Genomic DNA, 72,089 nt, shown 5'->3' with positions numbered 1-72,089 from the left:
GCATCTGGTACTCAAATACCGTGGCTGCCTGCATCGATACATCCAGGAAGAGATGGTGTTTTTGAACATCCCCTCATTCGGCACAGCATACTGATACGCTGTCAAAATCGAGCAAAAGTTCAAACAGAAGAAGCGAGACTTTGGATCTGCAAATTCGAAGCCCAAAGGACAAAGCCAAGGCGGGGTGACCCAAGACAACCCGTCGAAGCCGCAAGAAAAGAACAACACCATGAAGCCGAAGAAGGACATAGGGAAGTGGTGTGAGTTCCACAAGAGTCCCACTGATAACACAAGTGAGTGTCGGACCAAGCAGTCGTTGGTGGCCGAGTTGAAGGCTTCCGAATCAGATGCATGTTCCGACCCTGAGCCAGAACCCGACAAGGGGAATGGAAAAGGGAAGCAGATCATTGATGCGGATCCCAGCGCCACTGTTGCCACTGCCAAGATCCAGAAAGATGAGCCCGAAAATCCAGAAGAGGGGGAGCGTCTTTTCCACTCACAGATGTGGGTGAAGGGTTCGCCGCTACAATTCATTGTCGACAGTGGCAGCCAAAAGAACCTTATTTCAGCAGAGGTCGTGAAGCGGTTGGGCTTACCGACTACACCACACCCGCAGCCGTACAGTATCGGGTGGCTCCACGAAGGACGAGATCTGAAAGTTCGCCAGCAGTGTCGCCTTCCCTACAGCATCAAACCCTTCACAGACGAGGTATTGTGTGATGTTACACCTCTGGATGTTTGTGATGTACTATTAGGCCAGCCATACTTGTGGAGGCGACATGCTGTGTATGAGTCAAGGCCTCGTGCTGTCATTATTTCTTTAAATAATTCATTATACAGGATACCAGAGGTAGCCCCACCTACTGCCACATCTTTGATCACCGCTAAGAAAGGCAGCAAGCTCATCTCCCAGACCAGGAAATTCATCTGTATGGGGAAGATCGTTGCTACATCCATGGCCCCCGCGAAAGATTCCTCCACGCAGCAGCAACAACAAAGGGATACGGTCATGACAGAACACAGGAACAACTTCTCCTCACCCACAGGGGTACCACACAAGTTTCAGGTGGGCAACAAAGCCTGGTTGCATCGACAAAAGGAATGCCTTACCAGAACCCATCAGAAGCTCAAACCACTCAGACATGGTCCTTACAATAGTACCAAGGCTATGGGGAACAATGCTTTGGAGCACATCATTCCTCCATTCCTTCGCTTGCACCGAGTATTCAATGTGGACCATCGTCGACCATGCTTTCCACCATCACTGGACACATCAGAGATTGCAGGACAAGTTCAGCAGATGCAGGAACTCAACGCAATGGGGACCATTGCTTCCTAAGGGGGGAGGAATGATCCAGGTGGATATTGGTGGCCACCCACCAACCCATTTGGACCCCCACAACTGTCTCTTTCAGTCTTTTCAGTTTCCTAAATTGTAGCACAGTTTACTATTTTTAGCAGTTTTTCGGGTCCTGAACTTCCGGAGCCGTTTTGAGGCCCTAAAAGACGTTTTTTTGGGAATCTGGGGCAACATGGGTCCATGGACCGATGTTGCCTCCCAAAGTGGTAGTACTCGGATAGATCTTTCTAACGAGCTATCGTACGCGTCAAACGTAGATCGTATGCCAAAGTTACGACCCCAGGAAATTGATGTACCAATTTACCCAAACGGGGCCCACAATTTGGCGTTTCATCTTCTAGGGTTAGGTTTCGGGATGTGAAGGGTTTTCCATTGTTTCTCAACAATAAATAGGCCTTCGAGCCTCATTGTAATACAGTTCGGAACAGTTCAGAGGCATGTAGCCGCACATCTCTTCTCAGAGATAAGCTACCATCGCCCTAGCTGGTTTCTTTCCATTTCTGTTTGTAAGCATATTTCAGTATTTTACAGTAATGAAATGAAGTATTATTTTCGCTGCATCTTTGTGTATATGGCTATCGCATCTCTATATTTATGGTTATCTCTGTAATCTATTGCGTTCCTGTCTAAATCCAGATCAGGTGATGTGTTGCAAGATGATTTGATTCTTTCATTAGAAAATATTATTGATGCCTGGGTGGTAGATTTAGGGGCCTCATTCCATGCCACACTTGTTAGAAAACATTTTCATGATTATGTTCAAGGAGATTTTGGACAGGTTCAATTGGGTGATGATAAACCCTGTGAAATCATTGGAATGGGTACAGTTTTCATAAAATAGCATAATGGAAATCAATGGTTGTTGAAGGAGGTAAGGCATGTTCCAAATCTAAAGAAAAATCTGATTTCAACATGGCAGTTGGGAGGTGAATATTTTGTAGCTACTTTTACAGATAAAACTTGGAAGGTCACTAAAATATCCATGGTAATAGAAAAAGGAGAAAAGGTTGGTACATTATATTTATGCAATGGTATGTCTAATTATGTTAAAGCTTTAACCTCTATAGGAGCATATACAACATTGTGGCATCATAGGCTTGGGAACATGAGCGAAAAGGGGATGCATATTCTTCGCTCAAGAAATTTTTTGCCAAGTTTGAAGTGTGTTGTTTTGGAATTTTGTGAGAATTGTTTTTATGGAAAACAGAAGAGAGTTAGATTCCTCAAAGCTTGGAAAGAAAAGAAGAACGAAAAGTTAGAGCTTGTGCATACAAATGTATGGAGACCCACTCAGGTATCATCGCATGCTGGCTCTTGTTATTATGTTACTTTTATTGATGATGCAACCATAAAAACCTAGATTTTTTGTATTCAGAATAAATATGATGTATTTGATACTTTCAAGGAATGGAAAGCTTTGGTTGAAAATGAGACAGGAAAAAGGTTAACGTGTCTCAGATCAGAAAATGGAAGTGAATATTGCATCAAAGAGTTTGATAGGTATTGTTCAAGGAATGGAATTTGCAGAGAGAAGATAGTTCTAGGAACACCACAAAAAATGGTGTGTCAGAAAGGATGAACAGGACAATCATGGAGCATGCAAGGTGCATGAGATTGCATGCAAGATTGTCTTTACCATTTTGGGCAAATGTTGTAGACACTGTTGTTTATCTAATAAATAGAGGGCCTTCAAGTTCCTTGGATGGTGGTATTCCAAAGGAGGCATGGATAGTTAAAAAGGTAAACTACTCATTTTTAAATATTTTTGGTTGTGAAGCCTTTTTCCACATTAATAAAGAAAATAGAACAAAGTTTGAGGCAAAATCAAAGAAATGTACCTTTATTGGATATGGTGTTAATTATTTTGGTTATTTCTTTTATGATTATGAAAAACACAAAATCTTTAGGAGCATAGATGTCATATTCAATCAAAAGGTTGTGTATAAGGATCAGAAGTAGGAAAAGAAATAGGAAAAAGAAAATAGAGAATGCACATTGCTTGATGAGATCACAGAAAAAATTAAGGTGCATGAAAATCATAAGGATCAATAGCCAGAACAACAACAACAACAACAAGCACCTCAAACACTTGAAAGTGGTATTAGAATATCCACCAAGATAAGTATACCCCCTGAATGATATTTTCCTTCATTATATTATGTATTGTTGGTTGATTATGGTGAACCATAGTGTTATAAAGAAGCAGTGTAGGTAGAAACCGGGAAGAAGTGGGAGTAATCCATGAAAGAAGAGATGGAATCCTTAGTACATAACCATACTTGGGACTCAGTCAAGTTTCCTGCAGGTAAAACATCATTACAGAATAAATGGGTTTACAAGTGGAAGAAAGAAGATGGAGGTAGAAAATAGTATAAATCTAGAATTGTGGTGAAGTGGTTTGCACAAAAAAAGGGTATAGACTTTGACGATATATTTTCTCATGTTGTTAAAATGACTATAATCAGAAATATTTTAAGTCTAGTAGCAGCTAAAGATTTACATCTTGAGAAGTTAGATGTAAAGACAACCTTTCTCCATGGGGATTTGGAGGAAGAAATATATATGCAGAAACCACAAGGATATGAGGTAAAAGGGAAGGAGAAACTAGTGTGCAGGTTGAAGAAGAGCTTGTATGGTTTAAAACAAGCTCCAAGGCAGCGGTATCAAAAATTTGAAAGGTTTATGTCTGAACAAGGTTATACCATATGTCACTCTGATCAATGTGTTTATCTCAAAAGGAAAAATGATGGGAGCTATATTATATTGTTATTGTATGTAGATGACATGCTTCCTGCAAGTTCTAACATGCAAGAAATAAATGTGCTCAAAAGAAAATTGGAAAACTAATTTGCAATGAAGGATTTGGGTGCTGCAAAAAAAATCCTTGGTAAGAGAATAAATAGAGACACGAAGAATCACGAATTAACATTATCTCAGAGTGAGTACATAAAAAAGGTGTTGAAAAGATTTAATATGCAGAATGCAAAACCAATTAGTATACCATTAGCTAGCCATTTCAAACTAAGTAAGGAGGTGTGTCCCAAGACTCAAGAAGAAATGGCTTATATGTCTAAAGTTCCATATGCATTAGCAGTTGGAAGCTTAATGTATGCAATGGTTTGCACAAGGCCTGATATTTCACATGCAGTGGGAGTTGTAAGAAGGTACATGAACAATCTAGGAAAAGAACCTTGGATGGCAGTGAAGTGGATTCTCAGGTATTTGAGAGGTACAACAAATCAAGCATTATGCTTTGGTGGTTAAAACATTGCTCTACAAGGATATGTTGATTTAGATAAGGCAGGTGATAGAGATAACAAAAGAAGCACCATAGGGTATGTGTTTACTGTAGGTGGAACAATTGTTAGTTGGGTTTTAAAACTGCAAAGTGTTGTTGCACTCTCAACAACAGAAGTAGAGTATGTTGTTGCTACAGAGGCTAGTAAAGAAATGATTTGCTTACAAAGGTTTCTGGATGAATTTAGTAAGAAGCGGGAGTTGGGAAGGTTATACAATGACAGCCAGAGTGCCATACATCTCACAAATACCTCTGGATTTCATTGCAAGACTAGACATATATAGCTCAAGTACCATTTCATACGGTCAATGTTGGAATATGGATAGTTGAAGCTTAAAAGATACACACTAGCCAGAATCCTACAGATATGTTAACAAAAGTTGTAACCAGGGAGAAAATAAGATTCTTCTCAGCTTCAATTGGTCTTCAATCATGATGAAGAAGATGAGAAACATGAAGGTCCAAAGTGGAGTCATTTTCCAACAAATGAAGCAGTAGTGGAGTTACTATAATCAGTCTCCAAGTGGGAGATTGTTGGGTGTGGAGCCTGATTATCTTCTTTATTCACATGTGTCACCACATTGGACCCCATTTCGTAATGGGGTGGAAATTCCGCCCATTTATGCGCGTCACTAGGGGGTTCCAAGGGGGGTGATAATGATTCTTTAGAACCCATCCCGCCCCTCCCCGCACTGACGGGGGATCGGGGGGAGTGCCTCCAAAGCTAAAACTAGATGTAAAATTTCCATGTAAAATGTTGTAATTTCGTAGTCAATCTGGGCCATTCATTAGGAGGAAATTTGACGGTAGAAGTTATGTCCAATTTAGGGTTTTTTCCCCTAGAAGGAAACCCCTCGCTATATATCAAGGAATTGTATTGCGGCTATGTAGATGTGTATTCTGGATGAGAAAAAGAGAGGAGATTGTGTGAGAGGGAATTACAACGAATTTGATGTAGGTTGTATCTCTTCATTTTGTTGAATAATATAAAAGGAAGGACTAGCTATTTCTTCGTGGATGTAGCCCAAATTGGGTGAACCATGTATATATGTGTCTCCATTGTTTTATGCTTTTTCTTTTTTTATATTTCGGCAATATTTTATGCGTTTCATTGCTCTGTAATATATAATTTTCTAACATCTTCAATCCAATATGGTATGGGTTAAGAGATGGATAGCATGGTTTTTCATCCTCAAATTGGCACAATAAAGCATTATCTACTACATTTTCATGCCCTTTCTTGTAAATTATCTCATAATCATATCCCAACATTTTTCTAGCCATTTATTTTATTGTGGCGATGGTAGAAGTTGCTCCAAAAAATATTTTAGGCTTTTATGGTTCATGAGGATTTGGAAACTTCACCCCAACAAGTATGGTCGCCAAGTGTCTACTAGATGTAAGATGGCCATCATTTCATTATCATAGCTAGATTGACCTAAATATTTTCCACTCAGTTGTTGGTTGGTTAAGGCCAATGATCAACCTTATGGCATTAATACAACATGAATACTAGTGCAGAAAGCATCACATTCAATCACAAAATATCTGGTGAAGTCTGGTTGGGCCAAGATAGGAGTGGAGCACATGGCCTGTTTGAGAGTCACGAACACCTCCTGAGCTGCATCAATCCAAAGAAATGAATTTTTCTTAAGAATATTGGTGAGGGGTCTAGCAATGCGATCATAATTGCAACAATATTTGTGATAGTAGCCAATGAGACCCAAGAATCCCCTCAAACTCTTCAAGGTTTTTTGTTGGGGCCAATATTGCATTGCCTATATCTTTTTTGGATCAACCCTCACTACTTCATGACACACCATGTGTCCCAAATACTCGACTTTTGCCATGCCAGAAGAGAACTTGGACAATTTGACAAATAATTTGTGATTCCATAGTAGTTGCAAGATCAGGTCTACATGTTGAAGATGTTTTCCCCAAATTAGGTTGTAGATGAGAATGTCATCAAAGAAGACAAGGAAAATTTTTTAGAGGTATGGTTTCAACAGCTGGTTCATGAGGCTTTGAAAGGTAGATGGAGCATTACAGAGACCAAATGGCATGAACAAGAATTCATAATGGCCTTCATGAGTTTGGAATACATTCTTGGGAATGTCTACTTCCTTCATGCGTATTTGGTGATAGCTCGAGTGAAGATCTAGATTGGTAAAGAATTGAGCACCATCTATCTCATCAAGATGATCATCAAAAGCTAGAATAGGAAATTCTTCCTCGACCATGAGCTTGTTGAGGACCTGAAAGTCTAGACACATGCGCCATTCTCCATCTTTCTTTGGCACCATGATCATTGGTGATGAATAAGAACTAATGTTGGGACAAATAACACTGGATTTGAGGAGTTCCTTTATGATTTTTTCAATTTCATTATTTTGGGAGGAAGGATATCGGTATGGGCAAACATTAGGTAGTTGGGCCCAAAAGACCAAAGGGATACTATGATCATGTTTACCCCTAGAAGGTGGAATCTCTTTAGGTTTGTCAAATATTTGTTGGTGGCAGTCTAAGACCTATTGCATCTTAGGATGAATATCAAGAGTAGTGGATTCACTGGCCTGGATTGCATTAAATTGGGCGATGATTCTATGATCACCCTTTTTCAAAATATTTTCCATTCGATGTGAGTTGATGATAGTAGGAGCACCTGCCTGGAGTCCTTGTAATGTATGAATGTGGTTTTTCTACTTAAATCTCATATATAACTCTTGGAAATCCATTGTGATCGGACCCAGTGTGCGAAACCATTTAGCACCAAAGACGATGTCACAACCACCCATTTTAATAGCAAACATGTGGGTGTTTAGGTGGTAGTCTCCCATATAAAGCTTAATTTTTTCACATCGGCATTCACATTTCATGGTCCCCCCATTAGCGATAAGGACTTGGAAATTAGCTACTACTCGCACAAAGCAATGAATATCTTTTCTGACTCGCTTATGGATAAAGTTATGAGTGTTGCCATTATCAATCAATACCATGACCAATCGATGTTTAATAAAGCCTCAAATTTTGAGAGTTTGAGGTGAAGAAATTCTAGCCAAAGCGTGTAGTGAGATAACCGGCTCATCCAACATAGTCGTCAGGTCATTGTCATTTTGGGTTTCCCCAACTTCTTCCTCGGGCACCTCAAGGAATGGAGATTCCTCATGTGAACTTTTATCAGTAGCATCAATTTGAAAGAATTTTGGTTCCTTGAATTTATGTCCAGGAAAGTACTTCTCATCACAGTAATAACATATTCCTTATTTTCTTATTTCATCCATTTCTGATGGTGACACCTTTTGAACCTTAAGTGTTTGGGAGGGGCCCTGAGCCTGGGTGGGACACGCCTTGATGGAAATTTTTGGACGATTGGACTAGATGGTTAAGGTTATTTCCACTTCTAAGGCATTTTTGCAAGAATCCATCCAAGCAGCTGGGTGGTGCATCCGAACATGTGCTTGGATGGATTGTTTTAGGCCACTAATGAAACACTCTAAGTAGAAGTCATCTCCTGGCCAATTTCTTAGAGGCTGCGATGTAGTTCTTTACTATTCTAGCTTTTTGGAGCTTAGTGAGATGGCCCAAAAATTTAGATTCATAGTCAAAGTAATCACATATGGCTTTTGAGAACATGTGCCAAGTTAATTTCCTTGGATAAAATTTCTGATGCCACTGTGACCATTTCCATCTACCTTGATCCAAGTGAAGGGATCCCACATTTAGTTTAGTTTCATCTTCCCAGATGTCATTAAGGGAGAAATATTGTTCCATTTATGCTACCCATATTGCAGAGAGCCATCAAATTTTTACATGTCCACCTTAGGTGTTGGTGGTTGGAAGAGTGGTGATTTCCATGGAAGTGAATGTGTTGGCTTGATTCTCCTCTTAGGTGTGAATCATCACTAGGATCCTCTGTATGAGGTGATCGTATCATGGATGATATTGGTGAGAGTTGTTTGAGAACATTGTCCTTGAATATCTCGAAATGTTTTCAAGGCTGGTGACCCTCTCAAGTTCCTTTTCCACAACCCTAACTTAGGATCAAGTACCCTACATAAACTAATCCTAAACAAAAAATTTTGAGCTTACTTAATATTAGTCTACTTGGATAAAGGGCAAGCTCAAGATTCTAATGACATGGATCACTTGAGGGTGCATCGGGAAAAAGTTTGGGACTGCCAAAAAATTTGGGGCTTACGAGTGAATGGTACCACTATGACCAGCTTTTTTTCCTCAATCTGGTGGGCTATGTTTCTTGTAGGTGCCCCGGGATGGTCTCTAACTCATTAATTTTTATTTTATTTTCTTACTCCAAAATGAGTTTTACTCCCTGTTGGTCAATATTGTAGTAGCCGAATTCCAAAAAACTTTTATCCTACTCAATGTCCTACGAAAATAGGGCCCGAACTGTAGTAGTAACAAGCCTCATTGCACCAAGAGTCTAATCGACACTGTGAAAATCCCAACTGTTGAATGTGAGTTACACGGCGGTGGTAGAACTCAAACTGCTAGATCTTATCTGGAAGATATGGTAGAGGGAAATCTTCAAATAGCAGAGGGAACTATGGTCATAAAGAAGTGTCAGGTGATACAAATCGCAATATACACAAGGGTCCAACAATAGTACTTGGCCCAATCTTTCAAGGCACTAACTAAGGAGGATCGACTGTACCCTTAGCCGCACTACCTGACTACCCTATCGTATGCACAATTAATCTCCCTGAGTAATGTTTATAGTGTACTATAGCAGCAAGATGACTGATAGCTTATCTAATGTGAGGTTTCAGGTGAGCCTAGGGGGCTTCCAATATACCCAAGGGTACGTGAAAGTGCAGTTTGTGCACGATTCTGTCTAATGCGCTACTACCTGAAGGGGTGCCCATAGAGGTTACAAGGGAGTCCAACAAGTGTAACCACCTCTTTTAGTTCCTATGTGAATGCCTCCCCAAATCCGTAGGTTTATGTGCTAAATGACAGATCTCGTGGTTTAAGGACGTCGGAACATGTCTCTAGCCTAAAAACAATTGCAAAAATTGGAGGTACAACTGGCCCTGGAAAGTTCTCTTATACCACTTGTTATGATCTTGACTTGCGAGAAATTTCAAAATACCATAAATGTGAAGAAATATAATCGAGAGCACAAAAAAAAAAAAAAGTGCAAGTATTCTATTATTCAGAAATAGATTCAATGTTCACTTGCCTCTTCGAGGGGGCAACCTCCAGTAGACTAGAGCTAGATTAGAATAAGACTTGATGATTTTTCCTTTACTAACTAAGACTATTTATAGCTAATTGACATCCAAAACCCTGACTACTAGTTGCACCTTACATAACATGGGTTAACCACTTTATTTATTAACTATGTCCCTTTTACAACTATTATGGTCCATTTTCTCTAATTCGGGTTAACCACTTATAATTATTAATGTTGGATTTATTTATTGTTGGGCATGGGATCTCCCATAGCAGGTTTTGGGGCTTAAAGCCCAAGTTTTGGTCAATTTCATTGTAAGACTTTGCGAAGTGCGGGCGCGGAGCACGAAAGTCTAGGATGAGTCATAGGGTTGTCCGCCCTAAGAATTGTAAAATAATTTAAAGTTGTGTCGGCCTACCCATTGTCAGAAGACCATGGGAATGTATAAATAGAGCGAGGCTCTAAGTGTAAAGATATTTTTTTGGCAAGAAAGAAAGTAATAGATAGATGTGAAGGCATGGTTAGAGCATGGGGGAAAGTTGAAGTGTATTGGGTCGTAGTAGTAGGAAGAGGCTCTGCAGCTGAGTGCACAGAGACCTAGTAGAGTCTGCAGCTGAGTGCATAGGGCAGAGTCAAGACTGTAAGTTGGATTGTACTTGAAAAGGAATACTAATAAATATAAGTTTGATTCGGAATATTGTGCATCTATGTTTCTGTTCATATTTATGCATTTATAGTATGTATGATTATGCGCACTTACCTGAATGCTGAATGAAGTAATAATAATATTAGGCACTCATAAGTTAAGTTAAGCACTAATATAATAGTACATTAAGAATAGAGATCAGGGTAGTACTTTCTTCGTGCCCTTACAGAGGTGCGCAGAGGTAGGGGCACAAGTCACGAAGGATAGACAGTTGCGTAGAGTAGCGCAAACGTGCATGTTCGGACCGTAAACCTCCAGAAACCTCATCAAGACATCCCTAGGGTATGGAAACTTGGTTCCAACACCCTCCCATACTACTTCAGGTGAGACCTCAGCCTGCTCTCCGCATATTGTTGTCGAAAGGGCCAGTAGTACCAGGATTTCCTTAGCTAAATCACTTCCAAACCTGGATCAGGCCCCATTAAGACAACAAATGGTTGCATTTTCGGGACCAGGATCTACATAAGGGGTGTCTGATGTCGTGCCACTCGAACCCAACAAAGAAGAAAATTGAAGAGTGGTTGGATAAGAAGATTCACGAGTTTGCGACACAGGAAAATAGAACTCCGCAAGTATTTGAGAAGAAGTGGCTGGATCGATACGTGTATACAGAAATCTACAAAATTTACTTTGCATCCTTTCCATCTGAGCTGTATGAGTGCATCGTGAGGTTAGCTAATAGCCAGGGAAGGTGTAGGGTCTACCAACCAATAGTGTGGACCCTAGAGCTAGTGCGCAGACTAGAAGCCTCAGAGGATAAGATAGCGTGAGATGTGAACCACTGACTCAACCGAACAATAGGAGGATTTATTATTGAGTTCATGGTGGACATGACCATCAGTTAGAGTGAGGCAGAGAGACGTTTTCTCAAGGGACCGCAAGGTAAATATATTAAATCTTTTAATACCTGGATTAAGATGTTGTTATGTGAAAATCGTGTTATGCAAATAAATTAATGTTTGGGACTATGCGGAGCGGAAGAATATACAGAAGCAGAAGTAGTAAAGAATTAGAAAACATCCCCTTATTTTCACCCTTGCGGGAGAGTGAGGATGAGCTCGTGAAAGTTTCACCGAGAAGCACGGTCAGTTTGATAAGGCAGTGGATTACGCGGTTACCACCCACGCTATCACCCACTTCACCTCCTTCACCTCCATCTCCACCACCTCCATGGTTTAGTATGGAGAGCACGATAAAACTACTAGTATTCAGAGGAGTAGGGAATGAGGATCTGAACCAATTCTGGTTCATGGTAAGACCAGTATGGGAAGCACAAGGTGTCACAGATGGCAATATTAAGTGGGATACATTGGTGAGCGCGCTGCAGGATCGCGCATTAACATGGTACATCAAGCACTCTAACGACCACCCAAACACAGGGATAACAGAGATCTAGAATGCGTTGAACAGAGAATTTAGCAGGCCAAAATCAGAGACGTAGTCAATCATTGTGTTTAAAGAGATCATGGTGCTTCCAGGTGAGACTCCCTGGGATCTGGACCAAAGGCTGAAGAGTAAGATCCGTGAGGCCAATATGACGCTAACATATGCACAACATCATGCATGGCTTGTAGCATCTCTGACACCACACTTGAGGACAACGCTATCTCAATAGAAACTTTCTACCCAGGTCAAAGCGTTGGAAATGGCGATGAGATTACATGAGACCCTGATACAAGACCTTGGGTTGGGAGTTCAACAAATCCACGTGCAACTACAAAATTTGTGTTTGGAAATGCAAATCTTGAAGCAGGGTTGGGCACTGTGGTCAGAGGCACCTGAGGAAGTATGGTGCATAAAATTCAAAGGCCAAGGTCATGAAAAGGATCATTGTCTAGTGTTCACGAACTACTTGGTAGGAGGAGGGCCAATGCCATTGAGACCAGAGGCGCAGGCAAGGCCGAGTGCGACACCCTCTTTATGGTGCATGATTTTTTAGATAGGAGGGAAACACATGACAGACAATTTTCATTTGCTATAGAAATATACACAGACACCCTAGCAATTGTTTTGTAATTTCTGCAGTTCAGTAGGCCACGATGAGCGCACTTGCTAAAATTACGAGCTAATTATGGATCAGACCCCAGCCTATAGAATGCAAACTGGAACACGAGCCCTCAACCCAGATGCGGGGATGGCGTGCACTAGATTTTAGGGGCGAGGTCAAGGATGAGGGGGAATGGGACCAGGAAGGGGCCATGGATAGTTAATTTGTTACAATTGCAGAGGACCAGGGCACTATGCCTGCAACTGTACCAACCCAACGAGGATATCTTGTACATATTGTGCTCAGTTTGATCATGAAACAATAGACTGTCCTACGTTGATCACAAAGATGTGCGAAAAAGGGGTATTCCAGCCTCCCGCAACTCAGAATATACAAATGATGAGGTCTGAACCGCACGAAGAGGACCCAAATGTAAACATGATGCTCATAAGTGGCACGAACACAGGAGAGGATAAGGGGAAGAAACCAGAGGAAGTACGTGGGTTCAGAAGGCTCCTGCAAAGGAACCTGAGTTTGACTTAGAACGCGCAAAGGAGACATTCATGGAGGCTAAGAAGAGCTTTGCGGAGGCCTCCACTTCAGGTAGTAAGGATCAACCAGAGCTAGGAGTGGATCATTCAATGCTTACTACCTTTTTGGAGACATGCATGAAACTACTGCGTGACAACAAGGCGGTTAAAGGACTATAGGAACTGCTCACCAGGTGTACGGGGTTAGGGGAACCGCTCATCGTTCAAAAATTGGGGAAGCATGCATTTCACACTGGAAGGGAGATGAGGTTGACTACACAGATTTGTGAGTATGAAATGGCTCAAGTAATCCTAGATTTAGGTTCGGGCACGAATGTATTACCAAAAAAGCAAGGGAACATATGGGCAGGCCCACATTACAGTGGTCCCCTATTCAATTACGAATGGTGAACCAACAAAATATTTTGCCCATGGGAAGGTTGCAAGGGGTAACAGTTGATATTGAAGGCGCGAGTACATAGACGAATTTTGAAGTGATATAGATTTTTGATGACAATAATACCTATCCCACATTGTTAGGAATAGATTAGGTCACCGATATGAATGGAGTCATCAATATGAAGAAGCACAAAATGATCTTTGAGAAAAAGTCACTATGCGTAGTAGTCCCACTGGACCCAGCGAAAGGAGCACGCTACACTGAACCAGTGCGTGATGACAGAAGTGACGATGATCTTGATTGTATTTACATGATAACTGCATGAGACCAGGATTGGGTGAATTCGACTGTAGATGGGAGGATCTAGTGGGAGTGTGAAATCTCCTGCACTTCGAATTCAGATGAAGAAGTAGAGCGCTGGTAGAATTGGTTACACGAAGTGACAACGCTAAATTGCAACATGATGATTAGATCACTACATTGTGTGACAAAATAGGCACAATTTCTACCAACATATGATGGACTAACAGTAGTGGGTGAATTCTTGAGCAAATTTGAAAGCACAGTACCAGAACAGTAGTGGTTTGACGCGGTGAAATGGGCACTACACGCAACACCTGCACGATGGTGGGGTACACATCAAGAAAACTTTGAGGATTGGCGTGGATGTAGAAGGATGATGCACCTATAGTTTGGAAGCCCCCAGCTTCAAACGATAGTCGGGCAGCCAGGACAGAGTAGCTTGCGTGCCCACCTATGTCGATGGGTACAGAAATGTTTTGTGCATTCCACACAAGCACACCCCAAACTAAGGATCAAAAATTGGAATATGTTGGGTCCCTATAATACTAGTGATTACCCCATTACTATTGTAGTTATACCCCTTATTTATATTTTTGTGCCCCTATTACTCCCATATTTTTATTTCTGTGCCCCATAGAATCCTTCTATTGTTATTTTTGTGGCTTTATATTATTATTGTTAGGTCGGCTGGATTATATTGTGACTCCTTAGACTCCTATATATAGAAAGGAGGTTTTGTCATTTGAATCATCCAAGAATTGTTCATTTATGTAATGTAAAGGAGGTTTCCCCCTCGAAGAGGCTGAATTCTAAGGCGTTGATCTATCTTTTCTATCTTTTCTTAAGCTGGTTTCATAACATTTGGTATCAAAGCTTTGGATTCTAGGGTTTCGCTGCTCCAAACAGCTCATCGTGGCATTTTCGCTATAACTTTTTTTCTGTGACGTTTCAAAAGTCACAAAAAAATCCCATTTGAGAAGAAATCGCGTTGAACCTTGGGTCCGAATTTCAGAGCTTTTCACGTGATAGTTTCGGAGATATGATATGAGGAAGTTGGTCTTTTTGCAGAATTACATTCAAAATAGGTGACTTGGGGAAAATCGTCATAACTTTCTCTCTGAGGATCGGATTTAAATTTCGTAAGAAGGTACAGAAAGAGGACGGACTTTAGTTTCGTGTACGCATTTTTCAGATCCATAGGTCGAAACAATGACTCGTGGCACGTCGTACAAGTTTACTCTACTGAACTAGTCTATAAGCAAGTCACTGTGGGAGATTTCGCATAACTCTTCCTTGGAGAAACCCATTTGGGTCAGACTTGTGGCATTGGAAAGAGGACTCAAAAGGCTACTACAGATCAAAATTTCAGAACTGAATGATCTGAAATTACATAGATACATCAGATTCAATATTAGGCTTCTACAAAGTGAAAAAAAGGTGTGTAGTTTTTTTTTTAATTTTTGCATAAGCTTGGTTTGAAGGAATTCAAAGGGCATAGTAAAGCATTATTATCGGTAACTGATGCCCCGAGGAAATAAAATGCAAACACCTAGTAAGGAACCTGAAAGCTCTAGCATGACTCATGAAGAAGAGGAAGAAATGCTACATGATATATCAAAATTACAAGAACAAGTGCAACAAATTTCACGCTCACAAAAGCTAACAGAAGCTAAGATAAATGGCGTGGAATCTAAAATAAAGGGCATGGAAGCTAAGATGGATGATTCGAACACAGATTTGAAGAGAGACATGGCAGATTTGAAGACAGACATGGACGAATTGAAGATAAATATGAATAAGTTGCTACAAGAAATGGGCACTAAGGATGAAAGGGTACTAAAGGAAACTCATGATGAGAATAAAAGAAATGTTAATCATGATTCCATAGATGCTAATGTTGGATCGAAGACTCACCATATTCCAAAAATCGATATGAGGCTGTTTGATGGCAAGGATCCTGCCACATGGATATTACAGATGGAGCAATTATTCAATCTCAATAATGTGCAAAACACACAAAAGGTGCGTATGGAAACTGTATATTTGGAACCAAATCAGTTTGTATGGTATCAATGGCTTTGCTCTCGTAAAGAATTTATCACTTGGGCAATTTTTACGGAGGAATTGATAGCTCATTATGAGGATATAAAAAGCAACACTTTTTTTAGCCAATTGATAAGTCTCAAACAAAAGGGTTCAGTAATGGAGCACATTGAGGAGTTACAAAAATTGAACATAAGGGTAAAGATATTCCAGAGCAGCATAGGGTTGATGTGTTCACAGGGTCTTTAAAGGATAATATCCAACATGATGTTCGCCTTTGGGAACCTGATTAATTAGAGAAGGCATTCAGGTTAGCAAGAAAAATGGAAAGCAAAATTATGGCAACCAGGAAGCATACCACTCACAACTATAAAGATGGAAGTGTTGTTGCCCCTAGTCTTCCACAACCTATAAGGTTGACACCACAACAATTGGAAGAAAAAAGAGCAAAAGGGCTTTGTTATAGTTGTGATAGCAAATACACTAAAGGTCATAAGTGTGCCGAGAAGAAATTATTCTACATAGATTGTGAAGAGGAAGAAGAAAAGGAGCAAGAAAGGTCAAAAGAAGAGGATATACTCTAGGAACAAAGCCTAGATGAAGAACAATTAAATCCAACCATATCTTGTAATGCATTGGCGGGAATTACCACTCCTCAAACCATAAATATAGAAGGACAAATCAAGAAGAAAAAGGTAATAGTGTTGATTGATTCAGGAAGCACCCACAATTTTATTCATTGTACGGTAGAAAAAGAATTGAATTGCTTCCTATGTCCAGCACCAAAGTGTCAAGTGATGATTGAAAATGGAGGAACAATAAATTGCTCTGGAAGGTGTCATAATATCAAGCTATCCATGGGAGAATATGTATTGACTAGCCCAATGCTTTCCATTCCAATGGGAGGTGCTAATGTTGTACTAGGAGTCCAATGGCTATAATCCTTGGGTACAATAGCTTTTAATTTTCAAGAACTTTTCATCAAATTTTCTACGGAAGGAAAGGAAGTTGAATTAAGGGGTATTGCAGGGAAACCAGGAAAGATAATCAGCTCTAACGGTATGACAAAGCTTCTAAAAAAGGAGCAAAGAGGTGTAATTGCACAATTATGTTCGCTAGATGTTTCCACATCAGAATCATCTATTTCTCCAGATCTCCAAAACGTCTTGGACAATCATTCCAGGGTATTTGAGACTCCCAAAGGTCTCCCACCTATGCATGATCATGATCATGCTATTCATATGATTCCAGGAAGTGTTACTCCAAACATCAGGCCGTACAGATATCCCTATGTCCAAAAAAGTGAAATTGAACGTATGGTTGCAGAAATGCTAAAGGCTGGTATAATTCAACTGAGTCAAAGTTCTTTCTCTACTCCAATAGTATTGGTGCACAAGAAGGATGGATCATGGCACATGTGTCTGGATTATAGGGAGCTCAACAAGCTCACTATTAAAGATAAGTTCCCCATTCCTGTCATTGATGAATTACTGGATGAATTGCATGGATCAATTTACTTCACCAAGTTGGATCTTCGTTCGGGATATCATCAAATCAGAATGAAGATTGAAGACATTCCGAAAACAACATTTAGAACTCATGAGGGTCATTATGAATTTTTGGTCATGCCTTTTGGCCTTACCAATACACCTTCAACATTTCAAGGTTTGATGAATTCAATTTTCAAACCATTCCTTAGAAAATTTGTGTTAGTATTTTTTTATGATATACTAATCTATAGCAAGCCTTGGAAGGATCATGTTGAACATGTTGATAGGGTGCTACAACTATTGGATGAGAAACAATTATATGCAAAAAGATCCAAATGTTTCTTTGGAGTCCAGGAGGTGGAATATTTGGGTCATATTGTATCTCATGAAGGAGTTAAGGTAGACCCTAGCAAAGTTAAAGCCATTAAGGAATGGAAAATCCCCACATCCATAAAGCATCTGCGAGGATTTCTTGGGTTGACAGGGTATTATCGCAAGTTTGTTAAGAATTATGGGAGAATAGCAGCACCTCTAACAACATTATTGAAGAAATATGCATTTTCATGGACTCCGGAAGCAACAAAGGCCTTTGAACATCTTAAAGAGGCAATGTACCAAGCACCGGTCTTAGCTACACCGGACTTCACAAAAACCTTTATTGTGGAATGTGATGCTTCAGGAAATGGAATTGATGTTGTTCTAATGCAAGATGAAAGATCGATTACTTTTGAAAGTCATCCAATCAAGGGAAAGTTTTTAAGAAAAGCTATTTATGAGAAGGAAATGTTGGCAATACTCCATGCACTTAAGAAATGGCGACCCTACCTAATGGGAAGACACTTCAAGGTAAAAATGGATCATGATAGCCTTAAATACTTTTTAGAACAAAGGTTATCCTCTGAAGAGCAACAAAAGTGGGTCACAAAGATGTTGGGTTATGACTTTGAAATCATCTACAAAAAAGGGAAGCAAAATGTGGTGGCAGATGCACTCTCAAGAAAGGATGAGGATGTCGAAGCATTGTTGTGTGCCATTTCTATTATCCAACCAGATTGGATAAATGAAGTAAGGGAGGAATGGAAGAATGACGAAGAAGTTTGGGCACTTATTCGAAAGCTACAACAAGATTCCAGTATGTCTGATACATTTAGCTAGCAAAATGATTCGTTATGGTACAAAGATCGCTTATACCTCTGTAAGAATTCCCAACTAAAACAAAAGATTCTTATGGAATTGCACACTTCTCCCTTAGGAGGGCACTCAGGATTTTTAAAGCTTACCACAGGGTTAAGAAGGAATTTTTTTGGGATGGCCTTAAATCAGATATTCAAAAGTTTGTGGCAGAATGTTTGGTTTGCCAACAAAATAAAGTTGAAACAATTAAGACACCGGGTCTACTACAACCTTTATCCATTCCAAGACAATGTTGGGAGGAGGTTGTAACGGATTTTATCACAGGTTTACCCAAGTCTGAGGGAAAAAGTGTCATCATGGTGGTAGTTGATAGAATTACCAAGTATGCACACTTTTGTGCATTATCACATCCATTTAAAGCAAGTACAGTTTCTACTGCATTTATGGAAAAAATTCAAAAGCTACATGGAAACCCAAAGATTATTTTAAGTGACAGAGATCCCATTTTCACTAGAAATTTTTGGACAGAATTATTTTCTTGTCTTGGTACTCAGTTAGCTCATAGATCGTCTTATTATCCTCAATCTGATGGGAAAACTGAGATAGTAAACAAATGTTTGGAAGGATATCTTCGTTGCTTTGTGTCTGATAAACAGACACAATGGGTCAAATGGTTGCCTCTAGCTGAATGGTGGTATAACACTTCCTTCCATACAGCAACAAAAATGACCCCATTTATGGCACTTTATGGGTATCAACCACCATCCATCACATCATATTTAAGAGAAAATTCTAAGGTTCAGGCAGTGGAACATCACATCGAACATCAACAACAAGTCCTCCAACTCTTAAAGGATAACCTCGTGTTGGCACAAAATAGAATGAAACAACAGGCAGATCAACATCGCAGTGAAAGAAGTTTTGATGTAGGTGATTGGGTATTCCTACGGCTACAACCATATAAGAAAATGTCCCTAAAGCAAGCTAAGAAGGATAATAAATTATCGCCAAAGTATTATGGTCCGTACAAGGTGTTGCAAAAGATTGGAACTATGGCATACAAATTGGAGCTTCTTGCGGCTTCTCGATTGCACCCAGTTTTCCACGTTTCATGTTTAAAGAAGGTTACAGGCGACAAGCTCCCAGTTCAAACAATATTGCCAGAACTTGACGAGGAAGGAAAAATTATATTGGAACCGGAAGCAGTCACAGAAACAAGAACTCGACAGCTACGAAATCGATCAATTTCAGAGTATCTTATCAAGTGGAAGAACTTATCCACTGAAGATTCCACATGGGAGGATGAGAATTTTATGCAGAAGTATCCAGAACTACTCAAGCATTGAGGACAACACTTTTTTGAAGGAGAGGGGCATGTTGGGTCCTTATAATACTAGTGATTACCCCATTACTATTGTAGTTATACCCCTTATTTATATTTTTCTGCCCCTATTACCCCCATATTGTTATTTCTGTGCCCCATAGAATCCCTCTATTGTTATTTTTGTGGCTTTATATTATTATTGTTAGGTCGACTGGATTATATTGTGACTCCTTAGACTCCTATATATAGAAAGGAGGTTTTGTCATTTGAATCATCCAATAATTGTTCATTTATGTAATGTAAAGGAGGTTGCCCACTCGAAGAGGCTGAATTCTAAGGCGTTGATCTATCTTTTCTATCTTTTCTTGTGCTGGTTTCATAACAGAACAGGACGCAGCAGTAGGAAAGGCAATGCACACCACAAAAATTCCACGTAGAAGCATTCAATAAAATACTGGAGATTGCGTTGACTAAAATATGTAACATGCAGCAGAATGACTGGGACCTGCATGTACCCGCTGTGTTATGGACATACAGGACAACATGCAAGAAATTGATGGGACAGACACCATTTCGGTTGGTCTATTGTATGGAAGCAGTCATGTTGATGGAATACAATGTACCTAGTCTATGAATAGCAGCACCCACAGGCATGATAGACTACGAAGCTCTGGAAGAAAGGCTCACAAAATTAGAAGAACTCGAGGATGAATGATTTTTGGCTGGATTTCACCAGTAGGTACAAAAGTAGCGTGAGAAAGCCTGACACGACTGCCATATCAAGTTGCGCACCTTCAAGGTAAACGACTTTGTGTTGGTGTATGATAGCAAGTTCAAAAAATTTCCTGAAAAATTCAGAATGCACTGGTTGGGACCATATGTGGTGAAAGAGGTCACAGACAAAGGCACAGTCCAGCTAGTCAAAATTAATGGAGAACCCTTCCTAAGAAAAGTAAATGGAGGTCACCTGAAGCCCTACATGGGTGGGTCGGCTATCTGACTAACCAACCAAAGCACAGTCTTCGCGACCTGAGGACCCAGACAGGGGCACGGGACTATAAACACAAGCACCAGAAGCTGATACCAAAGAAGAGACACGAGTCAGACGCAGATGATTACGAAGCATGAATGGAGAAAATTTAGAAAATAACAGAACAGTGCACTGTCGACCTTCGCGCAGCACAGGCACAGTTGGAGGGGATTCGTGCCAAGATCACCACACCAACAGAGTAACCCGAGATGAGTCACGATGATTGTGTTGGGGGCCTGTTGGGCATGGGATCCCCCGCAACAGGTTTTGGGGCTTAAAGCCTAAGTTTTGGTCAATTACATTGTAAGACTCCGCAAAGTGCAGGCACAAAGTGCGAAAGTCTAGGATGAGTCATAGGGTTGTTCGCCCTAATAATTGTAAAATAATGTAAAGTCGTGTCGGCCTACCCATGGTCCGTGAACCATGGGAGTGTATAAATAGAGTAAGGCTCTAAGTGTAAAGATAGTTTTTGGCAAGAAAGCAAGTAATAGATAGATGTGAAGGCATGGTTAGAGCATAGGGGGAAAGTTGAAGTGTATTGGGTCATAGTAGTAGGAAAAGGCTTTGCAGCTAAGTGTGTAGAGGCCTAGTAGAGTCTGCAGCTGAGTGCACGGACCCTTGCAGTTGAGTGCATAGGGAAGAGTTGGGTCTGTAAGTAGGATTGTACTTGAAAAGGAATATTAATAAAGATGAGTTTGATTCAGAATATTGTGCATCTATATTTCTGTTTATCTTTATGCATTTATACTGTTTATGATTACATGCACTTACCTGAATGTTGAATGAAGTAATAAGAATATTGGGCCCTCATAAGTTAAGTTAAGCACTAATATAATAGCGCAGTAAGAATAGAGATCAGGGTAGTACATTCTTCATGCCCTTACAGAGGTGCGCGGAGGTAGGGGCACAGGTCGCGAAGGATATACAATTGTGCAGAGTAGCGCAAACGCGCAAGTTCAAACCGTGAACCTCCAGAAACTTCATCAAGACATCCATAGGGTGCGGAAACCTGGTTCTAGCATCCTCCCATACTACTTCGCGTGAGACCTTAGTCCGTGCTCCGTGGACTATACCGAAAAGGCCAGCAGTACTGAGATTTGCTTGGCTAAATCATTTCTGAATCTGGGCCAAGCCCCACTAACCACTTTATTTATTAACTATGGCCCTTTTACAGCTATTGTGGTCTCTTTTCTCTAATTTGGGTCAACCACTTACAATTATTAATGTCGCCTTTATTTACTCTCTAACTAACTATGAGTATGACTCTGCCCATTGGGCTTATTACATAAATAAAGGGGCTAGGGTTGGACCCTAACAAGTTATTCCATGTATTTCTTTAATTTTTTGAGATGATGTTGTTTTTTTTTAGATCCCTGTTACCATTATATTGAGGGATACTTGTATGCCATGTATGTGATAATTTATTAGGTTGTCATGCTCAAGAAGGACCCATTTGAGTGAGATTTCCTATAGGGAGAATGTCTCATGGAGATACGTGCCACTCTGGTTGAGGGAATTTATCCTTCTAATGATAGAGAATGTACCATGTACTCATCATCATTTGCAACATTTAATGAAGCGACCTCCCCACTCTTGAGACCGGGACCCGGAGACATAACCCACACTGTGTGAACTATGTTATCAATGTGTTTGTGTTTATGATTTGATGGTTGTCGTTATGTTTCATCTTCTATATAGTAATAACATGTGGTTGTTCTATACTCTTTCATATCCTATTCTGCTAACATCACAGAAGTAAAAGATCTTGGTTAATTCTAGTAGCTGAAGAGATCCAGATTGGTATCGACCCTTACATGTGTGTCTATGATGTTGTGTTATATCTCCACATCATAGAACATTTTTTTCACAGTCATTTATCCATTGTATTGCATCCATTATTTTTCACATAGAGATAACTTTGCTGACATAAATAGTTATCAAAGTTTAGCATTATTTTCCAAACAAATATCCATCACAATTTCTTTTAGACTTGTCCAAATCCTCCCTTATTTTCAAAAACCATAACCACAATATGATGATCAAGTCTCCTACAACTATTTTAAAAAATGTGTTGTAAAAGTGTGACAATAGTTCATTAATAAAATTAAACATTATAAATAAACTATTATGGACCTCAATGGATCTCAAAATATAAGATAAAAGAAACCCTTTAACATGAGGGGAATTTTGAGGTTGAAAATGAGCCTTGAAACAAAAAAATATATTAAAAAAATATTAAAAATGATAAGATTAAAGATGATGATATCGTCATGAGGATTCAATATTTTAGAGGGAATAAACAAGAAATACTTTTTATAATGGTATTTTTTAGCATATCTATTTATAGGTATACCCAAATGTCAAGTATAGGCACCTGTCGAATGCATAATTAAATTATGCATCTAATAAGTACCCACTCTACATACCTTTGAGTAGAGTCACACTAAAAAATATTGAAAATACATGAAACAAATGTAAGAAACACATTTTTTCATGTATTTTTTTTTTGTGTGGATCTACTTAAAAGTATGCATACTAGGTACTTAATTGAAGTATTATTTAATTGTGCATTCAATAGGTTCCTACACATGACATTTGATTAAGCCTATAAGGAGATAAGACAGAATTACAATTAAAAAGGAAGGTTTTCTTCTTTTTCTTTGAAAATACATTAGCTCTTGTTTTATTATTTTACTATTTTCCTCATGAGGCTCATTTTGGAGCTAATAATTACCCTAAACCATATAAATTAAACCATTCACAAAAATATTGAACACAAGAGAATAATAGACAAAACCCTTGAGGTAGTTTAACACCATATATTACTTTCTAAGGAATGCACTCCTCAGGCAATGCTTTATATACTTGTAATATTTTCACCATCATCTATTACATTGGTTACACTACTTTATATAGTGTTCCTTATCACCTAAGAACATGCTATTATGTAGAAACTTTTATTAAGTTCTTATATCTTCTAAGAACATTACACCGTGTTCACATTAATACATATTCATTACATCATCTTCACATTAATACGTATTAATTATTATTTCTAAGAGCACCTTCCTAGGTATCCCATATTGTCCCCAATATGCATATTTCATTCCATACCCCTTCACATGTTTCATCCCCAAAATATGGGAAGAAGCCATACAATATGAGTGTTTAACCAATGTAGTCATTTGGTACCAAGCACTAGCATCAATCCTTCCTAGTGACATGTGAACATGGAGTCCAACTACTTGCTTGCCACATTGATCTAGAATTTATTTTCTCCTTACTATGCTATGATGATGTCTCCATGCTATGTTGTTATGCCTCCATGTGCCTCTCATCTGGTTGTTGTTCTATTGCCATGTTGTTCCATAATGATTTTTTCAATGCTCACACTTGTGCCTTAATAATTGAAGTTCTGTTGAGTGGTGTAGGTGATGATAAAAACCATCTTAGTTGTCAAGTCCTCTTTCTTTGACCCTTCAACTTGAGATTCCTTAACTTCTTCTCCCTATTTATGACCCTCCTATGGTTTGTTTTAGGTGTTGTCGTATGCTCTTCATTTTATTCAACTATGGACTTACCCTCTACAATTGGGTTCCCCATAGATAATTTTACATGTGGCCTTTTAGGCCTTTCTAATTTACCAAGATACATAACTTGTAATGTGATCTTAATTTTCTTGTACCGTGTCTTCATAAACTTCTTTCGAACAATAATATTAGCTATACAAGATGACTCCATCTAAGGATATCAAAGAATAAAAAACACATCATATATATCCATGGCATAAAAAATTGAATGTGGGGCATATTTATCCATGGGAATCTTCATATATTTAAAAATGTAAGCATTTGCAGCATTAACCTATGAACTATGAATATTTTTAGCAACTATTGGAAATTTTGTAGCCTATTTGGCTCCTAGGGTTCATAGATAAAGTCACATTCTCTTGTTGAATACACCCATGAATTTTTAATATAGATTTTCCAAATGAGAATACATATGTGTGCTTTCTTTATAAGTCTTATAGCTTGAAATCATTTTTCTGAAAGTAAATTTTTATATTCTTAATCAAAAAGAATCATCATCTTAAAACACTCCAATGCTTTCCATCATATAGTAGAATGTTCTCTAAAAAATATTTTACACCTCTTTCTGTAATGATTTTTGGTTTTATAATAATTCTTTAATATTTTGACCATTCCATTTTCCAATAAAATAGTATTCTTTTCCATTATCAAAATAGAACTAGAGTTTGTAAAAAATTAGATACTTTTCAATGAGTCTCCTTGAGGTAGCTAGATGAAAATATGCATAATTGCAGCTAAATCTCTTTGATTTTCTATTATAACCAAAACTATGAAATGGCACACCCACTCTATAGCTAATGATATTAGTTTGACTAAAAAATGATTTCTTCCTCTAAATATATATGATTTGCAAATCATGCGGTCATTTTTATAAAAATATTGAAATAATTGATTTTTCATTAGCGATATCTCCACTTCTTGGACTTCATTTCAAACAATGTTTATTTATAACTTACGTATTTTTTTGAAAGGAATTCAAATCTGCAAATGGTTTCTTAAAATTCTTCTCAGGAAGTTCGAAACTTAATTTTAATTTTACCACTCTCTATTTTCCCTTAAAAAATACAAAAAGAAAAAATTTGTTCCTTTTTCTTAGCCCAAAAAAGTGCGCTTACATACCAAATGTTTATGTACCTCAATGGACTTGAAGATATAAGATGAAATAAACCCTTAACAAATAAGCTAAATCATTCATAAAATATTGAATACAACAAATAACAGGTAAAACCCTTGAGATGTGGTAGCATCATATATTATTCCTTAAAGAAGGATGCATTCCTCAAATAATTAATGCTTGATACAGTTATAATATTTGTTACCATGCCCCATTACAATAATTACACTAATTTATATAATGCTCTTTATCTCCTAAGAACTTTTTAGAGAAGGAACATTCTAGTAGATGAAACCTTATAGTAATCCCTTCTATATTTTAAGAATATTATGTTGTGTTCAAAATAACACTTATCTATTATTATTTACTTGGGTACCTTTATATGTATCTCATTTCCTCCCCATAAGTATTATCAAAGTTTTAACATTATTTTCAAACAAATATTCATCACAATTTGTCATATACGTATGTTGTTGAAAATAATGCCCAAATTTACCATTATTTGCAAACACCATATTCATCACAATGCGATGACCAAGTCTCATACATCTACTCTTGTGAATGTGTTATAAAATAATGTCCAACTTTACCATTATTTGCAAACACCATATTCATCACAATGTGATGACCAAGTCTCATACATCCACTCTTGTGAATGTGTTATAAAGGCATGACAATAAGTCATTAATGAAATTAAACATTACAAATACAAATTCGAAACATTACAAATACAAATTTTCTTTATAAATTCACTTGAATTTGACTAAAGTAAATGCCTTAACTTAGTTATTATTTTTAAACATTTATCTATTATATATTTGTAATTCATATTTTTATCCCGGTGAGAAAACATAATTACAAAGAGATTTTAAAAATGTTGTTGTACTTGTTAAATTAAGCTAGACCCCATATGTACTTTCTCTATCCATGTGTTTAATTATATTACAAATTTGGGATATTGCATCACTAACTTGAAATTATTGATATCATTACAAAGCAATTTTGGCTCTTAATTGTGAATTACATAGAATTCATCAACATCCCTCTAAATATTAAATAAGCCATCATATATCGTTGCATAGGAAGCTTTAAACGCTCACTAATATGTTATTACACATTTTAAATATATACAAATAAAATAAATTACTCTTACATGATGTAAAATATTTAATATATATATCATAACAAAGTATCAAAATGATATACTATATTAGTATTTACACTCTACATGAACCAAAATAAACTTTCCTAAATTGTCCTCACATATTTATATATAATAAGGAAATTTATATTTATATTTATTATTTAATAAACAAATTGAATATAAATGTGAATTCTTAAAACTTGATTTGAAAAATCATAAAATGTATTATTTCTTGATACCATCTTTTTCTATTTAGTAATTACTTGAAATTGAGCGTAATAGTTAAAAATTGAAGCACACAATCCATGTGATCCCCATCTCTAGTTGGAAACCTGTGTGAGTGAGTCCATGATCAACATAGTTTGAAACCAACCATAGTTACTTATAAATTGAGAAATGGGATAGCACCCTAAATACCCATACATATTCGTACAAAATAGAAATAAAAAACAATAAATCACCACTACATGTGTTTATTTCCGTTATCATGTCTAATGATATCACCAATAATTTCTTATATGTGAATTCTATTGAACAAATCTTTAATAAAAAAACCTTACTTTGTGGTTAACTCCATCATAAACTATTATTTTGTTAACAAACATTTCACCAAACAATTATCCAATTATCACACACTTTATAAATAAATTTTAAATTAACTAATTAAACAAAAAAAACCACCTTATACACTATGAATCTGAACGATCATTAAAACTATATATTATCTCTCCGTAAATAACATACACTAACAATTCCATAACCATGTTATCTCCACCCAACAAAATCATTTCTAATAAAGTTATAATCATATATACATGGTATAATGTACAAAGAATTCTCATATTATATATAATAAAACAATGTACAAGTCTTTAACATAAAATATAAATTTTATTAAATCAAAGGAGGTGGAAATCCATTAAAAAAAACTTATTAAATTTATTTAACTCGTTTGCATATTGTTTATATACACATTGTTATTATACTTTGGATGAGAGATGAATAAAGCACATTCTAAACGAATCTTCTATGATTACAATTTTTATTTTATTATTTTAATAATAATTTTACATTTATAATCATCTAATTTTTTCATTATTTTTATATATTTATAATCATTTAGTTTATTCATTATTTTTACAATCTGATCCATAGAGGGTTAATAAAACTTATTCTTATACCTCCAATATATTATTTTTAAAAGAAAAAATGTACTCTTCCAAAAATGCTTGAAACAATTGGAATATTCTCACCCTAATATATTACATTGATTATATAGTGTCCCTTATCTCCAAAGAACATGTTTCACATGAATACTAATTTTTTGTATTATGTTCACATTAATATGTATTTATTATTATTTCCATGAGTACTTTCTTAGATAGCTCATATTCCTTCTAAGTATATTTAATTCCACACCCCTTCACATGTTTCGTACACAAAATATGGGGAAAACCCATAAAATATGAGTTTAAATAATGTAGTTATTTGGTACCCAGCATCAACATCTATCATTTTTAGTTTTTAGTGATATGTGAATATGGAGTCTAACTACTTTCTTGTCACATTATTTAGAATTTATGTTATGATGATGTTTGTATGTTGTGTTATTATACTTAGAATTAATGGAGAAATATAGATTATTTTAGAGTGCAATATTATTAGATGTTTGCTATGATTATGGTGTCTAAGTCAAGTTGTGAGATTTATTTAGGATGCATATTTTATTTATGAAAATTCTGTTCCAAATCCTCAATAGATTTGTAATTTCTTAAATGTATGTTTTTGTTTTACTAATGAATGTAAAAATGTTCTTTGCATGCATTCTCACGGTGAGCTAGCCTTACCTGGGAACTGGTTATCTCTTTCCTATATTTTTTCCTTACTTTTTCAAATTCGTATCAAATTGGTATCAGAGCGTCATGAGTCGAGTTGGTGGTTTTCACTGATGTGTGGTTGAGTGTTGTTTGTTGAAAAATCCTAGTGTTATGATCCGCTATGGAATAAAGCAAAGGCTTGAGCTTGTGTTTTACATTGCGTGTGGAGGACGATCTGTTATGTTCCAGCTGCGATGTTTGAAAGTTCTGTAGCATTGTTTGATCTACAGAGAACATTGTTTGAGAGAATTGTGTGTAGTGAAATTGTGGCACCCACCATGGAGCATGAACTCATGTATGCATATGTGTAAGGAGTAGGTTGATGCCTACCTGTTGTGATGTGAAGTATTAGGCGTGAAGTGCAAAGGAAATTCTATTGGAAAGGCAAAGAAGCTAAACAGAAATTCACACATAAAACACACGAGTTGTGTCTCTTCTATTAATCACACAAAAACGTGATTCTTACCATGATCTCAGTGAAGGGTATTTAACCTTTTCGACCAGCGACTCGCCTAAAATATCTTGATATGCAACCACACACAAAAATTCGTCTATCACTTAACTTGACTTGACTCAATTCTCAACACTCAACACTTAGTTAACTGAATCTCTAATTTTATCCAACTCCTAATGTGGGAGTAATTGTCTTATTTTAACACTCCCCCTTAATTACACCCTCTAAACTAAAACTTAACTCATGACAACTCAAACATGCCTACTGTTTTATGTCTCAGCTAGCCTTACAATGCCCCGGTATTTTCTATGAAACTCAAACACATCTTTTTCTAATGGCTTACTAAATATATTAGCCAATTGATCACTAGATTTACAAGGCTTCAAGTGAAATTCTTCATTGCTCACAAGTTCTCTAATAGAGTGATATCTAGTATCAATATGCTTTCTCTTCCGATGAAACACGCTATTCTTGGATAGTGAAATTGTTGATGTGTTTTCACAATATATTGTTGGTGATCCTTGTTGTTTCTGCTTGAGTCCATCAAATACTCTTCTTAACTAGACTGCTTGGCATGTTGTTGATGTTCCTGCTACATATTATGCTTCCGCTAATGAAAGTGTCACAATGGGTTGCTTCTTAAATGTCGATGAAATCACACCTAAACCAAGATGGAATATAAAAAAAGAAGTGCTCTTCCCATCATCCGAACTTCCTGAAAAATCACTATTTGTGTATCCAGTCAAATCCTTCTTTTCTGTGCTTGCATACATTATGTCACAATATCTAGTTCCTGTTATGTATCTTAGAATTCTATTTCATGCACTCCAATGTTTGTATTTTGGAGTCTCCATAAATCTAGAAATCAACTCACTCCTTGCATGATATCTGTTCTTGTAGCTGTGAGATACATGACGCTACCAACCAATATTTTGAATAGACTTGGACTGACATTTGATCGTTCATCATCCTTGCTTAACTTTGTACCTAATGCAACTGGCCTAGGGAAAGGTTTGCAATTTTCCATCCTGAATCTTTTCAACAAATCTTTTGCATATTTATTTTGACAAATAAAAATTATTTTTTCATATTTCTCAACTTCCATGCTAAGAAAATATTTCATGAGACCAAGATCTGCCATCTGAAATTCTTTCATCATGGCTTCTTTAAATTCAACTAGCTCAAAATCACCTATAAAAATAATGTCATCAACATATAAGCTAACAATCAAAATATTTCCATGCTCATTTACCTTTGTGTACAAGGTAGGTTCAATGTTACTTTTGCAAAATCCATTTTTTATCATGTAGCTATCAATTCTATTATACCATGCTCTAGGCGCTTGCTTCAGTCCATAGAGCGCTTTCTTCAACTTGTAAACTTTCTCTTCGTTACCTTCAACTTCATATCTTGGAGGTTGTTGCACATAAATTTATTCTTCTAGAATTCCATTCGAGAAGGCTGATTTCACATCCATCTGATATACTTTCCACGTGTTCTGAGCTGTTGTGGGTAGAACTACTCTTATAGTATCCAATCTGGCTACCGGAGCAAACGTTTCTCCAAAATATATACCTAGTTGTTGCGTGAATCCTTTTTCTACAGGTGTTGCTTTAAATCTATCAATTTCACCTTTCTCATTCAACTTTGTTTGGTACACCCACTTTACACCAATTGGATTTTTTTCCTTTGGTAAATCAATCAAACCCCATATATCATTCTTTTCAATAGCTTCAATTTTTTCATCCATGGCTTGCACCCAATTTTCATCTCTGGGTGCTTCTTCAAACGAAGAAGGTTGGAATGACAACAATGAAAAATTTGAACAAATATCCAGATCATCATAAATATATTTCAGACTTCTCATATTTATCTTACCATTTCTTGATTCATCACCTGATTAATTGTTAGGAGAACCTCAATATGTTGATCTGATTAAAGATCCATGCTGCTCAAAAAATCTTGGAGTCCTTGTTGGTGTGTCTCTGTTTGGTGTCTTCACCTGTGATTCTTGTTTCTCCTTTTTTGCTACATCATCTTTTTCCATTAGTGGCACTTGTGCATCAACTGTTTTGTCTACACTACCATTCCATGACTCTTGACTCTTGTTCTATTAATTATGGTCTTCTTGGTGACAAAGTTATATAGTTTGTAAGCTTTTGATTTCTCACTATAACGAGTAAATATGCATTTTTCACTTTTATCATCCAATTTTCCTCTTTACTCCTTAGGCACATGTGCATAAGCTACACATCCAAATAATCTAAGATGAGATACGATACAAGACATACCTGACCATGCTTGTTCTGGTACTTTGTTCATCACACTCTTTGTAGGAGATCTTGATCACATAAATAGCACATGCAAATGTTTTTTCCCAATCCTCATTAGACAAGTTTCTTCCTTTCAACATGCTTCTTACCATGTTCATAATTGTCCTATTATTTCTCTCTGCTACACCATTCTGTTGTGGTGTGTACCTGGTTGTAAATTGTCTTCTGATTCCATGTTGTTTGCAGTAATCATGTAATGCCTTTGAATCATATTCTCCACCACAATCTGACCTCAATACCTTGATTTGCTGATCACTTTGGTTCTTTGCTAAGGCTTTGAATTCCTTGAAACTTGAAAAAGATTTAGACTTCTTCTTCAAGAAGTAAACCCAAGTCTTTATGCTATAATCATCAATTAAAGTGAGGAAGTGAAAACTTCCACCAATCGATTATGTCCTCATAGGTCCACACAAGTCTGTATGCACTAACTCAGGAGGTTTCTTTTCTCGATATGCAACGCCCTTTCGAGAATTTTCATAATGTTGCTTTCCCAAGATGCAACACTCACAAGTACTAGCAGGTTCTTTGATGGGAGGTAATCCTCTAACCATCTGTTTCTGTTGCAACAATCTTAAGCCAAAAAAGTGCAAGTGTCCAAACCGAAAGTGCCATAACCAATAAACATCAGAACATGCAACTGTAAAAGAATTGACCTCATCACTATAATTCATAATTAGAGGAAAGAGTATGTTCCTCGTCATATGCACCTTCGCTATCAACTTCTTTCTTGGGGGCTTGTCATATATAACACATTTTTGACCTTGAAAGATAACTTTGTATCCTTTATGTGTCAATTTACCAACACTTATCAAATTATGTTTGATACTAGGAACATAATATACCTTTGAGATTGTCTTCGACTCCCCCTGCTTGGTCAGAATGTTGACCACTCCTTTTCCATCTTTATCCATAGTATTATCAGTCCCCAACTTTACCTCTCTTTTCACATATTCATCCAAATTTGCAACCAAATTCTTGTTGCCTGTAATGTGGTTACTGCAACCACTGTCTAATGGCCACACACTATCAAAAGGTTCATGCATGGTTTGGAAAGCTAGGAACATGGATTTAGTACTCTTTGTAGTGACATTAGATCTCTGGTTCACTTGATCATCTATCTTCTTCCTGCAATCACGAGCATAGTGACCAAATTTATTGCAATAATAATATCTCACCTTTGATTTGTCAAATATTTGATTATTGCTAAAGTTTTTGTAAGTGCTTCCACTTTCATGTTCATTCTCTTCTCAGTCATCTCTTTGACCACCATATCTTCTGCCTCCTCCTCTCCCTCTCAATCTACTTCTTCCTCGACCTTTGTCTCTTGAAATAGAAACCTGACTTCTATTTCAAAGTGAAGTCTGCGTTAATCTCGTAACTTTACAAATTTACCTTTGACTCGCGTTAATGGTTACAGAATTAGCATATAATGATAGAATGATGCTAATATGTTCTTTGGTTCTTTGTAACCTCGCTTTAATACCACTTTTTTGAAAAGATAAGGAAGCTAAACACAAATTCATACTTAAAACACACAAGTTATCTCTCTTCTATTGATCATACAAAAACTTGATTTTTACTATGAACCCGGTGAAGGGTATTTAACATTTTTGACTAAGGATTCACCTAAAATATCTTGACATGCAACCACACACTAAAAATTGTCTATCATTTAACTCGACTTCACTCAATTCTCAATACTCAACACTTAGTTAACTCGACTTAGACTCAATACTCAATACTCAACAGTTAGTTAACTGACTCCCTAAATTTTAGGGAACTCCTCATACTTATTTTAACAAAGTTGGGTCAAATGACTGAGGAGCAGCCCACTTTGTTGTGGTTGGAAAGCATGAAAGTTGTATGGCGTGCTACATTGGAAAATTGCTAGACTTTATTGCATCTGAACGTGGTAGAATTGGCGTTGTGATTGTGCATACTGGGATTGACAAGTCAACAAGCCTGCTCTACATTCAAGTTCATTGACATTGCTTATGTTGAGTCATTCACAATGTTTTCCTCTGCAATCTCAAAGTTGAATCGACTCGCAGAGAGTGTTGTGACAATGAGTGCGGCTTTGTCTAATTGTGTCCTCAATATCTCGAGCGACCTGTCTATGCTAAAAATTGTTTCCCAACCTTGTTAAGAAACCGTGGAGGAGTCCACTAGAGCGTGACATATGCATGATTGTTGAATGAATAAAATTTTACTCTTTGGAGTGCACAGTTCTGGGAGTTTTGTGAATCATTTGTGCTGTGAACTGAATAGTTGTGGCAACCTAGCTAATTCCCTCTTCATGTTTCTAGACATTATCGATCAGTAGTTGGCCTTCATCCGCAGGAGGAGTTCAAATATTTTCTTATGCTCTAGTAATCAATCGCAGTGAGGGTCGTGAAGGGTCAAGAGTTTAAAGGGCACGTGGATGTTGGTTGTAAAATTCAATATTAGACATTTATTGTGAGATGTAGATTAAAGCTTTCTCGCCAAAGCAGATCAATCCCCCTACCAAGCGCACTAGTAGGTGTGTCCAGAGAATGTAGCTTGCGTCCTGTCTATAGGAGAACATGCAACATTGAAGCATCATGCGGTGAGCATTATGATTACCCTCTTGTTCGCATTGAGTAGCCGTGGAGTCTGTCCTGCTTCTAAGATTGTAGATTAATACAGCCTACTGCGAAGATTGTAGAATAATCAAGCCGAGGTGCTACCTTATAAAAATAATGCCCATGTATTGTTGGATATTTCTTGATTGAAGGAGGAGTTGTGACTGCAGTTTGTGAAAAGTGTGCGCTGTGTGGAGTCTGTGTCTGCCTGTAGTTTGTGTTGATATCTACTGAGTGTTTCCTAGCACATCATAGAGGAATTGGACCACACATCATGGGAAGTGATCTATCAGAGTCAAGGAGTAATATTGATGTGTCGGCCACATTTGCTACCTCCTAGTGCCTCCACGCAAGATTGGTGGAGCCATAGTGAGTGCTCTGGGGCTACCAGATAAGAGATCCCTTTCAAGAAGTTGTCCTGCAGTGTATGTGACATGTTTTTTAGTGGCAATTATGTTATTATTAAAATACACGTGGATCAAGCATATAATGTAGAAACAGATCTGCGCGGAGAAGCCAACGCACCATTCCATCACAAAATAATCAGTTGCAGCCATCATGGTCTTCACGTGCGGAAGACTGTGAGGAGAAGCTTCTTATTTCAAATGTCATTTCTTTTTTATTTCTCCTATGTTGCATAATGGTTAAGGTCTAGAGGATCAGTAGGCATTTTTTTGTAAGTTGAATAAGGTATTGTCTTGTATTTGAGACTATTGCAACTCGAAGTTTGGTACTATATTGTATTTGCTTGCCTAGCCTGAAGTAAAAAACAATTTGTTGAAATTTCTCAGGGAGACCTATGTATGCTTTGTGGAGCTGTTGGAGAGTGAGGGTTGTTCCTTGAGATTCAAAAGAGGGAGTGCTATTCAAGTTGTGAGGAGCCCGTTGTCGGCTTGTAGGAGCTTCGTGGACCTGAAAAGACCACTAAGTGGCTTTGAAACGTGTGGTGCTGTGAATTGTTGACTTGGCATTATGGAGGAGCTGAGATTGGTTCAGTGCAATTTACATTGATCGCTCTATCCAGCTTCTCGATTAGTGTATCGATGTGTGAATCCAACTCCTAGAGCGATGACCATGTGCAGGTGTTGCTAAGCTCGCGGTGTTCTTGAGCCTTCCCTTACTCTAGTTTTCACAACTGTTGATTGAATTGTTTGTAAGGGGTCAGAGGAGTATCACTGCAGCTATACGTCCCTGTTCATGGATAGAGTCAAACTCGGGGTGCAAATATTTGTGGATAGCTAAAAAAGGGAGAAATATGTTGCCTTCTCAGTTGTAGCCTAGTGCACCTGAAGAAATCGTTCCATGGGAGGAGGAGAAAATCATTTCCTGGCGAGACCTAGTAATCGTGGCCTGGTGAGCACTTTCTTGGTGTGTGGATCATTGAATAATTCTACCACTAGGGGTTTGTGTGGAGAACTATCTGGGTTTATTTCGCCATGCACGAAATTATGTTGGGATTTGGAATGAAATTGAAAAGGCATTGTCTGAGGTAAGCAGTGCTCATAGAGTTAATAGTAAAGGGAAAATATATTCAAGGTCAAAGATGCTCCTTGTGTGAGAAGTTTAGAAAAAGAGACGAGAATTGTTGCCAGGGTGTTGTTGCATACATCTTGATCGTTGTAGAGTGTTGTTGGAAAGAAAATTGTTAGCAAGATTCTTACCACTAATTGTTAGCTAACTTGCCATCGCACTGTCGAGAAAGTGTTGACTTCTATTAGAAATACTTGTGTTTATTGTGTGTTGTGAAGAAGAGATGTTGCATATTAAGGAGGGTACACCATGCGTTTTGCTGACTGGAGTGTTTGACTCAGTACATACAGTGAGAGGAGTCGATTGCCATTACCGTGAAAAGGGTGTGGGACCATGTAAGCTTGTGGACTTTTCAATGTGGATCAACTAGAGATACCAGAGCCTACAAGATCGTTGCAGCTAGTCATCGTGTAGGTGCAGTCGTTGAAAAAGAAACATGTTATTTTTTGTATTTTGATTCATAGAATGCTTGTATTTATTTTTTTAGTGTTGGAACTATAGTTTTCTTAGCGTTGTAGTTGGCTCAGTTGCAGGGGCGAGCATTGTATATGACCTTGGCTTTTCCTTTCAGAGACTTGCATGGAGAAACCTTTGGGTAGTGATGGGTCGGAAAAGAATAATCAAACAATTCCAATGAGAACTTAAAAAATTCAAGAGGAAGTATCATAGGGATAGAGGCAGAATATGAAATTCCAAATATAGATTTGAATCGGTTCGAATGGAATGCACTGAGAACGTTGGCAAAGATGAAAATGGATTTTTTGCAGAGATAAAAGCCTTGGAGGACTAAACAGTAACTAATGAATTGAAGAAAGATGAATTTGCAATTAAATTTGATAATGAATTGAAGAAAGAGGAATTTGCAATTAAATTTGATAATGAATTAAAGAAAGAGGAATTTGCAATTAAATTTGATAATGGCTATTTATGTTATGAAAATGAATTTCAAATGATCTCTGAAAAAGAGTTGATTGATAAATTGTTGTTTGTTTTTCATGATCAAGTGGAAGAACATGATGAGGAAATTGTAGCAGCATTTAAAGGAACAAACAAGTTTGAATAGGTCAATCTTGATTATGATGTAGAGATAAAACTTATTGAAGAATGGCTTGAAATGTCCTTTGAACAGATTGATGAAGGTGTAAAAAAGCAACCAGTGTTACATTGAAAGCTCTTGAGAATGAGCAAAATGAAGAATCTGTGAATGATGCATGTGACATGGAGATTGAAACAAGAATTTATATATCTAAAGAAGTTCAAGGTATTTTGATGCAGTGGAGTTTTGAAGAAATTAGGCATTATTATAGCCTAATGTGGCAACAATCCGAAGGTAATGACAAAGCACAAAAACCCACTTATGTATGTATTCAAGAATCTACAACTATTGAAGGAAAATCATGGCCTACAGAAAGTCATGAACTATTGCAAATAATGAGAAGAAGACCACATCCAAGTTACATCATACAGTCGAATAACTCAAGCAAGAAGTGTTATCATTACTTAAAGTAAGAAAGGTAAAAATGAAATTGTAAGGTTAAGTTGTAAAGCCTTGCTGAGACTAACACCAACAGGTGTTATGATCCATTTCTCCATTAAGGGGGCAACTTGGAATTAATGGAGAAATGTATATTATTCTAGTGTATTATTATTAAATGTTTGTTGTGATTGTGGTGTTTCAATCAAGTTGTGATATTTATTTAGGATGCAGATCCTATTTATTAGGAAGTTGTTCCAACTCCTCAACAGATTTGTAATTCCTTAAATGTATGTGCTTTCTTGCTAATGAATGCAGAAGTGCCATGTACAGGCACTCTCATAGTGAGCTAGCCTCACTTGAAAGTTGGTTATCTCTTTCATATATTTATTCCTTACTTTTTCAAATATTATGTGATCCGTATTTAAACAGGAATGCAAAAAATTACATATATACATAAATACTAAGATGCAGTAGAAATAACACTTCATTTCATCAATATCAAACACTAAAATATGCTTACAAACAAAATCAAAATAAGGCTAGCTCGGACGATGGTAGCTTATCTCTAAGAAGAGATGTGGCAGCTACATGCCTTTGAACTGTGTTACAATGGGGCTCAAAGGCCTATTTATTATTGAGAAATAATGGAAAACCCTAAACATCCAAAAACCTAACCCTAGGAGATGAAGTGCCAAACTATGGGCCTTGTATGGGTAAATTGGTACATCAACTTCCAGGGTTGTAACTTTAGCATATGATCTTCATTTGACACACACAATACCTCATTAGAAATATGTATCCTAGGACAACAAATTTTACATGAGAAACATCGATCCATGACTCATATTTGTCCCAGTTTACCCAAAAAATATAGTTTAGGGCCTCAAAATGGCTCCGGAAGTTTCAAACTCGAACAACTGTAAAAAATAGTAAGTTGTGCTACAAATGGAAACTGAAAATTTGAAAGAAAAAATGGTGGGATACTTCCCAGACTATGTCTGAAAGTGTCTCACTGTGATATGCCATTGGATGCCCCTGTTGAGTAAGGACTGCCCCAATAGCATATTTAGAGGCATATGTCTCGATCTCAAATGGTTGTTGCATGTCTAGTAAAGTGAGCACTCGTGAAGACAAGAGGTGATGTTTCAACTCTCCAAATGCATTTTGTTGAGATTCAGACCAAAATAATTTTTCTTTGTCTCCTCCCTTGGTGACTTGACTCAAGTTCCAAGTGACTGAGAGAAACCCAACACGAACCTGCGGTAGAAATTGGCAAGACGCAGAAAGTTTCAGAGCTCTATCACAGTGGTTGGGGCTGGCCAATCCCAAATGACTTGGATCTCAGTTGGATCCACATGTACGCCTCGTTCATCATTAATATATCCCAGATATTGAACTTGGGTCATGCCAAAGTTCATTTCTCCAAATTGGCACACAGCTTATGTTTCAGCAGTGTTTGGAGAACCTATCGGATGTGGTGGAGGTGCTCTTCCCAACTTTGGCTGAAGATCAGGATGTCATCCAAGTATACCACTACAAATGAGTTGGTGAATGGCCGCAGTATGCCATCCATCAGCCCCATGAAGGTTGCAGGAGCATTCTTGAACACAAAAGGCATAAGCAGGCATTCGAAAAGGCCCTTCTTGGCTTTGAAGGTGATCTTCCACACATCGGAGGGTTCGATCGATACTGATCTTACTAAAATATTTTTCCCCCTTGAGTTGGTCTAGAAGGTCAACAATCTATGGGATTGGGTACATATTCTGAACAGTGATCTTTTTCAGTGTCGGATAGTCAATACAGAGTCTCCAAGTCCCATCCTTCTTCTATACCAACACGATCGGGCTCCCACAGAGCAATGAACTCAGCCAAATGTGACCTTTCTACAACAGCTCCTAAATCTTCCTCTTGACTTCGTCGTTCTCCAGAACAAATCATCAATAGATTGGTGCAATGGGAAATGACACACCTGGGCTCAGATCAATGGAGTGCTTAACCTGACAGTGTAGAGGCACCCCTGCAGGGGAGGTGAAGATGTCCTCGTACACCTCCATGACCTTGTCCATCTGTTTTTGTCGTGCAGAGGGACCCTGTCAAGAGGTTGTGGCCACAGTCCTCTTCTTTTCCGGAGGGAATATCGTAAGGAAAATAAATTTCCTGGTTTTGGAAATGAGCTTACTGCATTGTTTTGGAGTAACCAAAGAGATGGTGGTAGGTGGAGCTACCTCTAGTATCATGTACAACTTATTTTCCAAAGTAACAATAATAGTGTGAGGCCTTGACTCATACACATCATGTCACTTCCACAAGTATGGTTGGCCTAATAATACATCACAAACTTCAAGGGGAGCAACATCACATAATACTTAATCCTTGAAGGGCTTGATTTTATATGGAAGGCAGCACTACTGGCTCATGCGAAGATCTCGTCCTTGTTGAAGTCGCCTGATCATGTACGGTTGTGGGTGTGTTGTGGTCGGTAATCCTAGCCACTTCACAACCTTTGCCGAAATTAGGTTCTTTTGGCTCACGCTATCGAAAATGAACTGTAGCGGGAAACCCTTTACCTACATCTGGGAGTGGAAGATATGCTCCTCCTCCTCTGCATCTTCGTGGTGGAAATTGTGGAATTAGGCTCTGCATCGATAATCTGCTTCCCTTTTTTATTCCCCTTGTTGGGTTCTGACTCAGAGTGAGAACATGCATCTGATTTCGAAGCCTTCAGCTTGGCCATGAGTGACTACTTGGCCTAACACTCACTTGCGTTGTGACCAGAGCTCTTATGGAAATCACACCACTTTCCTGTGTCCTTCTTCAGCTTTGTGGTGTTGTTATTTGCTTTTTGCTTTGGCGAGTTGCCATGGGCCACCCTGCCTTGGCTTTGTCCTTTGTTTTTCATTTTGGGGGAACCTTTCCCTTACTTCAGATTCACAGATCAAAGTCTCACTTCTTCTATTTAAACTTCTACTCGATCTTAACGGTGTATCGGTACGACGTGCTGAGCAAGGAGATGTCGAGGAACTCCATCTCATCCTAGATGTACATATGTAGGTAGTCATGGTACTTGAGTACCAAATGTTTCTCAGAATCCTTGATACCCAACTTCGTGCGAAGGGTATGAAAAATATTAGTAAAATCCGACACATCTTGGTCACTTCCCTGCTGTAACATTGTCCTCTTTATGTATTTATCCTCGTAGCTCTTGACAGGGTATTACTACTCCTTGATGGCATCCTAAACAAATTCCAAGTGGGTGAGACTGAAAAAAGAGAGGTCATACTTTCATCCTTCTTCTCATAGTAGGTTTCCCACCAGTCCTTGACGTGGGGCGTGACTTTGAGAAGAGAAAAAGTAATCTTTTCTCTGCTGAAAAAAAACATGAACAGAAAAATATCCTTCTAGCAGATTTTACCATTTATCTACAATTTCTGCATCTATTTTTCCCTCAAATAAGGGAGTTCCAAAGTTTACTTGTACCTTAAAAGGAGTGGGGCCTCCAGAGTGATTGCTAGATGTGGATGCACCATTGGTGGGCAACTGTTAGAGGATCTGGGAAAAGTTATCCATTATCGCATTCCTTTATTTCTTGAGGGCTTCCTTGGGCAACCTTTTGATAATGTCTCCTACCCTCTCATCTTTATTTTCTTCTCCCATGGGCAGTCATCGGAGTTTGTGAGGCTGATCTTGCAAAGGGTCAACCAGATCGAGCCTAACTCCTTATCTCCTGACCTCATTAGGGACATGCAACGAAAAACAAAGAAAGAGCAGAACATTCTTATACCACTAATTCGGATTTAAACAAGAATGCAACAAATTAAAGATATAACCATAAATACTAAGATGCAGTAGAAATAACACTTCATTTCATTAATATCAAATATTGAAATATGCTTACAAACAGAATGGAAATAAGACTAGCTCGAGCATTGGTAGCTTATACCTGAGAAGAGATGTGGTGCCTACATGCCTCTGAATTGTGTTACAATGAGGCTTAAAGGCCTATTTATTATTGAGAAACAATGGAAAACCCTAAACATCCACAAACCTAACCCTAGGAGATTAAGCACCAAACTATGGGCCCCGTATGGGTAAATTGGTACCTCAACTTCTTGAGGTCGTAACATTGGTATACGATCTTCATTTGACGCGCACAATACCTCGTTAGAAATATCTATCAGAGGACTACAACTTTTACATGAGAAACATTGGTCCATGACTCATATTTGTCCCATTTTACCCAAAAAACGTAGTTTAGGGCCTCAAAATGGCTCTGGAAGTTTAGCACCCGACAAAACTACCAAAAATAGTAATTTGTGCTACAAATAAGAAAACTGAAAGAAACAATGGTGGGGGTCCAAGTAGAATAGGTGGGTGGCCACCAATATCAACCTAGATCATTCCTCCACCCTTAGGAAGCAATGGTCCCCATTACGTTGAGTTTCTCCATGAGATGAGGAAACTTTTGCAAAACTTGGTCCCTGGTAAGCCACTTGCCCTGGTGAAGGAGTTGGCCTGCTTTGACAACTCGATATAGTACTATCCTTTGTTGTCAGGTGTTCTTAATCTATGTGTCCATGATCCAATTAGTTGTGGCTTTTTCCATTTAATTTGGATTTAACTCTGTAGGTGTGAGTTGTTCTGAAATGTTTGATGTGTCCAACAATGGTGGGAAGTATGGTCGAAGAAGGTCCACAGTGAACACTGGGTGCAGGCCAAGGAATGGGGGAATGATGAGCTCAAATGCGTTATCTCCCATAGCCTTTGTAATGGTGTAAGGACTATATCGAAGTGGTCTCAGTTTCCAATAGGCTCCGGTAAGGCGTTCCTTCAGCAAATGCAAATAGACTTTGTCACCCACCTGAAACTTTTGTGGCACCCGATGTTGATCATGTCGATGCTTGTACTTGGCATTTGATTTCTCCATAATATCATGGACTTGCTGGCGGATATGTTAGATATTTTTGGGTAGTGGAGGCCCTATGTAATGGTTTTGGGGCTTAAAGCCCATAATTTTTGGTAATTATATTGTAAAAGTTCCGCGAAGTGTGCAGAGCGCGAATTGTAATAGGTCGAGTCAAAGGGTTGTCCACCCGAAAATAATGTAAAATAATAAAAAGTGAGTCGGCCTACCCATGTTCCATAGACCATGGGAATGTATAAATAGAGTGAGGCTCTAAGGGTAGAAGGTAGCGTTTTGGGAAGATTTGATGTACTATGGGTTTGTGAAAGAAATATTCGCTCTAAGTTTGTAAGTCCGAGTCGTGGGTGTTAGTAGTCAAATAGAGGGTCTGTAGTTGTGTGTGTGGAGGCTAGGTAGAGTCCACAACTGTGTGAACAGACCCCTGCAGCTGTGTGCACAGGGCAGGAAGTGGATTGTACTGAAGCAAAGACATTAGTAAAGATAAGTTGATTCTGAAATATTGCAGATTTGTTTATATTCTAGCTTATGCATCTGTTATGATCTATGATTTTATGCATGTCTTTAAGAATTTTGATGGTCACTCTAGTTATAACTGTTAAATGCTCGATTGAAGACCTTAATAATTAGATATAATCTACAATAAAACACATTACTGATAAGAATCTAAGAAGTGCCTTGTTTCCGAGCTACATGAAGGCCAGAAAGTTGAGCAGAGTAGCACAAGTGCTCAGATCGGTTCATGACCCTTCCAGTCCCCATCAAGACATCCTTAGCATGTGGAAACCTGATTCCAGCACCCTTCCCTACTACCTCAGGTGAGAATTCAGTCCGTGCCTCACAAATTGTTGCCCAAAGGGCTAGTAGTGTGGGATTTGTTTAGCTAAAGCACTTCTGAACCTAGGTTAGGCCCCAACAAGCCAACAAATGGTTCCGTTGCTAGGACTGGGATCTGGCTAAAGGATGTTTGATGTCAGAACACTGGAATCGTACAAAGAAAGAAATTGAAGATGGGCTATATTAGAAGCTGAACGATTTCGTGTTACAGGAAAATAAAACCCCGCAAATAGCCTCAGTTCACACCACCTCTACCAAACCAGAAGTTTAACATGACGAGCGTGATCAAGTTGCCTCTATTCAGAGGGGTAGTAAGCGAAGATCCAGAACATTTTTGGTTTGTAGTAAGGGCAGTGTGGGAAGCACACAGAGTCACGGATGATAACATTAAAAAGGATACCTTGGTGAGTGCACTGCAGGATCGCGCACTGACTTGGTATATCAAGCACTCTAGAGATTATCCAAATGTCAGAATAGCGGAGATCTAGGATGCATTGAACAAAGAGTTTAGCTAGCTGAAATCAGAGACGCAGTCGATCATTGGGTTCAAGGAGATCGCAATGCTACCAGGTGAAACCCCTTGGGATCTAGATCAGAGACTGAAGAGTACGATCATGAGGCTAACATGATGCTAACGGATGCGTAGCACTGCATGTGGTTTGTAGTGTATTTGACACCATATCTGAGGATGGTGTTGTCACAACAAAAGATCTCAATCTAGGATGAAGCAGTAGAGATAGCGATGAGGTTGCATGAGACTCCAATACAGGATCCTAGGTTGGGAGTTCAGCAAATCCACACGCAACTGCAAAACCTATGCTTGGAGATGCAGAGTTTGAAATAGGAGAAGGCACCCTGGCCAAAAGCATGAGAAGAAGTGTGGTGCATAAAATGTAGAAGCCAGGGTCACGATAAGGATCATTGTTCGGTATTTGCAAACTATTTGGTAGGGGGGGCCAATTCTGCTAAGGCCAGAGGCGCAGGGGACAAAGTACAGTGCCCTTGCTCTGGTGTGCGATCTGTCGGGTGGGAGGAAAGCACACCACAGACAACTATCACCTACTGCAAAATTTTACCCAGACCCCCCATTAGCTATTTTGCAATTTTTTTAGATCGGTGGGCCACGATGAACGAGACTTTCAGAGCTATGAATTGTTGATGGATTGAACACCTGCCTACAGTATGCAGATTGAGGCGCGAGGTCAAGATCTAACTGTAGCGATAGCGCACGGTGGTTTCTAGGGGTGAGGACAAGGACGGGGAGGAATGGGGCCAGGAAGGGGCCACGAACAACTAATCTGCTATAACTATGGAGGACCAAGGCACTACACTCGTGATTGTACTAACCCGACTAGAATATTGTGCCCTTATTGTGAGCAGTTCAATCATGAAATGATAGTTTGTCCCATGCTGATAGTGCAGATACGTGAGAAAAGGGCAGCATAGCCTACGCTGACATAGAACGTCCAAATGATGAGGTCTGAACTGCGCGAGGACGACCCCAACTTGAACATGATACTCAGAAGTGGTGCAACCATAGGGGGAGATAAGGGGATACAAACAGAGGAAGACACATGGGTTCACAAGGCCCCTAAAAAGCAACCTGAGTTCGACTTGGAACACGTGAAGAAGACATTTATGGAAGCTAAGAATAGCTTCACGGAAGTCTCTACTTCAAGTAGTAAGGATCAACCCGAACCTGAAATGGATCCCTTTATGCTAACTACCTTTTTAGAGACATGCATGAAGATGCTATGCGACAATAAGGAAGTCAAGGGATTACGAGAGCTGATAACTAGGTGCGCAAGATCGAGTGAACCTCACGTGGTTAGGAAACTGGGAAAACATGCTTTGCACACCGGCCGGGAAATGCCATTAATGATGTAGATTGGTGACTATGAGATGGATCAGGTCATTCTGGACTTAGGGTTTGAACACAAATGTGCTACCTAAACAGACATGGGAATGCATGGGTAGGCCCATGTTATAGTGGTCTCTGATTCAATTACGAATGGAAAACCAACAAAATATCTTACCCATGGGGAGATTGCAAGGAGTCACAGTGGACATCGAAGGCGTGAGCACACAAACAGATTTTGAGGTAATAGAAATTGTGGATGACAGCAACCCTTACCCCGCACTGTTAGGAATAGACTGGGCCATAGATATGAGTGGATTCATTAACTTAAAGAAGCAGAAGATGATATTTGAGAAAAAGTCCCTACGCATAGTTATCCCGCTAGATCCAGCTGAAAGAGCGTGCTACACTGAACCTGTATGCGATGATGGAAGTGATGACGACTTGGATTATATCTATAAATAACTATGCAAGATCAGGATTGGGTAAATCCGACTGTGGAGGGGCGGATACTATGGGTTTGCGTAGATTCCTCATATTCAAAAGAAGAAGATGAACACTAGCATAATCGATTGAGCCAGGTAACAACACTAAACTATAGTATGATGACTAAATCACTGCGTTGCGTATCAGTTCAGGATCGAGATCTACTGACGTACGATGGGTTGGCAGTGGTGGATGAATTCCTGAACAAATTTGAGAACAAGGTACCAGAGCACCAGAGGTTCTATGCATTAAAATGGACGTTGCACATGAAGCCTGTGCGTTAGTGGGGAACACATGAAGGAACCTTTGAAGACTAGCATGGCTGTAGAAGGATGATGCAGATAAGGTTTGGGAAGCTAGAACTACGAATAACCGAGAAATACAATGGACGTGATGACCCACACATGCACCTCACCAAATGGACCAAGGCCTATGGAGACGAACCCCAGCCGGAGTGGGTACATTTATTTTATCATACCCTGGATGTCATCCCAAGGAACTGGTATACTGAAATAGAACTCCGACATGGTACAGGCAAATGGGATATCTTGTGTGAAGGATTTTTATTAACATTCTTATTTGAGGACCAATGGATGGATACTGTTGACAATGCGTTGCAAGTTGTGAAGGCTGCCATTTTCAAAATACCACTGGAACCAGAAGAAATGGTGTAGCTAGAGTGGTCGCATCAGTTGAGCTAGGCCCTAGAATGTTACAATATGCAGGTAGAAGATGATGATGATGACCCAAGAAATATCAATATTCTGGAAACGGAGGGGAGTCGCAAGGTTTGCAGACCGGCGATCGAAGACCCTAACATCACCGTGCCACTGAAAACGAAACAAGTAAACATCGATATGGAGGAGGAGCCGAAGTATGCAATGCTTGGGGACTATTGGGATGATGCCACAGTGAATAAGGTCATTGAATTACTCCATGAATATCAAGACTTATTCCTGACAAAAATAACCGAGCTAAAAGGAATCCTCGGCGATCTAAGGATGATGAAGATAACTTTGAAACCGGATGCGAAGCCAATTAAGCAGCGACCTTACTATTTGAATCTAAAGTACAAGGAAAAGGTCCACGAGGAATTGGACAAAATACTTGCAACAGAAATTATTGAACCTATGGAAGAATATGATTGGGTGAGTCCTATGATAGTGCAGGAGAAGAAATGGAAGGGTGAAATTCGAATCTGCGTGGACCTCCAAAAACTGAATGACGCCTATGTTCATGACCCGTGCCTGATGCCATTTACAGATGAAGTTATGGAGAATGTTGGTGGAAAGGAAGCGTACTCAATTATGGATGGGTTTTAAGGGTAGCATCAGATCAATATCGTGCCAAAATATAGAAGCAAGACCACCTTCGCGACTGAATGGGGATGTTTTCAGTACACGATTATGCCCTTTGGGTTAAAGAATGCCCCAGCAATATTTTCACGCGTGGTAGTGGCTGTGTTCAAGGAATTCATCCATAAGTTTTTGGAAGTTTATTTTGATGATTGGATTATATTTGGGCTAGTCAAGAAACATATCACGAGCTTACGATTGATGCAGGATATGTGTTGATGGAACCAGATTGCGCTAAATCTAAATAAGTTTACTTTCCTCATCCCCTTTGGAAACTTGCTCGGCCATGTGGCCTGCAGACAAGGCCTGATGGGGGACCCAACGAAGATTGTTGTCATACTCAATCCTCAAGTGCCGCGCAGTGTCGAAAAACTCTGCACCATGTTGGGACACACTCGCTACTATCGTAAGTTTATTAAGGGCTATGCACAAACCACAACACCAATCGAACAGTTGTTGAAGAAAGACGCTACATATTTTTGGAATGAAAATTGTAAGAAAAGTCTGGAGATTCTCAAGGAGAAAATGGTGTCTACTCCCATTTTCATTTTCCCAAAATGGGACATCGAATTTCATGTCCATATTGATGCATCATGTATCACATTAGGCGTGGTACTCATGCAAGAAGGAGCATAAGGAATTGATAACCTGATCACGTTCGCAAGTCAATGATTGTCCAAAGCCAAAAATAACTACTCCACTACTAAGCGTGAGGGGTTGGCGATGGTATACGCACTCCAAAAATACCGCCACTATCTATTCGGTGGGAACTTTAAGATGTATATTGATCATTCTGCATTGAAATACTTAGTGAATAAGCCTGTGCTGGGGGGATGCATTTGTAGATGGTTGTTACTATTTCAAGAGTATGACGTCGAGGTCATCGTGAAGCCGGGATGCCTAAACGTAGGTCTAGATCACCTCTCGTGAATTGAGAATGGTGAGGAACCAACAAAATTGGAGGAAGGGCTACCTGATGCATAGCTCTATGCAGTGTGTGTCATGGATAGCCACTTCAAGGATATCATCCACTTCTTAACCACAGGGACCGCGCCGCAGGGATATTCAATTTAGCATAGGAAAGAATTGGTGATACGCATGGCAGATTTTACTGTTATCGCGGGGCACCTCTAAAAAATTGGCAATGATGAAATATAATGAAGGTATGTACCTGAATTTGAGCAAGGATAGATCCTTGCAGAAGCACATGTGGGGGTTGCAGGAGGACATTATGCGGGATGCGCAACAACACAGAAGATTCTTCGCATTGGACTATGGTGGCCAACTCTACATTAAGACTCAAAAGCATATTGATGGGCCTGTGACGTATGTCAACGGACTGGGAAACTATCGCGAAGGGACAAAATGCCACTCAATCCATAGATTATGATGCAACCATTTGAAAAATGGGCGATCAACTTTATGGGGCCTATCACACCTCAAGGAAAGATGGGTGCTCCCTATATCATCACCGTGACAGAATACTTAACGCGATGGGCAGAAGCATAGCCAGTTAAGGACCGCATGGCCCCTACAGTTGTGAAATTTTTGTTCGAGAATGTGTTGATGTGGTTTGGATGCCTAAAAATTCTAATGAGTGATCGTGGAACGCACTTCCTAAATGAAACTATCAGCGCGCTCACGAAGGAATTCCAGATATATCATCAGCAGAGTACGTCGTACCATCCACAAGTTAATGGGACCATCAAAGATTTCAACAATATTTTGGAGACTGCGTTGACCAAGGCATGTAATGCGTAGTGAAACGATTGGGATTTGTGCATACCTGCTGTGCTATGGGCATACCGAACTACATGCAAGAAGTTGACGGGTCAGAAACCTTTCCAGTTAGTCTATGGCATAGAAGCTGTCATGATGATGGAATACATTGTACCCAGTTTGGGAATAGCAGCAATAACAGGCATGGCAGACTGTGGGGCATTGGAGGAGAGGCTCACACAATTAGAAGAACTCGAGGAGGAACTATTTCTAGCAAGATTCCATCAGTAGGTACAGAAGTAGTGTGAAAAGGCTTTCCATGATTGCCATATCAAGTTGCGCACATTCAAAGAAAATGATTTAGTATTTTTGTATGATAGCAAATTCAAGAAATTCCCTAGAAAGCTCTGAATGCATTGGTTGGGACCCTATGTAGTCAAAGAAGTCACAGATGGAGGCGTGGTCCAGCTCGAAAAGCTTAATGGAGAGCCCTTCTCAGGCATAGTAAATGGAAGTTGCCTAAAGCTCTACATCGGTGGGACAACTACCTGACTAACCAACCAAAGCACATCCTCATCACTCTGGACAGTTGAAAGAGAGTGCGGGATGGTAAAGCAGACTGTTAAGAAGTTGTGTATGTCACAAGGGTTGCGGTTGAGTAGAAGGGGCTGCGCTACTGCGTGGATAAACATGGAGGTGATCATTGTTGTCATTGTTCATGAAAAGATGTCTGAGTTATGGTGAAAAGGAGTGAGCGGCGGGCAATTAAGATACGAAGTACGAGCTGGATTCGGAACGATCTACCGTATATTTAACGTTAAAGCGCTAGAAAAGGAGGGAACGACTGAATTTGAATTTCAACACGTCTATAAATCTAAGGGGGGCATCATCCAAACGATCTGTGGTATCAGGAAACGTAAGCTATTGTGCCTTCCCACCAATGTGGAACTGTTGATCATTGACGCTACATGAGTAAGCCCGAGAGTTGTAATATGGCCAATAGAAATACAGGACCTTCTATATAGTGTGATGTCGACGGCCACGGACGTGGCACCCAGTTCAACATCGACGATAGGGGATGTACCGAAAATTCTCAAACATGAAGTAGAACTGGTCCAGATGTCGTTGGCTAAGCCACGGGGTGGCAGGCGACCCGTGAAGATAAGGGAAAAATGATGAATCATGAGACAAACGGTGGAATTGTAGTTAACAGTATGTCTCTTATGCACCATGAAGACTAGGATCTTGTAGACATCAACATCTTTCTTGCAAAAATGCAACACAAGCTACTGTAGACAATGTGTATAGTAGACCAGAAATTGGAGACTTGTTGCTTTGGCACGAAGAGTTCACACATTTGGCACCCCAGCTTGAGCTAAAATCCTATGAATGGGTGCTCTATGTTAACCAAGAAGAGTAGAATGAGCATCATCAATTGCGCGAAGTAATAGAGGCAATGGGGAAGGATATTGAAGAAGATTTGCAGGAGACAAGGAGGGAGAAGAAAAACGTAGTGCATCACTCATAGGGATGGTGGACCGCGAAGCCTTGGCACCACGTATCACCAAATCAACGAGTGACTCGGGACAAGTCGCGATGATTGTGTTGGGGGCATATTGGGTAGCAGAGGCCCCGCATAACGGTTTTGGGGCTTAAAGCCCATAATTTAGGGTAATGATATTGTAAAAGTTCTGTAAAGTGTGCAGAGCGCGAATTGTAATAGTTCGAGTCAAAGGGTTGTTCGCCCAAAAATAATGTAAAATAATAAAAAGTGAGTTAGCCTGCCCATGGTCCGCGGACCATGGGAATGTATAAATAGAGTGAGGATCTAAGGGTAGAAGGTAGATTTTTGGGAATATTTGATGTATTATGGGTTTGTGAAAGCAATATTCGCTCTAAGTCTGTAAGTCTGAGTTGTGGGTGTTAGTAGTTAGATAGAGGCTCCACAGCTATGTGCGCAGAGGCCTGATAGAGTCTGCAGTTGTGTGCGTGGACCCCTATAGCTGTGTGTGCAGGGTAGGAAGTGGATTGTACTGAAGCAAAGACATTAATAAAGATAAGTTGATTCTGAAATATTGTGGATCTGTTTATATTCTGGCTTATGCATCTATTATGATCTATGATTTTATGCTTGTATTTAAGAATTTTGATGGCATGCTTTGGTTATAATTGTTAAATGCTTGATTTAAGACCTTAAGAGTTAGATCTGATCTACAATAAAACACATTACTGATAAAAATCTAGAAAGTGCCTCATTTCTGAGCTACACGAAGGCTGGACAACTGAGCAAAGTAGCCCGAGTGCGCAGATCAATTTGCAACCCTTCCAATCCCCATCAAGACATCCCTAGGGTGCAGAAACCTAGTTCGAGCACCCTCCCCTACTACCTCGGGTGATATTTTAGTCCGTGCCCCATAGATTGTTGCTGAAAGGGCTAATAGTGCAAGATTTGTTTGGCTAAAACACTTCCAAACCTGGGTGAGGCCCCAACAAACCAACATGTGTGCTCAATGAATTTGTTTGCCTTATTGGTTTCCGACTGGACATGAGCTAAATAATGGTATGGCCACATCAATGGGACATAGTCGCTGGAATCCCAAGACCACCTGAAAAGGGTTCTGGCCAATCGAGTTATGGAGAGCCCGGTTATAGTTGTGCTAGACATAGGGGAGTCTCTCATCCCATGTGCGTGGATGTTTTGAGTTGTACATGTACAGAATGTGTACGATCATCCTGTTGACAATCTCTGTCTAGCCATCAATTTGGGGATGGAAAGTTGTGGACTTAGTGAGCTTGGTGTCCAACATCGACCAGAGACTGGACCAAAATGTACTGAGGAACCTATTGTCCTGATCTGAGATGATATATTTTTGGATCCCAAAGTGTACCCACACACATTCAAAGAGGAGTTTAGTAGTGGTTTCTGTTGTGATATTCTTCTTGCAAGATGCCATAATGGCCATCTTCAAGAATCTGCCAACGGCCACAAAAACAAAGTCGTTGCCATGATTAGTAGAAGGAAGGCCCTACATGTAATCCATGGAGATGGATTCCCAAGGTCAACTAGGGGTAGGCAGTGGAGTATAGATGCATTGCTTCTTGATGGTCGGTTTGGCAATGGTATAGGCAGTGCAGGATCTGATGTACTTCCCGACATCCTATCGAAGATTCAACCAATAGAATTAATTTTGTATTATTTCCACCATTTTCTCGACCCCGAAATGCCTAGTAGCCTAACTATAGTTCATTTCCCAAATCATCTTCGCTCACTCACTTGAAGGAACAAAAATGTGTCCCAGGTGGCATAGCATGGCATCCTAGAGATGAAAATCTAGAACTTGTTGACCCTCCAAGAGTGTTTGGTATGTGTGGCCAAATTCTGGATTGATTTTGTAGAGATGTGGCCAATAAAAAGTCTCGTGCCCACAAGATTTGATCACTGTGGTTAATGCCATGATCGGTGATTGTCTGAGGTAGTCTACAACATTATTAGTGCTACCCTTCTTATACTTGATATTCAGATGGAACTGTTGCAGGTATGTGGACCACTTATGATGGAGATCATTATGAAACTTCCCTTATGTCTGTATGAACTGCATGGATCAGTGGTCTGTGTGGATCACCATTTCCTTCCCCAAAATGTAATGCTTAGATTATTGGCAGGGTTGCATAATGGAATACATATCTTTGTCATAAGTGGGATACTTTCGGGCTATGTTTGAAAGTATCTCATTGTGATATGCCACTGGATGCCCCTCTTGAGTAAGGAATGCCCCAATACCATAGTCAGAGGCACCTGTCTCAATCTCAAATGGTTGTTGCAAGTTTGGTAAAGTGGGTACTAGTGCAGAGAAGAGGCAATGTTTCAACACTGCGAATGTCTTCTATTGAGATTTAGACCAAAATAATTTTTCTTTTGCTCCTCCCTTGGTGACTTGACTCAAGGGACAAGTGATATGAGAGAATCCTAGCAAGAACCTGCGGTAGAAATTAGCAAGTCCTAGAAATCTACTGAGCTCTATCAGAGTGGTTGGGGCTAGCCAATCCCAAATGCCTTGAATCTTGGCTGGATCCACACGCACCCGCCGATCATCAATAATGTATCCCAGATACTAAACCTGGATCATGCCAAAAGTGAATTTCTCCAAATTGGCACAAAACTTGTATTTTCACACTGTTTAGAGAACCTATCGGATGTGGTGGAGGTGCTCTTCCCAACACTAGTTGATGATCAGGATGTCATCGAAGTATACCACTATGAATGAGTTGGTGAATGGTTGTATAATGTCATCCATCAGCTTCATGAAGGTTGCAGGAGCATTCGTCAACCCGAAAGGCATAACCAAGCATTCGAAAAGGCCCTCCTTGGCTTTGAAGGCAGTCTTCCACACATCGGAGGGTTCGATTTATACCTTGTGATATTTGGACTTCAAGTCGATCTTACTAAAATATTTTTCCCCCTTGAGTTGGTCCAAAAGGTCATCAATTCGTGGGATCGAGTACCTATTCTAGATACTAATATTGTTCAGTGCCCCATAGTCAAAACATAGTCTCCAAGTCCCAACCTTCTTCTATACCAACACAATCAGGCTCCCACAGGGTGATAAACTTGGACAGATGTGACCTTTCTGCAGCAGCTCCTGAATCTGCCTCTTGATTTCGTTGTTCTCTAGAATGGATCCTCGATAGATTGGTCCACTAGGCAACGATGCACCTGGGGTCAGATTGATGGAGTGATTGACCTAACAGTGTAGAGGCACCCATGCGGGGGAGGTTAAGATGTCCTCGTACTCCTCCATGACCTTCTCCATCTATTGTTGTCATGTGGAGGGGCCCTGTTTCGAGGTTGTGGCCATTTTCTTCTTATTTAGCTGAGGGCGTATCATCAAGAAAACAAATTTCCCGGTTTTGGAAATGAGCTTGCTAAATTGTTTTGCAATAACCAGAGAGATGGTGGTAGGCAGTGCTACCTCTAGTATCTTGTACAATTTATTTCCCAAAGTAACAATAACAACGTGAGGCCTTGACTCATACACAACATGTCACTTCCACAAGTATGGTTTTCCTAATATTACATCACAAACTTCATTGGGAGAAATGTTGCATAATACCTCATTCGTGAAGGGCTTGATGATGTATGTAAGGCGGCACTACTGGCCCACGCGAAGATCCCATCCTTGGTGAAGCCACCCGATGGTGTACAGATGTGGTGTGTGTTGTGGTTGGTAAGCCAGCCGCTTCACGACCTCTACTAAGATGAGGTTCTTTTGGCTCCCACTATTGACAATGAACTATAGAGGACAACCCTTTACCCACATTTGGGAGTGGAAGAGGTGCTCCTCCTCCTCTAGATCTTCGGGTTCCTCCTTCTGGATCTTCATGATGGCAAAGGTGGCATTGGGGTCCACATCGATAATATGCTTCCCTTTATCATTCCCTTGATGAGTTCCGACTCAGAGTCAGAACATGCATCTGATTTTGAAGCCTTTAGCTCGGCCACCAGTGATTTCTTGGCCCGACACTCACTTGTGTTGTGAGTGGAGCTCTTATGGAAATCAACCACTTTCTTGTGTCCTTCTTTGGCTTTGTAGTGTTGCTCTTTGCTTGCAGATTCAGTGGGTTTCCCAGGGCCGCCTTGACTCATCTTTGTCCTTTGTTCTTTGGTTTGGGGGCACATTTCCCTTGCTTCAGATTCACATATCCAAAGTTTCTCATCTTCTACTCAATCTTGACGATGTATCGGTATGTCGTGCCAAGCGAGGAGCTATTGAGGAACTCCATCTCGTCTTGGATGTACCTATGTAGGTAGCCATGGTACTTGAGTACCAAATGTTTCTCAGAATCCTTGATACCCAACTTTGTGCGAAGGGTATGAAAAACATTGGTAAACTTTGACACATATTGGTCCCTTCCTTGCCACAATATTGTCCACTTTATGTATTTATCCTCATAGCTCCCGATGGGGTAGTACTGCTCGTTGATGGCATCCTAGAATGAATTCCAATTGGGTGCAGCTGAAAAAGTGAGGTCGTACTTTCATCCTTTTACTCACAGTAGGTTTCCCACCAGTCCCTGATGTGGGGGGAAGCTTTGAGAAGAGTAAAAGTAATATTTTCTTGACTAGAAAAATCATGAATAGAAAAATATCATTCTAGCAGATTTAACCATTTATCTATGACGTCCACATCTATTTGGCCCTCAAATATGGGAATGTTAAATTTTACTTGTACCTTAAAAGGAGCGGAGCCTTGAGAGTGATTGCTAGATGTGGATGCACTGCCGGTGGGAAACCATTGAAGGATCTAGGAAAACTTATCCATCATCACATTCCTTTGTTTCTTGAGGGCCTCCTCAAGAAACATTTTGGTCAGATATCTTGCCCCCTCATCTTTATTTTCTTCCCCCATGGGTAGTCATCGGTGTTTGCGAGGCTGATCTTGCAAAGGTTCAACCAGGTCAAGCCCTAACTCCTTATATCTCAACCTCATTGGGGACATGCAAAGAAAAACAAAGAAAGAGCAGACCGCTCTGATACCACTAATCCAAATTTAAACAGGAACGCAACAAATTATAGATATAACCATAAATACTAATATGAAGTAGAAATAACACTTCATTTCATTAATATCAAATATTGAAATATTCTTACAAACAGAATGGAAATAAGATTAGCTCAGGAAATGGTAGCTTATCTCTGAGAATAAATGTTGTGGCTACATGCCTCTGAACTGTGTTACAATGAGGCTCAAAGGCCTATTTATTGTTGAGAAATAATGGAAAACCCTAAACATCCAAAAACCTAACCCTAGGAGATGAAACGCCAAACTATGGGCCCCGTTTGGGTAAATTGGTACATTAACTTCCAGGGGTCGTGTTAGAGCTCGAATCTGCCTCAGGATAAAGGAAGGCGAGGTTCAAGGAAACATCAAACCAAGCTCAGTCTAGTAGCTAGCCCTACCAGAACAGGAGAGGGCTCTCTCCAAGTCACACTCAGTGAATAGATGAACGAAAAGGACTGAGATGACTTTCCAATGAACAATTTATCTTAGGCTAGTAAGTGAAAATGAACATAAGGAGGGATTTTTATGAATGTTTGTGTTTCTGGGATGTTATGGGACCACTGGACCTCAATGAATAGATAACTTAACATAAAGGCACAGATTATTTCGTGAGGCAAGGTAGGCGGAAAGCATAGCAATTTTAGTTCTAAGATATGGCGAAATGGAGAGATTGATTTAAGAAGGTGAAAAGGGCATGGAAAACATGAATCCTTTTCAACAGAAGAATGAACACTGTACAAGAAATTTTCCCACAGGTAGAGCAATAAAACTGAATTCTACCTAATCTCATTCGAAGAATTTCACCAGAAATGAATATGAAATGAAATATGGAACATAACAAGATACATATGAAACATAAGAGACACACTTGCTACACTCACAACCACACGAATCTCATGAAACAGAGCTGCTACATTTCATTGATTCTTTGTAAAAATATACAATGTAGAAACAAAGTTTCTTTCCCACAGTCTCCCAGAAGTTACAAGCCAACAAACCAAAAAAAATTGCTTTGCAAATGGTTTGCATACAATATATAGAATGTGCCATGAAGAGATAGAACGCCCAAGGGTCACAAAATGAAGGTGGAGAGCCAAGCATCAGCTACAGGTGCAGCACCAAAAACATGACACATGTCTTGGGTGACCCTTTTCCTTCCTTTGCCACTTGTATAACTGACCATATGGAGTGAAAATATTTATAAAACCGTCAAGCTCCTCCTCCTGTGCATCACGCTCTTCTCCAGGTGACTTTGGAGGCCTTTCCGATGTCCAAATTGAGCACAAGATAGCTTGTTGGAAATTTATTTGAGTCTACTTTCCAACCCAACTAGAATTTTTCAATTTGGAGTTCATTTTCTCTGTCAAAAATCAAATCTCCCAAGACTGGTCGAACTGTGCCAAATGAGGCTGCCTCAAGGCAGAGTGTTGTTGCAGTCAACTTTTGAATGCCTTCCTCAATCTAAAATTAAGCTCATGATAGCTCATTGGAAAGCCTGTCCTGTCTACTTTCCATCTCAACCATAATTGTGCACTTTGGAGTTCATTTTCCTTGTCAAAAATCAAATCTTCCAAGACTGGTCGAACTGTGCCAAATGAGGCTGCCTAAAGGCAGAGTGCTGTTACAGTCAACTTTAGAATGTCTTCCTAAACTCCAAATTGAGCTCATGATAGCTCATTAGAAATATACTTGTCTCTAGTTATCTTTTGGATCATCAACCAAGTCATTTTGCAACCAATTCATTTTTCCAACTAAGCTAGGAGAAAACTTGATTTTCCTGAGGTCTCTCCAGAGGTGCATCAATTTTCCCAAGGCAACTGTATTTTTGACATTTCCTCAAAACCATACCACTTGTGTAAAAAGTGAAGGATTTGTTTCTTTCTTGGTCTGTTATGAACAAAAACCTCTCTCAGGTTTCCCAACTTCATCTTTGAGTGCTCAGAAACATCATTTGAGTGAAACATATCCCGATGTGTGGGACAAGGGATTTGCCGAAATGAAGCGAAATGAAGGGGATAGGGAGCTTCTAAATTCTTGAGGAAATTTTGGGAAGAATGGAGGGATGTTAGAAAGTAGGGGAAAGTGGAATCTCAAAAATTGAGTGAGGGGAAGGGGTCCAAAAAGGAAAAACACAGGCCCAACCATAGAAAATTGCCAAGTTGTAGCAAGAAACTAGGGTTTGTGCAAAAATGAGGAATTTGGGGGATCTCAGTGATGGGAAGTGTTTGATAATGTATTTTAAGGATAGGGGAAGGTGTATGAACATCAGGCTACAAGCTTTTCCGATGATTTGACCATCCAAGAGAAATTAGCTTCAAAACCCTAGGAGAGGGAAATGAACCTTGCCTAGGCGCAACTGAAGCACGAACAAGGTGTGAAATGACCCAATGGAACTTGACATGATGATGAAAACCCTCTGAATGATGGTAGACTCAGCTGAATGGTGATATGGAACATCATTTTGACAACTTTGACAACGGTAAAATCACACCCTAGACGTAATGCCTAGTGACCAAATTTTACTTGAAGACTCACTGAAATGATAAAATTTGACCTTGACACCTTAAAATCACTTTTGTAAGAGCATGTTTGATCACTGGAGGAAGGCTGCAAATACTGACACTAACATTGGCTCCAATGGGGGATGGTAGCTCCTTGGAGGTGCCAAGAACAACAGATCTCTGGAAGAGCTAGACAGTGCCTTTTGTCCATTGGGCTATGGAGTCCATTATTCCAACAAACCAACATGACTCAATTTATTGACTGAAATTTGACTCAATCTAACTCAATGCAAACTGACATGACTAAAACAAACTTGACTCTGAACTTAAAACTTAAAGCTTGGTGGTAGAGCATGACCCCCTTTATTTCTTACAAGACTATAGGCCGAATAATCTCAATAGAGATGATGGCTGGAAAATCAGTCGGTGTTGGGTCCCAGCACTCTCGTCCTAGTCGCTTTTCTTCTTCTTTTTTTATTTTTTTATTTTTATTTATTAATTTATTAATTTTTATTTATTTATGTGTTTATTTAATTTCATTTAATTTTATTTTATTTAATTTTATTTAATTTTATTTAATTTTATTTTTATTTTTATTTTTTATTATTATTATTATTATTATTATTATTATTATTATTATTATTATTATTATTTTTGACTTTTATAATAAAATATTTTTCGTTCATACCTTCTCTTTCTTTTATTTATCTTTATAGTCCTGTTTTTAATTCCTCTATTATTAATTTAACTTACTTCATTTTTTTTTAAACATAATTTTTTTTATTTATTTATTAATAATTTTTAACTAACTATTATCATTAAATTAATTTTTTTTTTTTATTTTATTGCTCCCTCTAGGGTATTTTTTATTTATTATTATTATTATTATTATTATATATTATTATTATTATTTATTATTATTATTTATTATTATTATTATTATTATTATTATTAATTTTTTTTAATAAAATTTTTAATTATTTATTTTAACTAACTATTATCATGAATTATTTTAATTACTAATTTAACATAACTTTGCAATTATTTAACTAACTATAATCATAAAATTAGTTATTTATAATAATTTTTACTAAATTAATAATTATTTATTAATAATTTTATTCATAAAATTATTTTTATTTATTTTATTTTAGGGATTGGTCCCCCTAGGGTAATTTTCTCCCTTAAATATATTTTTAATTATTTATCTTAACTAACTATTATTATGAATTAATTTTTTACTTATTATTTTAATTATTTATTAATATTTTTAACTAACTATTATCTTGATATTATTTTTATTTATTTTATTTTAAGGGATTGGTCCCCTAGAGTAACTTTTTCCTTAAAAAAAGGGGTTTTGATCCCGGTACCCAGTCCAAAGTAGTTGTTGGTCTTTTTAGCCATTGGAGGCTCTGCTCTGTCTATTTAACTTGCTAAGCTGGATCTGTTTCTTCAACTTGTGCTGACGATGAACCACACTGGTTGGTTCGAAATGCGTCGACAAATGTCTCTCTTTATGTGATTTACGCCAAAGCTCTACGTATTAAGACTATATATCATCAAATTATATCAAACTTCCAATGTAACCAATCAAGAAGATGGCTTCTTGACTGATTCTTCCTATCAGATCTTCTGGTCAACAATTGATATTGGTAACTGGGCATCCAAAAACATAATTGGCCATGATCTCCTTCATCACTGAATACTGCAATAATCACCTTCACTGCTGTCCGCAACAAATTTGCCATTGGATCATGAAAAGAATGAATATTTACCTCCTGCTGAAGAAACAAGATGTTTTTTTCTTTTGATTCTGATCTTCCTTCATAATGCACTTCAGAAAAAGTATGTTCCTAGTCCTCAAAAATTTCTTAACAAGCAGATGAGTGGATTTCCCCTTCAAAGAACACTTCAAAACATCAAACATATGAGGAAGAATCTGAAATGGAATCCATAATGGTCTGGTCGGCTATAGTGTGAATACATTTCTAATCATCTTGACATGATATGACAGCCAAATTCTCATTTCATTCATCACATTCATCAATCATGAGAAAAGCAACTTCGGATGATTCTTGAAACCCAACATTAACATTTTTATCATCTACCATAAATTCATCCAGAGAAAGCTTTATACTTACTTGACTGCAAATCTCATCTTGTTGTTTATGAACTGATTGGATTACCTCTTCATGAAGGCTTTGTTCTGATGACATGAGAACATTTGGACCCAAAACTTTGTCTTCTTCTATGGACCAATCTGAAATGACACTTTTTCTTTCATCACTTTCAGCCATATGGAACTCTCCAACCTGATGATCTATTTCATGTAATTTATGTTGACTGTCGAGATGCAAAATTCCTTCATTTTCCACCGTACAAAGATCTTGATTGTGTTGCAAAGTTTCCTGATCGTCTTTACACTGCTAAAAGGGATTTTCATACAGGGTTTCCATGATTTCATCATACACAAAATTATCATCGTCATAATATTTTTCAAGGCTCTCAATAAAACCATAAGCATGCTTGGAACAATCATGAACTAGATTCAATGATGGATAAGAATCTTTATATCTTTCAATGAACAGGGCATGAAAATCCTTTAGACAGTAAATACAAGCAGTGAGCAAATTTTCATACCAAGATTGGGCTTCACCTTCAAGAGTGGCCATGAATATCTTCATTAAGCAATCTTCAGGAAAATCAACCTTCAACTTGCAAATATGCATGTGAAATCGAACTAGATGTAAAGCAGTGTCCTTCTTACCATCATCTTTAAACGTAAGCAGATTCCTTGACCAATCTACCTTCAGAATTTTATTTGGGAAGCCTGGGATGTGATCTCGGATCATGGGAGTGTATCTTCTTGCAAGCCGCTCCATTTTAAAAAATCTCAAAGCTACTGATCCCTCTGCAGTGGAGTCACCATGAAGCACCGATTGCTGGATTCTTCAGTGAAAAGAATCGTCAGGTGAATGATTTCAACCATCTTCTTATGTCTGATCATTGTTCACCATCAACATCAGATCTGAACTTGAGATATGTCCTGGGGCAAGACAATCTACAAGCAAACCATTTTTGTCCCCAGTATGGTTGCCACTATGTTAGTGCTCAAATCTGCCTCAGGCTAAAGGAAGGCGAGGTTCGAGGCAACATCAAACGAAGCTCAGTCTTGTATCTAGCCCTACCAAAACAAGAGAGGGCTCTCTCCGAGTCACACTCAATGAATAGATGAACGAAAAGGACTGAGATGACTTTCCAATGAACAATTTATCTTAGGCTAGTAAGTGAAAATGAACATAAGGAGGGATTTTTATGAATGACTATGTTTCTGGGATGTTATGGGACCACTGGACCTCAATGAACGGAGAAATTAACATAAAGGCACAGATTATTTCGTGAGGCAAGGTAGGCGGAAAGCATAACAATTTTAGTTTTAAGATATGGCGGAATGGAGAGATTGATTTAAGAAGGTGAAAAGGGCATGGACAACATGAATCATTTTCAACAGAAGAATAAACATTGTACATGAAATTTTCCCACAGGTAGAGCAATAAAATTGAATTGTACCTAATCTCATTCGAAGAATTTCACGAGAAATGAATATGAAATGAAATATGGAACACAACAAGATACATATGAAACATAAGAGACACACTTGCTACACTCACAACCACAGGAATCTCATGAAACAGAGCCGCTGCCTTTCATTGATTCTCTGTAAAAATATACAATGCAAAAACAAATTTTCTTTCCCACAGTCTCCCAGAAGTTACAAGCCAACCAACCAAAAAAAATGCTTTGCAAATGGTCTGCATACAATATATAGAATGTTCCATGAAGAGATAGAACGCCCAAGGGTCACAAAATGAAGGTGGAGAGCTAAGCATCAGCTACAGGTGCAGCACCAAAAACATGACACATGGCTTGGGTGACCCTTTGCCTTCCTTTGCCACTTGTATAACTGACCATATGGAGTGAAAATATTTATAAAACCACCGCGCTCCTCCTCCTGTGTGTCGCACTCTTTTCCAGGTGACTTTTGGAGGCCTTCCTCATGTCCAAATTGAGCTTAGGATAGCTTTTTGGAAAAGTATTTGAGTCTAATTTCCAACCCAACCAGAATTTTTCAATTTGGAGTTCATTTGCTCTGTCAAAAATCAAATCTCCCAAGACTGGTCGAACTGTGCCAAATGAGGCTGCCTCAAGGAAGAGTGCTGTTGCGGTCAACTTTTGAATGCCTTCCTCAATCGCAAATTAAGCTTGTGATAGCTCATTGGAAATTTTGTCCTATCTAATTTCCATACCAACCAGAATTTTGAAATTTGGAGTTCATTTGCCCTGTCAAAAATCAAATCTCCCAAGACTGGTCGAACTGTGCCAAATGAGACTGCCTAAAGGCAGAGTGCTGTTATAGTCAACTTTTGAACGCCTTCCTCAACTATAAATTGAGCTCATGATAGCTCATTGGAAATATACTTGTCTCTAGTTATCTTTTAAATCGTCAACCAAGTCATTTTGCAAACCAAGCTAGGAGAAAACTTGATTTTCCTGAGGTCGCTCCAGAGGTGCATCAATTTTCCCAAGGCAACTGTATTTTTGACATTTCCTCAAAACCATACCACTTGTGTAAACAGTGAAGGAAGTTTTTCTTCCTTGGTCTGTTATGGACAAAAAAATCTCTTAGTTTTCCCAAATTCATCTTTGATTGCTCAGAAACATCATTTGAGTGAAACATATCCCGATGTGTGGGACAAGGGATTTGCCGAAATGAAGCAAAATGAAGGGGATAGGGAGCTTCTAAATTCTTGAGGAAATTTTGGGAAGTATGGAGGGATGTTAGGAAGTAGGGGAAAGTGGAATCTCAGAAATTGAGTGAGGGGAAGGGGTCCATAAAGGTAAAACACAGGCCCAACCATAGAAAATTTCCAGGTTATAGCAAGAAACTAGGGTTTGTGCGAAAATGAGGAATTTGGGGGATCTCAGTGATGGGAAGTGTTTGATAAGGTATTTTAAGGATAGGGGAAGCTGTATGAACATCAGGATACAAGCTTTTCCGATGATTTGACCATCCAAGAGAAATTATCTTGAAAACCCTAGGAGAGGGAAATGAACCTTGCCTAGGCGCAACTGAAGCACGAACAAGGTGTGAAATGTCCCAATGGAACTTGACATGATGATGAAAACCCTCTGAATGATGGTAGACTCAGCTGAATGGTGACATGGAACATCATTTGGACAACTTTGATAAGGGTAAAATCACACCCTAGACCTAATGCCTAGTGACCAAATTTTACTTGAAGACTCACTGAAATTATAAAATTTGACCTTGACACCTTAAAATCACTTGTGTAAGAGCATGTTTGATCACTGGAGGAAGGCTGCAAATACTGACACTAACAGGTTGTAACTTTGGGATGTGATCTCTATTTTACTTACACAATACCTCGTTAGAAAGATCTATTTGAGGACAACAAGTTTTGTGTGACCAACATTTTTCCCAAAAAACTCCATTTAGGGCCTCAAAACGTCTCTGAGAGTTAGGACCCAAAAAAATACAAAAAATAGTAATTTGTGCTACAACTAAGGAAACTGGAAAACTGAAAGAAGTAATGGTGGGGATCCAAGTAGAATGGGCGGGTGGCCACCAATATCCACCTAGATCATTCCTCCACCCTTAGGAAGCAATGGTTCCCATTGCATTGAGTTCCTCCATGAGACGAGGAAACTTATGTTGAACGTGGTCCCCGGTAAGCCACTTGCCTTGGTGAACGAGTTGGCTTGCTTTGACAACTCGATATAGTTTATCCTTTGTTGTCGGTTGTTCTTGATCTACGTGTCCATGACATGATCAGTTGTGGTTTGTCCCATGCAATTTGGATTTAACTCTGTAGGCGTGAGTTGTTCTGCAATGTCTAATGTGTCTAGAAATGGTTGGAAGTATGGTCGAAGGTAGTCTACAGTGAACACTAGGTGCAGGCCAAGGAATGGGGGAATGTTGAGCTCAAATGCATTGTCTCCCACATCCTTGGTATGGTGTAACGACCATATCGAAGTGGTTTAAATTTTTGATAGGCTCCAGTAAGGTGTTCCTTCTGCAAATGCAACTAGACTTTTTCGCCCACCTAATATTTGTGTGGCAGCCAATGTTGATCATGTCACTGCTTGTACTTGGCATTTGATTTCTCTAGAATGTCATGGACCTGCTGGCAGATATGTTGGATGTGCTCAATGCATTTATTTTCCTTATAATATTTCAGCTGGACATGAGCCAAATATGCATGAGTAGCTGCTAATGGTATGGCCACATCAATGTGACATAGTGGTTGGAATCCCAAGCCCACCTAAAAATGGTTCTGGTCAGTCGAGCTGTGGAGAGCCCAGTTATAGTTGTGTTGGACATAGGGGAGGCTCTCATCCCATGTGCATGGATTTTTTGAGTTGCACATGTGTAGAATGTGTACGATCATCCTATTTTCAACCTCTATCTGGCCTTCAGTTTGGGGATGGAAAGCTTTGGACTTAGTGAGCTTGGTGTCCGACATCGACCAGAGACTAGACTTGTTGGGTTGTGTTATATTATTTCCACAACTAGGGTGCCTAGTGTGACTGAGGGGTTAGAGGGGGGTGGAGTTTCCCCTTCATTGCACCGATGCATAGCGAGGGGGTCACCGGGGGGTGACAAACCCCCCTGTATGACGGGTTTGAAGGCGACAGATAGCCCACCTCTACGAGGTCCAAGGTAGAGCCCTAGGGAAACAATAATTGGACCCATGGTTTTTTGCATGGTTTTTGCACATGGTTTTGGGTGCGATGGTTTTCGGTCCATGGTATTGGATGCTTTAGCATGTATATATGTATTGTAACATTGAAAGGAACATAATGAAAAATCAATCTGGTAGTCCTAGTTTTGGGATCTAAGGTAAAGTATCTGTGTTTATTTGTTTTATGTGTTATGCTCTCATATTTGTTTATTTTATGTTTTTAGAATTCATATGTAGGTAATTCTTTTATGGGTTCAAACCTACATTTGGTATCAGATTTGTTTCGTCTTCAAGGGGACACCATTGTTGCTTAGGGGTTTCGCTCGGGCTTGTGGTAGACCTTGTTCAGTGGGAGATCTGTAGGATCGATTCTGGTGGTGAAGGAAGATGGTGAGCAGTGGAAAGATAGAGATCGAGAAATTTAATGGTTAGAGTTTTGAGTTGTGGAAAATCAAGATGGAGGATATGTTGGTGGATAAATATTAGTGGATCGTAGTAGATCCGAGTACTAAACCAACAGGAGTGTCCAATGAAGAATGGAAGTTGGATCAGAAGGCAAAGAGCACAATACAATTGTGTGTCTCAGATTCAGTATTGTTGAATGTATCGAGGGAATCTACGATGAAGGCTTTGTGGGACAAGTTAGGGACTTTGTACCAATCTAAGTCTTTGGTGAATAAACTACTCCTACGGAGAAAGTTGTATAACCTAAGGATGAAAGATGGAGACTCAGTGACGAGGAATATAAATGCATTTAATACAATGGTAAGTCAGTTAATGTCTGTTGATATTAAAATTTCAGATGAAGATAAGTGTGTTATGAACCAACTCACAAAAAGATAGAAAATATAGATCAACACCTTAGAATTTAGCCTCTTCGAGGGGGAAACCTCCTTTACATTACATAAATGAACAATTCTTGGATGATTCAAATGACAAAACCTCCTTTCTATATATAGGAGTCTAAGGGGTCCCAATATAACCAAGCCGACCTAACAATAATAATATAAAGGCACAAAAATAACAATAAAGGGATTCTATGGGGCACAATAATAACAATATGGGGATAATAGGGGCATAAAAATATTAATAAGGGATACAAATACAATATTAATCGGGGCATCACTAGTATTATAGGGACCTAACATGCCCCTCTCCTTAAAAAATGTCGTCCTCAATTCTTGAGTAGTTATGGATGCTTCTATATAAAATTCTCATCCTCCCATGTGGAATCTTCAGCGGATAAGTTCTTCCACTTGATGAGATACTCTGAAATGGATCGATTTCATAGTTGTCGAGTTCTTTTTTCTATGACTGCTTCCGGTTCCAATTTTACCTTCCTCGTCAATTTCTGGCAATATTGTTTGAACTGGGAGCTTGTCACCTATAACCTTATTTAAACATGAAACATGGAAAATTGGGTGCAATCGAGAAGTTACAGGAAGCTCCAATTTGTATGCCATAGTACCAATCTTTTGCAACACCTTGTATAGACCATAATACCTTGGTGACAATTTGTTATCCTTCTTAGCTTTCTTGAGGGACATTTGTTTATATGGTTGTAGTCGTAGGAATACCCAATCACCTACATCAAAACTTCTTTCAATGTGATGTTGATCTGCCTGTTGTTTCATTCCATTCTACGCCAACACGAGGTTATCCTTTAAGAGTTTGAGAACTTGTTGTTGATGCTCGATGTGATGTTCCACTGCTTGAACTTTAGAATTTTCTCTTAAATATGATGTGATGGATGGTGGTTGATATCCATAAAGTGCCATAAATGGGGTCATTTTTGTTGCAGTATGGAAGGAAGTGTTATACCACCATTCAGCCAGAGGCAACCAATTGACCCATTGTGTCTGTTTATCAGATACAAAGCAACGAAGATATCCTTCCAAAAAATTGTTTACTATCTCCATTTTCCCATCAGATTGAGGATGATAAGATGAGCTATGAGCTAACTGAGTACCAAGACAAGAAAATAATTCTGTCCAAAAATTTCCTGTAAAAATGGGATCTCTGTCACCTACAATAATCTTTGGGTTTCCATGTAGCTTTTGAATTGTTTCCATAAATGTCGTAGAAACTATACTGGCTTTAAATGGATGTGATAATGCACAAAAGTGTGCATACTTGGTAAGTCTGTAAACTACCACCATGATGACACTCTTTCCCTCATACATGGGTAAACCTGTGATAAAATCCATTGAAACCTCCTCCAAACATTGGCTTGGAATGGATAAAGGTTGTAATACACCTGGTGTCTTAATTGTTTCATCTTTATTTTGTTGGCATACCAAACATTCCGCCACAAACTTTTGAATATCTGATATAAGGCCATCCCAAAAACATCCTTCTTAACCCTGTGGTAAGCTTTTAAAAATCTTGAGTGCCCTCCTAAGGGAGAAGCGTGCAATTCCAGAAGAATCTTTTGTTTGAGTTGGCAATTCCTACAAAGGTATAAGCAATCTTTGTACCATAATGAATCAATTTTTCCATCTAAATGTATCAGATGTACTGGAATCTTGTTGTAACTTTCGAATAAGTTCCCACACTTCTTTGTCATTCTTCCATTCCTCCCTTGCTTCATTTATCCAATTTGGTTTGATAATAGAAATGGTGCACAACAATGCTTCCACAACCTCATCCTTTCTTGAGAGTGCATCTACGACAACATTTTTCTTCCCTTTTTTGTATATGATTTCAAAGTCATAACCCAACATCTTTGTGACCCATTTTTGTTGTTCTTCAAAGGATAATCTTTGTTATTAAAAGTATTTAAGGCTATCATGATCCGTTTTTACCTTTAAGTGTCTTCCCATTAGGCAGGGTCATCATTTCTTAAGTGCATGTAGTATTGCCAACATTTCCTTCTCATAAATAGCTTTGTGTAAATACTTTCCCTTGATTGGATGACTTTCGAAAGCAATGGGTCTTTCATCTTGCATTAAAACAACACCAATTCCATTTCCAGAAGCATCACATTCCACAATAAATGTTTTTGTGAAGTATGATGTAGCTAAGACCGGTGCTTGGCACATTCCCTGTTTAAGATATTCGAAGGCCTTTGTTGCTTCTGGAGTCCATGAAAATGCATCTTTCTTCAACAATGTTGTTAGAGGTGTTTCTATTTTCCCATAATTCTTAACAAACTTGCGATAATACCTTGTCAACTCGTGAAACCCTCGCAAATGCTTTATGGATGGGGGATTTCCCATTCCTTAATGGCTTTAATTTTTCTAGGGTCTACCTTAATTCCTTCATGAGATACAATATGACCTAGATATTCCACCTATTGTACTCCAAAGAAACATTTGGATCTTTTTTCATATAATTGTTTCTCCTCCAATAGTTGTAGCACCCTGTCAACGTGTTCAACATGATCCTTCCAAGACTTGTTGTAGATTAGTATATCATCAAAAAATACTAACACAAATTTTCTAAGGAAGGGTTTGAAAATGGAATTCATCAAAACTTGAAATGTGGAAGGTGCATTGGTAAGGCCAAAAGGCATGACCAAAAAATCATAGTGACCCTCATGAGTTCTAAATGTTGTTTTCAGAATGTCTTCAATCTTCATTCTGATTTGATGATATCGTGAATGAAGATCTAACTTGGTGAAGTAAATTGATCCATGCAATTCCTCCAATAATTCATCAATGACAGGAATGGGAAACTAATCTTTAATAGTGAGCTTGTTGAGCTCCCTATAATCTGGACACATGTGCCATGATCCACCCTTCTTGTGTACCAATACTACTAGTGTAGAGAAAGAACTTTGGCTAGGTTGAATTATACCAGCCTCAAGCATTTCTGCAACCATACGTTCAATTTCACTCTTTTGGGCATAGGGATATATGTATAGCCTGATGTTTGGAGGAACAGTTCCTGGAATCAAATGAATAGCATGATCATGATCACGAATAGGTGGGAGACCTTTGGGAGTCTCAAATATCTTGGAATAATTATCCAAGACTTTTTGGAGATCTGGAGAAATAGATGATTTCGATGTGGAAACATCTAGCAAACATAATTGTGCAATTACACCTCGTTGTTCCTTTTTTAGAAGCTTTTTCATACCATTAGAGCTTATTATCTTTCCTGGTTTCCCTACAATACCCTTTAATTCAACCTCCTTTCCTTATGCATAAAATTTCATGAAAAGTTCTTGAAATTTAAAAGCTATTGTACCCAAGGATTGTAGCCATTGGACTCCTAGTGCAACATCAACACCTCCCATTGGAATTGAAAGCATTGGGCTTTTCAATACATATTCTCCCATGGATAGCTTGATATTATGGCACTTTCCAGAGCAATTTATCATTCCTCCATTTGCAACCATTACTTGACACTTTGGTGTTGGATATAGGAAGCAATTCAATTCTTTTGCTATCTTACAATGAATAAAATTGTGGGTACTTCCTGAATCAATCAACACTTTTACCATTTTTTTCTTGATTTGTCCTTCTATCTTGATGGTTTGAGTTGTGGTAATTCTAGCCAATGCATTACAATATATGGTCAGATTCATTTCTTATTTATATAGGCTTTGTTCCTGGAGTATATCCTCTTATTTTTACCTTTCTTTCTCCTTTTCTTCTTCCTCTTCACAATCTATGTAGAATAATTTTTTCTCCACACACTTATGGCCTTTAGTGTATTTTCTATCACAACTGTAACAAATCCCTTTTGCTCTTTTTTCTTCTAATTGTTGTGGTGTCATCCTTATAGGTTGTGGAAGGCTAGGGGCAACAACACTTCCATCTTTATAGTTGTGAGTGGTATGCTTCCTGGTTGCCATAATTTTTCTTTCCATTTTTCTTGCTAACCTGAATGCCTTCTCTAATGAATTGGGTTCCCAAAGGCGAACATCATGTTGGATATTATCCTTTAAATTCCCCAATGAACACATCAATCCTATGCTCCTCTGGAATATTTTTTACCCTTATGTTTAATTTTTTAACTCCTCAATGTGCTCCATTATTCAACCCTTTTGTTTGAGACTTATCAATTGGCTAAAAAAGGTGTTGCTTTTTGTATCCTCATAATTTGTTATCAATTCTTCCATAAAAATTTCCCAAGTGATAATTTGTTTACGAGAGCAAAGCCATTGATACCATACAAACTGATTTGGTTCCAAATATAAAGTTGCAATATGTACCTTTTGTGTGTTTTGCACATTATTGAGATCAAAAAATTGCTCCATTTTTAATATCCATGTTGCGGGATCCTTGTCATCAAACTTCCTCATATCGATTTTTGGAATATGGTGGGTCTTCCATCCAACATTAGAGTCCGTAGAATCATGATTAACATTTCTTTTGTTCTCCTCATGAGTTTTCTTTACTACCCTTTCACCATTAGTGACCATTTCTTGTAGCAACTTATTCATATTTATTTTTAATTCTTCCATCTTATCATCCATGCCATCCATTTTAGCGTCCATGCCATTCATCATAGCTTCCATGCCTTTCTTTAAAAAATCCATCTTGGATTCTACTCCTTTCTTTAAATCATCCATCTTAGCTTCTACATCTTTCTTTAAACCATCCATCTTAGATTCTGTTACTTTTTGCGCATGTGACACTTGTTGCACTTGATCTCGTAATTTTGATATATCATGTTGCATTTCTTCCTATTCTTCATGAGTCATGTTAGAGCTTTCATGTTGCTTACTAGGTGTTTGCATTTTCTTTCCTCGGGGCATCAATTACCGATAATAATGCTTTACTATTCCCTTTGATTTCCTTCAAACTAATTTTTCACACCAAGCTTATGCAAAGATTTAAAAAAAACTAGACACCTTTCTTCACTTTGTAGGAGCTTGATATTGAATCTGATGTATCTCTGTAATTTTGGATCATCTAGTTCTAAAATTGTGACCTGCAGTAGCCCTATGCATCCTCTTTCCAATGCCACTAGTCTGATCCAAATTGGATTTTCCAAGGAAGATTTATTCACAATCTCCCATGACCTGATTATAGACCTTTCTAGAAGAGTGAACTTGTTTGAAGTGCCACATGTCACTGTTTCAACCTTTGGCTCTGAAAAATATATACAAGAAACTACAATCCGTCGTCTTTCTATACCTTCTTACAAAATTTCAATCTAATGCTTAGAGAGAAAGTTATGATGATTTTCCCTAGGTCACATGTTTGGAATGTAATTCAGGAGTCTACGAAAATACCAACTTCCTCAGATCATATCTCCACAAATATAGCGCGACAAGCTCTAAAATTCAACCCAAGGTTCAGTGTGATTTCATCTCAAATGGGTTTTCTTTTTTGCTTCTGAAACATCGCAGAAAAAAGTTATAGCGAAAATGCCACGATGACCTATTTGGAGTAGTGAAACCCTAGAATCCAAAGCTCTGATACCAAATGTTATGAAACCAACTCACAAAAAGATATAAAAGATAGATCAACGCCTTAGAATTCAGCCTCTTCGAGGGGGAAACCTCCTTTACATTAGATAAATGAACAATTCTTGGATGATTCAAATGACAAAACCTCCTTTATATATAGGAGTCTAAGGGGTCCCAATATAACCAAGCCGACCTAACAATAATAATATAAAGGCACAAAAATAATAATAGAGGGATTCTTGGGGCAGGGAAATAACAATATGGGGAAAATAGGGGCACAACAATATTAATAATGGATACAAGTACAACATTAATGGGGGCATCACTAGTAATATAGGGACCTAACAAAGTGCATCAGTTTGTTGTGTTCTTTACCAGATTCACGGGATAGTCTGGTTATTGCAATAGGTAGAAATGCAACTTCCTTGCAATTTGATGAAATAGTCTCATCTTTACTGACGAAGGAGATGAGATGAAAAAATATGGAGAGCTAAAATGGCAATGCCTTGTCTATGCGAGGATGGTCCCAGAACAGAAACAAAAATAAGTCATTGAGTGGGAGATCTAAATATACAGGGAGACTTGAATCTTCAGCAAAACCTGTAAAGGTGTGTTGGGAATGCGTAAGGAAGGGCACTACAAAAGGGACTATAAATCTAAAGCTCCTGAAAAAGGAAATAGATCTAATGGTGCTCCTTCTACAGAGGTGAAAACCACCTCAGATGAAGGTGGGGATGTGTACTTGGCTTCTTCAAGTACACATGTAGATCATGAGGCATGGTTGATTAACTGAGGTGCATCCTTTCACTTCAATACCCATAGAGAGTGGTTCTGTGAGTATGATAAATATGATGGTGGTGATGTCTTCTTGGGGGATGACAGGAAGGCTAGAATCCTTGGTTGTGGAAATTCAAGTTGAAGTTACAAGGTGGAAGGATTAGAACACTTTCAGGTGCTTTGCATATTCCTGCATTAGCTAGAAATATGATTTCTGTAAGCAAGTTGGATGATGCAAGTGTAAAAACAGTGTTCGAGAAAGGTACATGCAAGATGGTTCAAGGAGCACCAGTATTGATGCAGGGAGTTTGGATTGGAACTCTGTATAAGCTGCAAGGTAGCATTGTTATTGATGGGTGCAACAGTTTTGTGGTTCTTGAAAGTGGAGCAGAAAATATAGTGGTCTTTAAAGAAAAGACCATGCTTTGGCATCAAAGGCTTGGACATATTGGAGATAAGGGCCTTCAAATACTTCATGGTAAAGGTATGGTAGAAGGTATGACTAATAGCTCTCTAGATTTTGATTTCTGTGAAAACTGTGTATATGGGAAGCATAATCGATTGAGTTTCCCTTTGGTGGTAAGAGGGTGAAACAGATATTAGATCTTATGCACAGTAATGTGTTTAGACCTGTGAAGGTTCCATCACTGGGTAAGTTTGTGTACTATGTATCATTTTTAGATGACTTCTCAAGGAATACATGGATATATTTCCTCAAGAACAAATATGAATTATTTGATAGGTTTAAAGAATTTAAGGCTCTGGTGGAAAACCAGATAGAGAAGAAGATAAAGGTGATGAGGACAGATAACAGTGGAGAATTTTGCAAGAAGGAATTTGAATAATTATGTAAGAAGTGTGATATAGAATGACAGAAGACTACTCTACACACACCTGAGAAAAATGGAGTTGTAGAAAGAATGAACAAGATGTTGGTGGAAAGGGCAAGAAGCATGCTCAGCGGTGGCGGGTTAGGACAGGAATTATGGGCAAAGGCAGCAGAGACATCATGTTACATGGTCAAGA

This window comes from Pinus tabuliformis, chromosome 5_1 (assembly GCF_031772625.1).
Source record: "Pinus tabuliformis cultivar Carrire ecotype Pingquan chromosome 5_1, CPIR1, whole genome shotgun sequence".
Lineage (NCBI taxonomy): Eukaryota > Viridiplantae > Streptophyta > Pinopsida > Pinales > Pinaceae > Pinus > Pinus tabuliformis.
Note: the sequence above shows the minus strand (reverse complement) of the source record.